We start from the raw sequence: 71774 nt of genomic DNA, 5'->3' as shown, positions 1-71774 counted from the left end.
GAGCGAGGCTTGCTTTCAACACTATTACCACTCATACGCTGTGTTCCATAGTTACTGCCTCGGTCAAACTGCTTCCAGGATTCAGCACTCCCAAAGCTTGAGAAACTCAGCCCGCGGGTGCCTAGCTGGAGGAATAGAGTGACTCCGATGTTCGATTTTTTTTATATGGGCTGCGTCTCAACTTAATTTATGGCATCATACTCCAAAGATGGTATCCCCAGACGCTTCTTCTCACAATCATCCTCTTTATGCCCCATGAATCCTCAATGTGAGCAATAATAGGGCACACGTTCCTACATGAGCTTGAACACCTTAGTTTCTTCTGGTTTCCCTTCGACCCCGGTTGTTAACTGTGTCTGCAGCTTCCTATCGTAAGGAAGATTTACCCTCACCCGGAGGAACTCCTGCTTTTTAATTTCAAATTCTAGCACATCCACCTATAAGGCCTCACCCAGACCATTGCCATATCGCATACCCCATGTCTTATCCTGCTTCTGAATGGCACATCATATATTTTCATCCAAACAGGAACAACATCTAGCTTGATCTCAGAGGGCTGGGCACTGCTGTCAAAATCCTTCACGATCAGAGCGTTTTGCTTATATATCCACGGTCCTCCTATTTTAACAAAGTCATAATCACCTTTAGAATATAAGGTGATCATATAGTAGTTTTACCTTTCTCAGCATAAACAATCCCAGTACGCAAGAACCATACTTCCTCGACAAATCGAGTGAACATTGCTTTAGTATTGGGTTTGAAATTGGCCATGTACCTCACCATGAGTTGCTAGGTTGGTGCTTCATCGGGGTCCTTCTTCACTTCCTCCTCTTCCTCGAACTCCAGATAGACATCATCTTCCATGTCCACATACCCTCCAAATTTTGTCTCCTGACCTTGCTTGAATCCTGCCTTCTTCTCCGATTCACTATCATCCCAATTTCCATTGACTGCAACCTCTCTGTCTGCCGTAAGGAGAGCTCGCTGGCGAAGCAGTCTGGCTACCTTCGGGTCGCCGACAAGCTTTGGGCGGGAAGGTCTCTCAGCGAGTCCCCCTTGATTGCCCCAACCTGCCGGCGGCGCCATCAGTAGCCCTACTGGATTTGTCACCGCATTTCCCCCCTCAGCAGGCGGCCCACCTCCACGGCGACGCGTCCGCGGCGCCGCCCCATTGCCGTCCTTCCCTGCAGATTGATCTACCACCTCCTTCCTACCTCACTGTGATGCCATCGCCACCGAACCCACACGCACAAATTCGATTTCCTGACTCGTGGCTACAGGTGGAACCGTAAGAATTGGGGGATTGCAATCTGGGGTTACCTGCGTTTGAGGCTTAATAGGCCTCGATGGCGGCAGGATTGCGACGTACTCGGGTCGAACTCCTGGTACTCCTTCCTTTCCTCCACGGCGTGTGACACGCGCAGATTCTGTCAGCGCCCTCCGGCGATCCGATGGACTCTCGTAGACTGGTGGCGGCGGGGCAAAGTCGCCCATAGCGTCGCGGGAGCCAGGACTCGCGAAACGTTTTTTCTAACTCACGCAATACTCCTAAAAGTTTTCAATATTATGTTCGTTTTGATGACAAATTTTACACCGGTTCCTGATTAATACTAGGTTTATCGTATGAATGTCCTCCTTATGCTGGTTGTTAATGGATCATGATTCTGTTCGTTACTATGGATTACAAAGGATATTGACACGAGGTCGAACGGCTGCGTGATTAACCACTAGGAGCTGGCAGGCGAATAAACTCAGCTAGGACGACGTGATATTCCTGGTCGGTACATGATACATCATACTATACAGTCGTAACTCAATAGTAAATGCGAATTGAATATGAAACGGGAAATTCTTCCCATCACGGACATGGATGGATACCATGAGCAATTTAATTAGGGTGTGACTAGTCCCAGTAGTGAGAACTAACTTGGTTCTCGCTAGAATAGCATCATCAAATCTTAGTTTTAACCATGTTGTAACTCACTATTAGCACGTATCACGAATCAAATCTAACTGTTTGGAGGTACTTTTCGTAGTTGCAACCTCACTTATAACTAAAAAATCTCAGCTACAACTCAACTTGCAACTCAAGTGCATAAATCACGATGGAAATTCAACGTTGCAGGAGTCTATTGAGCATGCAACTAAAAAAATTCAGTAGCAACCTCACTTACAACTGAAAAAAAATCTCAGTTGCAATCCAACTTACAACTCAAGTGTGCGAATCACTATGCAAATCTGACATTGCAGCAGTCTACTAAGCACTAGCTTAGTTCTCGGTCTACCGAGAACTAGCAATTTCCTAAAATTTGCATGTATGTTGTAGTATATATTTTCTGTTCATATGTAGACATATGTGCTTTTTCTATGGGCTATTTCTGTGATTAAGTTGAAACTGCTTTTTCTATGCGCTAGCCACTTCTTCTTGGGCTAAAGTTTTTTTGGGAGTACATTGGGTTCTGTTTTGTGGAACTTCTTGTTCTTATCGTTGTGGCATTATTTCTCATGGTTTGGCTGGTAATGTGTCTAGCCTAGTACAGTACGTGATTCTTCCGTGCACGGGGAGCATGTTGAAATTCAACGAAACTTGACAATACAGTGTGCACGAATTTAAGAGCACGAAATCAACAACACATACGTGCACGGGACCTCATGTCCACGTAAGAAAATCATTTCTCTCGTTTATTCATTGCATGCATGTCTAGCAAGACATGCAATTTTCCCCTAAAAAGCAAGCATATACAACACATACTCTGACTTTTGCTGGCGTAGTGAGGTACATATGACCTACGATGTCACAGTCTTAGTACTGGTCCTGAAAATCTTTGAACCATTAGGCTAGTCACAGTGCGTCGTAGTATTATATAGAAGTATCATATGCACGGTACGACTATAAAACATTACCTATATAATGCAGTGTATCATATACTGGTATCACAATCTTCTTATATTTATTGATTTGTATCATGTATCAGACTAGCATGATATTACCTATGTAGTGCAGAGTATTACAGTCTCCTTATATTTACTGATATTACAGTCTCCTTATATTTATTAATTTTTCAAATCTTAATATAAAATTAGGAGTAAAATCTAATTAACATTAATTTTTATAGTTACAAGTGTTTTCTTGCGGGTAAAACCAAACCTTTATTAGTTAGAGAGGATTACAAGGGACTCATCATCAAGTGCCTGTACAACACACTTAGAACTTGATACGAGTCAAAACTGTGTGATGTTCTCTGCCCTTGACAAGTTAGCAAGGCAGTGACTAATCCTCACCTAACTACGATCTACTTTTACAAATTTGCACACTCTGCTACGACTAGCTAACACTTGAATCTCAGAAATACTATGAAGAAAGGCTGAACGATCTTGGTCCTTGGCTAAAATCGCTGAGATCAACTAGGAACAATCCGATTCAGCCATGGTCGGCAACTGACTATGAAGCAGCCCAAACTCCAAGCCTGCTAAGCAAGCCAAGATTTCTGCCTCAAGAGGCTGCTCGCATGACAGAAGGGATCGGCAAGCCGACAAAATTACTGTACCGGTGAAGTCGCGTAACACCATTCCAGTACGTGCAAAACCATTATCACTTTTAAAAGATCCATCTACCGACAACTTCACCCAACCTGGAGGGGGCTTAAGCCAAGGTATATCCGGTGGTTTCTTAACTGAACACGACGCTCTTGGCCCAGCGCCTGCTAACAGCATCGGCCCCTTTCCTTTTAACACTTGGTCAGTTGGAGTATCTTTGATTGAACCCAAAATCTTCATATAGTTACGTGATGTCTACTTCCCCCTCCTTTTCCTGTAGACAGTGTTGGGCCTCCAAGAGCAGAGGTTTGTAGAACAGCAGCAAGTTTTCCCTTAAGTGGATCACCCAAGGTTTATCGAACTCAGGGAGGAAGAGGTCAAAGATATCCCTCTCATGCAACCCTGCAACCACAAAGCAAGAAGTCTCTTGTGTCCCCAACACACCTAATAGGTGCACTAGTTCGGCGAAGAGATAGTGAAATACAGGTGGTATGAATATATAGGAGCAGTAGCAACGATGCCAGAAAATAGCTTGCTGGCGTGTAGTTGATGGTGGTAGTATTGCAGCAGTAGTAACGCAGTAAAACAGTAAACAAGCAGCGATAGCAGTATTTAGGAACAAGGCCTAGGGATTACACTTTCACTAGTGGACACTCTCAACATTGATCACATAACAGAATAGATAAATGCATACTCTACACTCTTGTTGGATGATGAACACATTGCGTAGGATTACACGAACCCTCAATGCCGGAGTTAACAAGCTCCACAATTAATGTTCATATTTTAGTAACCTTATAGTGTAAGATAGATCAAAAGACTAAACCAAGTACTAACATAGCATGCACACTGTCACCTTCATGCATATGTAGGAGGAATAGATCACATCAATACTATCATAGCAATAGTTAACTTCATAATCTACAAGAGATCATGATCATAGCATAAACCAAGTACTAACACGGATGCACACACTGTCACCATTACATCGTGCAGGAGGAATAGAACTACTTTAATAACATTGCTAGAGTAGCACATAGATAAATTGTGATACAAACACATTGCAATCATAAAGAGATATAAATAAGCACCTCACTATGCCATTCAACAGTGAATAAGTATTCTGTGAAATATAGCCTAAGAGACCCACACGGTGCACACACTGTCACCTTTACACACGTGGGACAAGGAGTCTCCGGAGATCACATAAGTAAAACTCACTTGACTAGCATAACGACATCTAGATTACAAGCATCATCATATGAATCTCAATCATGTAAAGCAGCTCATGAGATTATTGTATTGAAGCACATAGGAGAGAGATGAACCACATAGCTACCGGTACAGCCCCGAACCTCAGGGATGGATTACTCCCTCCTCATCATGGAGGCAGCGATGGCGGTGAAGATGGCGGTGAAGACGGTGGCGGTGTCGATGGAGAAGCCTTCCGGGGGCACTTCCCCGTTCCGGCGGCGTGCCGGAACAGAGACTCCTGTCCCCCAGATCTTGGCGTCGCGATGGCGGCGGCTCTGGAAGGTTTCTGTGGTTTTCGTCGAACGTATCAGGGTTTTCGATCCAGGGGCTTTATATAGGCGAAGAGGCGGCGCAGGAGGGTCGAAGGGGCGAGGGCCGCGCCGGCCTATGGTCTGGGGGCCCAGTGCCCCCCCTCTGGTCCTTCCCGGGTGTTCTGGATGCTTCCGGTGAAAATAGGAACTTGGGCGTTGATTTCGTCCGATTCCGAGAATATTTCGTTACTAGGATTTCTGAAACCAAAAACAGCAGAAAACAGGAACTGGCACTTCGGCATCTTGTTAATAGGTTAGTTCCAGAAAATGCACGAATATGACATAAAGTGTGCATAAAACATGTAGATAACATCAATAATGTGGCATGGAACACAAGAAATTATCGATACGTCGGAGACGTATCAGCATCCCCAAGCTTAGTTCTGCTCGTCCCGAGCAGGTAAAACGATAACACAGATAATTTCTGGAGTGACATGCCATCATAACCTTGATCATACTATTTGTAAAGCATATGTAGTGAATGCAGCGATCAAAACAATGTATATGACATGAGTAAACAAGTGAATCATACAGCAAAGACTTTTCATGAATAGCACTTCAAGACAAGCATCAATAAGTCTTGCATAAGAGTTAACTCATAAAGCAATAATTCAAAGTAAAGGTATTGAAGCAACACAAAGGAAGATTAAGTTTCAGCGGTTGCTTTCAACTTATAACAAGTATATCTCATGGATATTGTCAACATAGAGTAATATAATAAATGCAATATGCAAGTATGTAGGAATCAATGCACAGTTCACACAAGTGTTTGCTTCTTGAGGTGGAGAGAAATAGGTGAACTGACTCAACAATGAAAGTAAAAGAATGGTCCTCCATAGAGGAAAAACATCGATTGCTATATTTGTGCTAGAGCTTTGATTTTGAAAACATGAAGAGAGCATAAAAATAAAGTTTTGAGAGGTGTATGTTGTTGTCAACGAATGGTAGCGGGTTCTCTAACCCCCTTGCCAGACAAACCTTCAAAGAGCGGCTCCCATTTTATTTTATTTTGGGTGGCACTCCTTCCAACCTTTCTTTCACAAACCATGGCTAACCGAATCCTCGGGTGCCTGCCAACAATCTCATACCATGAAGGAGTGCCTTTTTATTTTAGTTTTATTATGATGACACTCCTCCCAACCTTTGCTTACACAAGCCATGGCTAACCGAATCCTTCGGGTGCCGTCCAACAATCACATACCATGGAGGAGTGTCTATTTTTGTTAATTAATTTGGGACTGGGAATCCCATTGCCAGCTCTTTTTGCAAAATTATTGGATAAGCGGATGAAGCCACTAGTCCATTGGTGAAAGTTGCCCAACAAGATTGAAAGATAAACACCACATACTTCCTCATGAGCTATAAAACATTGACACAAATCAGAGGTGATAAATTTTGAATTGTTTAAAGGTAGCACTCAAGCAATTTACTTTGGAATGGCGGAAACATACCATGTAGTAGGTAGGTATGGTGGACACAAATGGCATAGTGGTTGGCTCAAGTATTTTGGATGCATGAGAAGTATTCCCTCTCGATACAAGGTTTAGGCTAGCAAGGTTATTTGAAACAAACACAAGGATGAACCGGTGCAGCAAAACTCACATAAAAGACATATTGTAAACATTATAAGACTCTACACCGTCTTCCTTGTTGTTCAAACTCAATACTAGAAATTATCTAGACCTTAGAGAGACCAATTATGCAAACCAAATTTTAGCATGCTCTATGTATTTCTTCATTAATGGGTGCAAAGTATATGATGCAAGAGCTTAAACATGAGCACAACAATTGCCAAGTATCACATTACCCAAGACATTAATAGCAATTACTACATGTATCATTTTCCAATTCCAACCATATAACAATTAACGAAGCAGTTTCAACCTTCGCCATGAAAATTAAAAGCTAAGAACACATGTGTTCATACGAACCAGCGGAGCGTGTCTCTCTCCCAAACAAGCATTTATTCAACAAAAACAAAAACAAGAAACATACTGACGCTCCAAGAAAAGCACATAAGATGTGACTGTCGTTGCCTGATCGACGGTACCTCGGAGGAGGGATCCTCACGAGGGGGAGAAGAAGTAGGGGCCATAGGGCGGAGTGCACACGGGACGGTGGTACGCGATTTACCCAGCTTCGGAACACCTGCACGATGACAGGGCCTACTGCTGCTTGTCTGGAATTATCTGGGCGCTTTCGCGTTGTTACAATGAGTTGTGGTTGTGTATCTAGGGCTCCCGGGATCCGGCTTATAAAGGCGCACGGATCTAGGGTTTACATGGAGAGTCCTAGCCGGATTACAGATAGCCTAGCTACGGTACAATATCTTGCCGTGCACGTTACGGATCCGCCTTCCATACACGTCGTACTGGATCCGGGTTCCTCATGGGCCTCCCTGGATCCGGGTCACTCCTAGGTCGGTACGGATCCGGCCTGCTGATCCTGGGCTGGACTTCTTCCTTCATGATCAACAGCAACTGGGCCGCCCGATGGGCCACATGCCTCATCACCGTCTGTGGGCCACCCGGGCTTGCCGGATCTAGCCACTGTCGATGGTACACCCATGAAGTATACCCACAACAGTAGCCCCCAGAGTTCTCCGAGTTTCACCTGCAGTTTCCGCCTTGCTTGTTCCTTAGGTTTCCGGCATCGTCGGCAACGCGGAGAAACTCGAAGAACTCAAACTTTGCATTTTCTTCTTTTTCCAACTTATAGCCGGAAAATGCTCTCATCCTGCGGGACTTCATCCATCGACGTTCCAGAGAACATTTCCGGGTTACTCCCTGCTCGCGAACAAGAGCCAACTTATCTTCACGCATTTACCCGGAATCTTAAAAGACTCAAACGGTTCCGCCAATTCTGGCGCCATTTTCGCGCGATCCGCGCGGTAACTTATCTCTAGCCATTTTTACCGCTAGGGTTTGGGACACGTGTCACGCATCCAACGGCGCGACGCTTGCGTTCCGACCACAGGATGCGGAACACGAATCTCATCCCCTCTGCCTATAAATATCAGCCGTCGACCCCTTTACCCCTCATTCACCCCCTTCTCACCTCTCTTCCGAGCGCCGCCCGTGAGCCTCTTCTCCGCCGCGCCGGAACCTGCCGGAAAGCCACCGGAGCATCGCCGGAGCGAGCCCTCCGCCGCAGTGTTCTTCGTGTTCTTAACTCCGGCGAACCACCGCGCGGAAAACCCGCCGCCAGCAACTCCGACCACCGCACGCGCCATTACGGTAATCCTCGAGCTCAAACTTCGCGCCGTAGTTGGTAGGGATGAACTTTGGGGAAGACGAAGTGAGATCCGACTAAGGAAAGTTTCCGCCAACCTTTTTCTTCAGATGTCTTCAACGACTCCACCTCCGAGCTCGGATCCGATCATGGCGACGCCAATCTCCTCCGCCCCTCCTCCCTTTGTTCCCATCAGGCTGGATCCTTCAAAGGATTCCGGCAAGGAGACCGAGGGGACCTCCGCTCACCCGGAGAAAACCTCCGGGGCGGGCCAGTCGGAGCAGCAAACAGAAGAGGCTGCCAAGAAATCAAAAGCCCGGAAGCGCGACTCCGAAGCTAAAGGAAAGTGGTGGCCCTGCACCACCACCGAGATGGAATTGAAGAATCTCGAGTCGGAGGGCTTCCTGCAACCCGGAAGCTGGAGGACAGTTCCAGATGAACCAGCTCCGGCTCCAAGGGACGACGAGATGGTGCTGACGAAGGCACTGGTGGAGCGCGGATTTTCATTTCCGCCTTCGGATTTCTTCCGGGAGATCCTGAAGACGTATGGACTCCAACCCCACAATATATCTCCGAACAGCGTGCTCGCCATCAGCAACCACGTCGCTCTCTGCGAAGGTCACCTCCGGGTAACTCCAGAGCTTCCCCTCTTCCAATATTATTTCTCTGTTAAGAAGGAGAAGATCCGCCAAACTTCCGAGCTGGCGACTTGCGGATCTGTCACCTTCATCATCCGCCCGGGCCGCGTCTACCCCCCCACCGACCGCCACGAATCCGCGAGATACTGGTCTGGGGGTTTCTTCTATCTGAAGGACGTCTCCGACCCCGCGAGCGACAAGAAGCTACCACCTTTCAAGAACTGCCCCGCCACCGAGCTTCCGTCTTGGACGCACTGCCCCCACTTCTCCGACTCGCCACAGCTGACCCGCGCTGTCAGGCGGATCTGCAAGCTCACGGAGGAGGGGCTTACAGGGAAGGATTTAACCCTTTCCTGGTTCACGAAGCGGATCCAGCCGCTGCAGCACAGGGACCGCCTAATGTTTGAATACACAGGGCGCGACGATCCGATGCGCGCCACCAAGGATAATCTCTCCGCCGACGCCATCGACAAGAGGATCCGGGTCCTCATCAAAATCCCACGTGAACTCCACGTTCACGTATGCAACAAAGACATCCACACGGAGGGAACCGGAACTGCGGTACGTCGTCTTGACTTTGGTTTATCATTTTTCTTCAAACTTTTGCTAAGTGTAACTTTGAACTAGCTCGAGGCGCTTGAGGAAAATGAGCTCGGAACTCTCCTCCGAGTCCCATCCACCGGCCACGCGGATCCGGAGGCCACGTCAGAGGCGGAAGCTCCTGAAGCTCCACGTCCCGCGAAGAGGAAGAAACCAGCCCCTTCCAGCCCTTACGCGAAACGCCCCCGCGAAACGCTCAGCATCGCGGCTACCCAGAAAGCTGAGGCGGAAAAGAAGCGCCTCGCGCTGATTAATACCAGCAACAAAGGGCAGCCTGCCATCCAGCACTTTTTCAAGCCTTCCGGGTAAGCGTCTTCTTCCGAGACCCAAGTTCTGGTTTAACACTTGCTCTTATATTTGTATGCTTTTTCTGAAGTTCCGGAAGCCAACCTCCCAAGGCCCCAAGGGTCATCAAGAAGAAAGTCAAACCATCTCCGGCTTCCTTCCCTATCACTCCTGAGGTGGAAGTTCCGCCTAAGGCTTCATCTGCCAGCAAGCCAAATCCGAAGGACATCATTGACCTTGATGACCTTCCGGAAGACCCTGCCCACCATGGCGACTCCGCCCAGAGGACCTCCTCACCCATGCCTCCACCAGATCAACTGGAGCCCGCTTTCGCGGGACCTACTGATGAGGAGCAAGAGCAAAAGGCCAAACTCCTCCAAGTTACCAATGCGACCCGCGTCAACCTCGAGCCAACTCCATCCCTCCAAAAACTTACCCTCGCAGAGCGTCACGCGGAAGTTTCCGCCATGATGAACAAGGTATGGGGGAAGCCGGAGGAAGAGGTGGGTTATCTCGCGGAACTTGAGGACAGCCTGAAGGAATTTTTCGTCAAGCACAAGGAAGTGCGGCAGGTAATACTAGCCCCCAAGCATTGGGTGATATAGTTCCGTGTAACATGTATTAGCCGATGCTTTCTCAAAATGTACTGTTAGGCGGAAATTTGAAATCTTCGCCAAGTCTTCGAAATCTTTGCCAGCCCCCGTATTTTAATATCCGACTCTCTCGCTGCTTCTCACCCACGCGGAAACTGCACGAAGATTTGCGCATTCACGTGCTGGAGCAAATCAAGGAGATCGAGGGACTGCGCGAACACGCGGAAAATAGCCGAAAGGCTATCCAGCTGCTTCAGACCCGACTTCAAGGTACGAGATCCGGATCTTCGCTTTTGTTTTGCGCCGACGCTTGTTCGTGGTGCATAACATGTTCAATTCTGCTTTCAGAAGAAACTGCCAAGCATTCCTCGCTTGATGAACTATCCGCCAAGGTCAAGGTGCTTGAGGCGGAGAACGAGTCCCTCCAAAACTTCATGAAAGAATCTTCAAGCAAAGAGACTGAGGCGAGGAAGGAGCTCTCCGAGAAGCACGCCCGTGAGAAGGCGGAACTGATCGACAAGCTGGAGAAAAGCCAAGGCCGCGCGCTCTCCCTGATTGCCAAGAACAAAGCCCTGGAAGCGGAGGCGGAAGCCATTGACAAGCTTATCTTCCGTAAGCATTTTTCCGCGTCGTTGCTCCGACCACCTTGCATGTTTTCTCTGACGGAACTGAACCTCTTTCTTTCACAGCAAGCCTTGGCTTTGAGTGGACAAAGGACTCAAACCTGACGAGGACGGAGGCGTACGATGAAGCGCGGATCTCAATTGATGCGCTGTTTGGAGCTTGTCGCGGGATTGCCACGGCTCTGCGGCTAAAGAAAGCCAAAACCACAGTCGTCGACACGATGACCAAACTTATGCGACAGGTGCCGGAGTTCATGAAGGATTGGCAGAAGTCTTCAGCGCGCGGAGCCGCCTCCTTAGTCCTGGCCACCTGCAAGGCTTTCTTCCCCTCACTCAACCTGGCGCAAGTTGCACGCGGAGCCCCCGAGAGTTCCGACATGAGCGCCCTCCTCGCGGAAACTGAAGGCTATGAAGAGCTGTTTGTCAGGCGAGTGGATCACTCGTTCTGGTACAACAAGCACAATCTGCCCGAAGGTTTTTCCGATACAGAGGAAACAAAGTAGCCGTAGTTTTATGGGGAAGGATCCGGATCCAAAGCAGCGAGCACTCCGGAGAAAACTCGGAGAAGACTCGAAGCCGGATCCGGTGGCAGCGACGACGGCTCCAGCTACCAAAGCAATCTGAAGAGGAGGACTCCGAGTAGAGTTCCTGTTTGAAACATTGAAACAAGTTGCATCATTTTGGCCCCGGAGTGGGTTTGTAATAAGACTAAATTCTTAAGTAGCTAGGAACGAAACGATAATGCATGGGGCGGAAACACTTATCCTGCTATCCGTTAAATATTATGTGCATGTTTCGTTTTATGTCGGAAAGCAAGTGCTGACTTCGTTATTTTCCGGCTTGCTCGCTTGACCTTCCACGAGCCGGAAAACCTTAGCCGGAAACGCTCGCCAGCGGCGACGAAGCCCAATGGCAGTCCGTCCATAACCGCGGAAACAAGCCCCCAGGCATAGGTGCCGGAAATCGCTACTAGGAATCCACGAGTTTGCAACAGATAACGACTTAATCAGAAAACTTAAGCTTACGTCCTAAAGGACGATTTTGAAAATCACAACTTTCATACACGCCTAGGCGGAAATATCCAGCTCTGCGGTTTTAGTCGGAAAAAACATACACGATCTAAAATGAACAAGTAAAGGAGGTAAAAGACTCAAAGAGTGAACCAGAAGCTTTATTTCATTGATCATGTATAACTATTACAGAGTTTATAACTCGGAAAATATATGCTAAGTGTAGAAAGGACGTAGCTGTGCGATATTCCAGGGGCGATCTGTTTCATCGTAGATGTCATCCGGATCCTCACGCTATGCTTCCGGTGCCGCTAGCAGGTCTATCCCTTAGCTCGCGGAAATCAACAAGGTAGTACGACCCGTTATGAAGCACTTTGCTAACGACGAAGGGTCCTTCCCATGGAGATTGCAGCTTATGGTCTTTCACCTGTCGAAGGCGGAGGACCAGGTCTCCTGCCATGAAGGAGCGTTTCCGAACTCGACGACTGTGATAACGTCGGAGCTTTTGCTGGTAGATGGCGGATCTCTGGTCTGCTAAGTTCCGAGCTTCCTCGATCAGGTCCACAGATAGCTGTCTGGCCTCGTCAGCTGTTTCTTCATTGTAGGCGGAAACTCGCGGTGAATCGTGGATGATGTCGGAGGGAAGCACGGCTTCGGATCCGTATACCAGGAAAAAAGGAGTAAACCCTGTTGATCTGTTAGGGGTAGTTCGTAAACTCCACAGAACAGCTTCCAACTCGTCAGCCCAAGCTCCGGCTGCTCGTCGCAGCGGTTCTTCGAGGCGCGGCTTAATTCCTGATAATATTAGACCGTTAGCCTGTTCAACTTGACCGTTGGATTGTGGATGAGCCACAGATGCAAGGTCCAGTCGGATCCCCATTGTGTCACAATAATCCCTTAACTCTCCTTGAGCGAAGTTCGTGCCATTATCTGTGATTATGCTGTGTGGGATGCCGAATCTCATCACGAGGCTGCAGACAAATTTTAGTGCCGTAGCACCGTCGGCTTTTCTCACTGGCTTAGCCTCGATCCATTTGCTGAACTTGTCAACAGCGACCAGGAGGTACTCAAAACCGCCAGGAGATGATCTTTTTAACTTACCAACCATATCAAGCCCCCAGACCGCAAATGGCCAGGTGATAGGTATGGTCTTCAGCTCTTGGGCTGGAGCGTTTGGTTGAGTAGCGTAGTACTGACAACCTCGGCAGGTCTTGACTATTTTATCAGCGTCTTCTTTAGCTGTAAGCCAATAGAAACCTAACCGAAAAGCTTTTGCAACGAGTGATCTGGGAGCGGCGTGATGCCCGCAGTCCCCTGTGTGGATCTCTCTGAGGATTTCAATGCCATCTTGATTGGAGACGCATTTAAGAAATACCCCTGCTGCACTTCGTTTGTAGAGCTGTCCATCAACTATTGTGTAGGTTCTTGCTCGTCTGACGATCTGTCGTGCGAGGACCTCGTCCTCTGGCAACTTCTGATCGATGAGGTAGTCCAGGAAAGGCTGGGTCCAAGCCGGAATGATAGCCATCACTTCCCTAGCCGGAGACACTGCCACCTCTCGGGGTTTTCCGGTTAGCGCCCGAATCGAGGGTATCCGGAGATGCTCCAGGAAAATGCCAGCGGAATTGGTTTCCTGCCGGATCCGAGCTTGGATAGCATGTCCGCCGCTGTGTTATCGTCTCTCCCGACGTACTTGACTTCGTATCCGAGGAAGCTCTTGGCAATCTCGTCAACTTCGTCTCAGAGGCCGCCATGACGGAATTTCTGGCGTTCCAGGTTCCGGCTACTTGTTGTGCCACCAGGTCGGAATCTCCACAGCATATGATGTGCTTGATCCCAATTTCCTTAGCGATGCGCAGACCGTGTAGTAGAGCCTCATATTCCGCCATGTTGTTGGTAGCTTCAAGTGGATCTGCAACATACCGCAGCTTCTTCTCCGGTAGGGGATTTCAGGGTGACTCCGGCTCCGAGCCTTGTTGCGGCTTAGATCCGTCGTAGTGCATGACCCATGTTTCTTGTTACCGCTCCCGTCTTGCATACGGAGCTTCTGTGCCAACTGCAACGAAATCGCCGTAACACGAGATTTTACCGCAGTCCTTGGCTTGTAAGCGATGTCGAAGGCGGATAATTCGATGCCCCATTTAGCCGTACGTCCTGTTGCGTCAGCGTTGTTGAGAATTGTTGACAGCGGAGCCTTGCTCACGATCACATGGATGCTCTTGGAAATAATGCCTCAGCCTTCCGGCTGCCTAGGAACACGCCATAAGCTAGCTTCGAAAGTGAGGATATCTCTGTTTTGATTCCGTCAAGACCTCGCTAATGTAGTAGACAGGTCTCTGGACGTCATATTCATGACCTTCTTCCTTTCGCTCCACCACGATGACGAGGTCGACGACTTTGTTGGTAGCTGCCAGATAAAGGAGCATTGGCTCGACTCTACCGGAGCTGCCAAGATAGGTGGGGAGGTGAGTATTTCCTTCAACCCTCGAAGAGCTGCATCACCGCGTCGTCCTGCATAAATTTGTCTGCTTTCTTCAGCAGCTTGTACAGAGGTAGTGCCTTCTCGCCAAGACGGCTAACAAACCTACTGATTGCCGCAACACAACCAGTTAGTCGTTGCACATCTTTGAGACAAGTTGGCCTTTTGATGCACAGGATTGCCTTGATCTTTTCCGGTTAACCTCAATGCCTCCGTGAGAGACTATGAAGCCAAGGAGTTTTCCGCTGGCACGCCAAAGACGCACTTCAGCGGATTCAACATCATCTTGTACCTGCGGAGGTTGTCGAAGGTTTCGTGAGATCGCTGATCAAGTCGGATCCTTTCCGGTCATGACCGCGATGTCGTCGACGTAAGCATGCACGTTCCGCCAATTTGGTCCTTCAGCACCGCCGCATCGTACGCTGGTAAGTAGCACCTGCATTTTTCAAACCAAAAGGCATAGTAACATAGCAGTAAGTACCAAATGGGGTAATGAATGAAGTCGCCTTTTGGTCGGATTCCTTCATCCGGATCTGATGATACCCGGAATACGCATCAAGAAAACACAGAGTTCCGCCCCGCCGTCGAATCAATGACTTGGTCAATGCGCGGCAAGGGGAACGGATCCTTCGGGCAATGTTTGTTCAAGCCAGAGTAATCGATGCACATTCTTAGTATTTCAAAGTTGTTCTTTTTGGGTACAAGGACGGGATTCACGACCCAATCGGTGTGGATAACTTCTATTACAAAACCTGCTTCTAGTAACTTTGCTAGTTCCATTCCTATGGCGCGGCGCTTCTTATCTCCAAAGCGTCGCATAGCTTGCTTCACCGGTTTGGCCCCGGATTTATGTTGAGGTAGTGCTCGGCGAGTTCCCTAGGTACTCCGGACATGTCGAAGGTTGCCATGCGAAGATATCCATGTTAGCGCGGAGGAACTCGACGAGCGCGCTTTTCCTATTTGGGGTCCATGTTAGCTCCGATCGAAACCTGCTTGGAAGAGTCACCTGGGATGAGGTCATGCTTCTTGGTTTCTATCGCGGGCTTGAAGGAGGTTTTCTGCTCGGAGATTTGCTTCTTGGTGGTCTCGCATTTCGCCGGATCCACCGCGGCTCGTAGCCTTTCAGCCTCTTCTCCGGATATCACGTACTCTGCGAAGGCGGCTTCGCCTAACTCGCACTCATGAGCTTTTTTTGTAGTCTCCGGACACGGTAATCATGCCTTTAGGACCCGGAATCTTGAGCTTGTTGTAGATGTAGCACGCTCTTGCGTGGAACTTGTGGTAGGTGGGCCTGCCGAAGATGACGTGGTAGGAGCTCTTGAAGGGCACAACTTCAAACGTGATCTTTTCTTCGCGGAAATTATGAACATCGCCAAAAGCCACGGGAAGTGTGATGATCCCGAGGGATTTCGCGTTCTAACCCGGAACCACGCCATGAAACTCAGGTGCCGTGTTTGAGCTGTTCCTTGGTGAGGTTCATCCGCTCTAGAGTCTCCAGGTACATGATGTTCAGGCTAGCTCCACCATCCATGAGGCACTTGGAGAAGTCATACCCATCGATGCGGGGACTTACAACCAAGGCGTAGCATTCCTTCGGCACAATTGCGGGATGATCCTTCCGATCAAATGTGCACGGGATTTCCGACCACCTGACGTACTGCGGCACAGCCGGAACTATGGCGTTCAGGATCCGGGTAGCTGACTTGGAGGCGCGTACTGTTGGGGTTCCGAGGAAAGTGTGGTAAGCCCCCACGCTCTTTTTGTCGAATGGGTTGGATTTTCCTGCGGATCCTGCCTTGGGATCCGGCGAGTTATCATCCTCATCCATCGCCTCGGAACTATCGTCCTCCTTGTCCTTGTTCTTGCCCTTGCCACCTTTTCTGCGAGGGCGGTGCTTCCGGGCGCGCTTGTATCCGGCCTCCGGGTCGTTCTTTAGATCATTGACCCACTTGCAGCCATGTTGGTATGAGTGGACTTCCCCGTAACCGGATCCAGATGGGCCGTGCAGGCATGTCTCTCAGACTCCTCATAGGTTTGCGGTGCGCGGATCCGGCAGCAGTGACCTCGGAGGTATGCTGCCGACTCCCCGCCGGCTCCGCCTCCGCGTCCGCGTCCTCTTCCGCCTCCCGGACCTCCGCGTTGAAACGCCATGGCGACCATTTCGGATCCGCCACTCTTCTGGTCATCGTGGTTCTTGCGCTTATGGCTGCTGCTGCCGCCGTTGTCACGGTTCTTCTTTTGTTTGTGCAGTGGGGATTGTCAGAGCTGCGAGATCACCGCCGCGCCGTCATCGGCGGCGGTGTGATCGCTAGCGATGGTGATCATGTCATCCAACGTCGCTGATTTGCATTGACCATGCAGGTTAGCTTGTGACGCAGCAATCCTCCTCGCTGCAAGCCCCCAATAAAGGCGTGCATTGCTGTGCGGTTGTCAACGTTCTCGCACTCGTTTCTGCATGCCAACCATCGGGTGAGGAAATTCCTCGATGTTTCGCCCTTCTTCTGGATGCAGGCCTGCAGGTCGCTTGTTGTGGCAGGTCTCTTGTAGGTGCCCCTGAAGTGTTTCTCAAAAGCGTTCTTCAGGTCGAACCAGCAAAAGATGGAGTTCTTCTCGAGGTCGCTGAGCCAGATCCGGGCTGGACCTACAAGGTACAACTGGAGCATGCGGCAGGCGATGTTAGGGGTTCCTCCGGCGAAGGTTACAAAGATTGTAGTAATCCTCAATCCAGGTATCCGGCCTTTCGGTGCCATCATAATGCTTCAGATTTCCGGGTAGCTTGAGGTTCATCCTTGGCTTTGGTTCCTCTCGAATCATCCCGCCAAAGCACTTCGGACCAATGTAGTCGGTTCAGACTCGTTAAGGCGGTCCCGCGCGTCGCGCGAGCCGTGGCGAGGAGACTTGGAGCGAGAGCGAGATCTCCGGCCATTGCCTCCGCCTCCACCTCCGCCGCCACCGCTAGGTGGTGGTGAGGGAGACCTGCGAGGTGGGCGGTCTGACTTCTTGCTTCCGCCATCTGAATCTCCTCTGCCTTCCTGGTGCTGACTCCGGCTCCTGTGGCTGCCTTCGCCTTGGCGCTGGCTGCCCTGGTCGTTCCGGCGAGGCTCCGGGTCACGGCTCCGACGAGGCTCTGGGTCCCGGCTCCTGCGAGGTTCTGGATCGCGGTTCCGGCGAGGCTCTGGACCGCGATCTTCATTCCGACTCCTCCTGGGCTCGGGCTCATGAACATTGTTCTGATTCCGGCGAGGTTCCGGCGAGCGCTCCCTGTTTCTGTTTCTTGGCAGCACGTTGTCGCGGATAACAAGCGCACCATGCCCTACGGGCCAGGTGTTTCCGGCTGGACTACGGCGGCGAGGGGGTCGCGGGTAACCGTTGGGTGGAGGTGAGGGGTTGCGGTATTTGTCTCTTCCGGAGTACATCGCGTCCTTTCCCTTCCTTGGATCCGACGGAGGCATCTGTGACGGAACGGGGATCGGATTTGGGTGCTCCCTGGCCCTTCTTCTGCGCTCCGAGGATCCGGTGTGCGATTCATCGTCCTTCTGCGCGGTAGATACACAGTTATCCGGATTGGATTCCAACCTGCGCGGCGTATCTCGCTTCTTGCTCGTTTTGCATTGCTTTGAAGCGACAAGTGTGCGGAGATAGTTGATGTCAACTTCTTCGTCCTTCTTCTTCAGCAATTCCGCTGCTTTCAGTATGTTGTCCTTGGGAGTTTCCAGTGCTGGTGATCTGCGGGCGTGTTGAAGGGTATTCTGCGAGGCGGAATTGCTTCTCTAACAATTCGATCGGCCTCCGCTCGCGCATAGGTCATCTTTACCTCCCACTCAGCCCTCATGCTCTTGACCTGCTCGAGTGTGGCAGCAATCTCGCGGTCCTGTCTCTCGAAGTTTTCCGTCCAGGCTGCGTGATCTGCCCTTCCTATCCTTAACGCAGCTTCGGTATCGGCGAGCCTCTTGGCTGTGGCCAGCATTTCCTTTCTGGCGGTCTCTAGGGCCTCCGTGATCCGCGGCGTCGCCCGGGGTTATAGGTGTGTTAAGAACTGCTCGCGCGGCCACCTCCTCTCGCCGACAAGATTTCCTCCGAGGGAGAATCCCTTTGGGGTCGCACCCGAGACATTGGAGATCCTTGATGGGATGGTTGGGGGTCGATTGGCTGACTTGGTCTCCGGATCCGCTTTGTCCCAGCGCTGCTACCGTTGCGAGAACCTCGCTTGGGCTGGGCGGAGTCGACTTCAGGCTGATCGCCGTATCCATACTCCCTTATCTTGCGGACGGTCATCAGATTCCATGGACGGGTGGTCGCCGGAAATTGGGCTAACTTGGCCCAAACTCGGCTCTACAACCGGAGCTTCGCTTTCTCCGACAAGCTGAGCCTGATCCGGATCTGCGCCGTTTTCCGGTGCCTCTACCGCTCAGACCAGCTCCGTCTTCTTGAGGGGCGGTTCCGGCGGTATGGGCCAAGAAGTGTACGAAGTGGCACCTCTGCTTTTCTAACACCCGGGAGACCTGTGCGGATCTGCATTGGTCTTCCACCTTTGTTTCGCTCAGGCGGATTGGGTGGGCTTTGAAATTTCCGGATCCGAGGCGGAATCTTCCTTGGGAAGCTCCTGCATCTCGTATCGGATCTTCGCGACAGCGTCCAGCTCTGCGGCGGTCGCGTCTGCGCATTTACCGCTGGGTTTCCGTCGGAATCGACGGTTTCCCGATGAAGATGTGAATGCCGCCAATTGGGACGATGGAGAGCTTGACGGGGTTTGTCCTAGCCGGAATCCAGCACTCATCCGGAGGGACGATCGGCAGATTTCCGGCGTAAAGGACGCGCCCCACAGCGATGGTGTCGTCGTAGCTTCCCATGGCGGAACCCTCCCGGTTCCGGCCTCCAGACGCCACAGGCCCCACGGTGGGCGCCAACTGTCGTTGCCTGATCGACGGTACCCCGGAGGAGGGATCCTCACGAGGGGGAGAAGAAGTAGGGGCCATAGGGCGGAGTGCACACGGGACGGTGGTACGCGATTTACCCAGCTTCGGAACACCTGCACGATGACAGGGCCTACTGCTGCTTGTCTGGAATTATCTGGGCGCTTTCGCGTTGTTACAATGAGTTGTGGTTGTGTATCTAGGGCTCCCGGGATCCGGCTTATAAAGGCGCACGGATCTAGGGTTTACATGGAGAGTCCTAGCCGGATTACAGATAGCCTAGCTACGGTACAATATCTTGCCGTGCACGTTACGGATCCGCCTTCCATACACGTCGCATCGATCCGGTTCCTCATGGGCCTCCCTGGATCCGGGTCACTCCTAGGTCGGTACGGATCCGGCCTGCTGATCCTGGGCTGGACTTCTTCCTTCATGATCAACAGCAACTGGGCCGCCCGATGGGCCACATGCCTCATCACCGTCTGTGGGCCACCCGGGCTTGCCGGATCTAGCCACTGTCGATGGTACACCCATGAAGTATACCCACAACAGTGACCGAATAAAAATATAGTTTCAAGAGAAGGAACCTGATAATTTGTTGATGAAGAAGGGGATGCCTTGGGCATCCCCAAGCTTAGACGCTTGAGTCTTCTTGAAATATGCAGGGGTGAACCACCGGGGCATCCCCAAGCTTAGAGCTTTCACTCTTCTTGATCATAGTATATCATCCTCCTCTCTTGACCCTTGAAAACTTCCTTCACACCAAACTTCTCATAAACTTCATTAGAGGGGTTAGTACATAATCAAAAACTCACATGTTCAGAGGTGACACAATCATTCTTAACACTTCTGGACATTGCTCAAAGCTACTGGAAGGTAATGGAACAAAGAAATCCACCCAACACAGCGAAAGAAGCAATGCGAAATAAAAGGCAGAATCTGTCAAAACAGAACAGTCCGTAAAGACGAATTTCTAATAAATACTTTCATTGCTCAGATCAGAAAACTCAAAACTAATGAAAGTTGCGTACATATCTGAGGAACACGCACGTAAATTGGCATATTTTTCTGATTTTTCTACAGAGAAAACAGCCCAGATTCGTGACAGATAGAAATCTGTTTCTGCGCAGAAATCCAAATCTAGTATCAACCTTCGATTAGAGGCTTCACTTGGCACAATAAAACACAAAACTAAGATAAGGAGAGGTTGCTACAGTAGTAAACAACTTCCAAGACACAAAATAAAAACAAAGTACTGTAGCAAAATAACACATGGGTTATCTCCCAAGAAGTTCTTTCTTTATAGCCATTAAGATGGGCTCAGCAGTTTTAATGATGCACTCATAAGAAATAGTATTTGGAGCAAAAGAGAGCATCAAGAGGCAAATTCAAAACACATTTAAGTCTAACATGCTTCCTATGCATAGGAATCTTGTAAATAAACAAGTTCAAGAAGAGCAAAGTAACAAGCATAGGAAGATAAAACAAGTGTAGCTTCAAAAATTTCAGCACATAGAGAGGTGTTTTAGTAACATGAAAATTTCTACAACCATATTTTCCTCTCTCATAATAACTTTCAGTAGCAACATGAGCAAACTCAACAATATAACTATCACATAAAGCATTCTTATCATGAGTCTCATGCATAAAATTATTGCTACTCCCAACATAAGCATAGTCAATTTTATTAGTTGTAGTGGGAGCAAACTCAACAAAGTAGCTATCATTATTATTCTCATCAAGTGTAGGAGGCATAGTATTATCATCATAAAATGTACTCTCCATAGTAGGTGGCACTAAAAGACCAATATCATTATAATCATCATAAATAGGAGGCAAAGTATCATCAAAGAAAATTTTCTCCTCAATGCTTGGGGGACTAAAAAGATCGTGAAAACCAGCTTCCCCAAGCTTAGAACTTTCTATATTATTATCAACAATGGTGTTCAAAGCGTTCATACTAATATTACTACCAGCATGCAAATAAGATTCCATAGGTTTTTTAATTTTCGCATCAAACAATCCATGTTTTAAATCAGGAAATAAATATAGAAGCTCATTCTTGTCCATTATGCCAAACTAGTGTAAACAAGAAACAAAAAGATGCAATTGCAGGATTTAAAGGAAATAGCTTCGAGTACTTACGGCGCCGGGAAATAGCTTAGTAGCCGAGATCCGGAGTGTGAGTACCTTTTACCTTTCCTCCCCGGCAACGGCGCCAGAAATTAGCTTGATGTCTACTTCCCCCTCCTTTTCCTGTAGACAGTGTTGGGCCTCCAAGAGTAGAGGTTTGTAGAACAGCAGCAAGTTTTCCCTTAAGTGGATCACCCAAGGTTTATCGAACTCAGGGAGGAAGAGATCAAATATATCCCTCTCATGCAACCCTGCAACCACAAAGCAAGAAGTCTCTTGTGTCCCCAACACACCTAATAGGTGCACTAGTTCGGCGAAGAGATAGTGAAATACAGGTGGTATGAATATATAGGAGCAGTAGCAACGATGCCAGAAAATAGCTTGCTGGCGTGTAGTTGATGGTGGTAGTATTGCAGCAGTAGTAACGCAGTAAAACAGTAAACAAGCAGCGATAGCAGTATTTAGGAACAAGGCCTAGGGATTACACTTTCACTAGTGGACACTCTCAACATTGATCACATAACAGAATAGATAAATGCATACTCTACACTCTTGTTGGATGATGAACACATTGCGTAGGATTACACGAACCCTCAATGCCGGAGTTAACAAGCTCCACAATTAATGTTCATATTTTAGTAACCTTATAGTGTAAGATAGATCAAAAGACTAAACCAAGTACTAACATAGCATGCACACTGTCACCTTCATGCATATGTAGGAGGAATAGATCACATCAATACTATCATAGCAATAGTTAACTTCATAATCTACAAGAGATCATGATCATAGCATAAACCAAGTACTAACACGGATGCACACACTGTCACCATTACATCGTGCAGGAGGGATAGAACTACTTTAATAACATTGCTAGAGTAGCACATAGATAAATTGTGATACAAACACATTGCAATCATAAAGAGATATAAATAAGCACCTCACTATGCCATTCAACAGTGAATAAGTATTCTGTGAAATATAGCCTAAGAGACCCACACGGTGCACACACTGTCACCTTTACACACGTGGGACAAGGAGTCTCCGGAGATCACATAAGTAAAACTCACTTGACTAGCATAACGACATCTAGATTACAAGCATCATCATATGAATCTCAATCATGTAAAGCAGCTCATGAGATTATTGTATTGAAGCACATAGGAGAGAGATGAACCACATAGCTACCGGTACAGCCCCGAGCCTCGGGGATGGATTACTCCCTCCTCATCATGGAGGCAGCGATGGCGGTGAAGATGGCGGTGAAGACGGCGGCGGTGTCGATGGAGAAGCCTTCCGGGGGCACTTCCCCGTTCCGGCGGCGTGCCGGCACAGAGACTCCTGTCCCCCAGATCTTGGCGTCGCGATGGCGGCGGCTCTGGAAGGTTTCTGTGGTTTTCGTCGAACGTATCAGGGTTTTCGATCCAGGGGCTTTATATAGGCGAAGAGGCGGCGCAGGAGGGTCGAAGGGGCGACGACACCATAGGGCGGTGCGGCCAGGGCATGGGCCGCGCCGGCCTATGGTCTGGGGGCCCAGTGCCCCCCTCTGGTCCTTCCCGGGTGTTCTGGATGCTTCCGGTGAAAATAGGAACTTGGGCGTTGATTTCGTCCGATTCCGAGAATATTTCGTTACTAGGATTTCTGAAACCAAAAACAGCAGAAAACAGGAACTGGCACTTCGGCATCTTGTTAATAGGTTAGTTCCAGAAAATGCACGAATATGACATAAAGTGTGCATAAAACATGTAGATAACATAAATAATGTGGCATGGAACACAAGAAATTATCGATACGTCGGAGACGTATCATTACGCAGGAACTTCTTCGAACTCTCCGTAGAAGGAATCGGTTTGTCATGGGTTATCTCATTCCGTTCATGGCAGGCCCTCCATGCCACTAACATAGTATGATCAATCATTTGATGAAGAGATAGTGAAATACAAGTAATATGGATGATTATGAGTGATAATTGTAATCTGAACTAAAAATGACAGCAAGCAAACATGTAGCAGAATTGGTTGTAAACGGTGTTTCAATGCTTGGAAACAAGGCCTAGGGATTATACTTTCACTAGTGGACACTCTCAACAATGATATCAATTGAATACATAAATATTATATCTTCACACATGCTACTCTGAACCACTCTCCGGTTGGATAACAAACACAAATTCACTGTGTAGGGCTGCATAAGCACTCCTTAAAGTTCGCATTTCCAATCTATGGACGCCCCATGCTATCACTTTGAGTATACAAAGATGGTACTAACAAGACAACACAATTCATAAGTATTGAGACACACACGGTATGCACACTGCCACCTTCACACCGTGAGACAAGGTGTCCCCGGAGATCACATAATAAAACCACTTGAGTAGCATAATAGTTGAAGAATAACATCTACTTATTCAACTAGATTACAAAGCTCACGATCACATAAAGAATACACCATGGGAGAGAGAGATAGATCACATAGCTACCGGTAAAGCCCTCAGCCTCGGGGGAGAACTACTCCCTCCTCATCATGGGAGTCAGCAACGGCGATGAAGATGGCGGTGGAGTCGATTGAGATGGCTCCGGGGGCAATTCCCCATCCCGGCAGGTTTCCGGAACAGAGGTGTCCCCCGAAACTTGTCTGCGATGGCGGCGGAGCTACGGAACTTTTCGTGGACGGAGGCAGTTCTAGGGAGACATCTTATAGGCGGAAGGGCGAGGTCGGTGGGTGCCAGGGGCCCCACACCACACCTAGGTGCAGCCAGGGAGTGGCCGCGCCAAGGCATGGTGTGCCTCCCCTGGTGCCCTCCTCCGTCCCTGCTTTGGACTCCGTCGTCGTGTCGGAAAAAATAGGAGGTTTGGCTTATGTTTTGTCCAATTTCGAGAATATTTTCCTGTACAACTTTTCTGAAATAGAAAACAACAGAAAATAAGAACTGACACTGTGGCATCTTGTCAATAGGTTAGTTCCGGAAAATGCATAATAATGCCACAAAGTGTAAATAAAACTTATAGAAATTGGTGTCAAACAAGCATGGAACATCAAAATTTATAGATATGTTTGCAACGTATCACCAGGCACAACCAGTTAAGGCCAGACCTTGGGTTTTCACCCTGAAAGGTAGGACTTTGAACTTCACCTGTGCTGCCGCCCCCACTATCATACCACTGCTGCAAGTCCGGACACCAAGCAAGCCCCTCAACATCGCGAAGACTTGAACCTCCCTTAGCTAGTCCTCCAATCCGGCCTTCAAGATATTCTCTGCTTCTGACTTCATCATAGACCAAGTCACTTGATGTCAACACAGAACAAAGCACCGGTTCCTCCAGAACCAAACGGTCGAAATAATAGCATGGGCGCGCGCGATCGAATACCACCCGATCCAGCGAACTCCAGATAAAAGATGCACTGTTACATTCGCCGGTGAAGCCTTCCGGGAACTCATCACTCCGGCTAGATGAAAAATGATCAACATCCAGAAGATCTTCGTATGCATCTATTTGATTAAGTTATGTTTATTGTTAGACCTATTAAATACATTAATAATAAATGTCCTATGCACCTATTCGATGTAGAGCAAAGCCCTTGGTTCTCAGCCTCTTTTTTTCGAAAATATTACCAAATATGTTAGATATTATAAGATGTTTTAGATAGGCTTATTAGTTATTAATATACAGTATCCAAACACTTGCATTAGCCTTGTGTTGACTGCTGAGAGAAGGGAACCAACAAGACCGTTGCTCTTCGGATAACATTGGCCTCACGGGGTACAATCTTAGGACATCTCCAGCGGCGCGACGCATTTCAGATGTTCAAACGGACGCGTCGGGCCAAATGGTCGAAATCGTTCGGGCGTCCGTTTGCGTCAGGGTGGCTCCAGCGGCACGACGCAATTTTTTTTTTTCATTCATGAAGCCATAATTTGCATTAATAAAAAAAACATAAAAAAACCAGAAAGGCGTGGTAAACGTAGGTGCTGCCTACTGGTCGTCGTCGCTGACGAGGTCAATCAACTCCGGCGTCGACCATGGAAGCTCGTACGCCGGCGGCGGAGGAGGTACCGCCGCATGGGCAGGAGGCTGTGGCCAGGGATCCCACGCCGGAGCAGCAGGCGGAGCGCGGTCGTTGGAACGCATCGGCGTGGCCGGAGGAGTCGCCGGTCTCCCATGCGCGAGCGCTGACTCGCGGGGCTAGATTGCGAGCCCATCCAACAAAGCGAGCTCGTTGAGCTCGTTCTGCTCGCTGTTGGCCAGTGCCATGGCAATGGCCTCCTCCTCGGAAATGTCCGGTGGCTGGGTCTCCGGATCCCACGCCGGCCCGCCATCGTCGTGGTCGTACTGTGCCATGGTCACATCCTCGTCCTCGTCCTCGTCGGCGTCCTCTTCTTCTTCTGCAGCGATCTCGCGCTTGAAGTAGTCTACGTCGGCGAGGTAGCCAGCGCGGCGGCGCGCGTCGAACTCCGACGACCCGAATGAAATCCAGTTGTAGGAGTTCAGCGCGTACGCCGGATCCTCCCGCAGATTCGGCGGCAAGATCGATCGGCGGCGGCGCACCTCGTCCCGCCGCTCTCGCCCCTCGCGCGGCATGGGGGGAACCGGCACACGCCTCGAGTTGAGGTACCAGCCCCCTCCCAGCAAGTTCGCGTCCGGGCATGGTACCGGCCGGTTTTCCTCCCATAGCTGCCGCGCGAAGTCAACGCGGACGTACCGGCCGACCCGTGCCTTCTTGCCGGACCTCGAGCCGCTAGACTCGTGGTCATTCTTGGTCTTGCGGAACGGCCAGCATTTCTTCCCCATGGCGTTGGTGGGTGGATACCGTGGGATGTGGCAATGGTTTGGTCGGGGAAATGGCCGCCGGCAGCGTCCCTTTAAGAGGCTCGAACGCCATCTCGCCTTCAATGACCTGCCACTTCAACGCCGCCTCGCTGCGCATGCTCGCGAAAGCCGAGGCGCGCCATTAACGCGGCCCTGCAAAGGCTGCGGCGCGCCGCTTGCAAGTAATACTGCGGAAGACGATGCAGTTGTGTCCCTGCCAGGCGGGCCCGTGCGACGACCGAGCGAACACTTTGCGCGTCCGCCGAGCGTCCGCAGAGATGCAAACCTGGCGCATATTTGGGCCAGGTTTGCGTCTCCGCGGACGGCACGGTCACTATGCGTCGCCCCGCTGGAGGTAGTCCAGACGCATTTCCGGTCACGCCGGACACAAACGGTCGCTCAGCGTCCGTTTCCGTCGCGCCGCTGGAGATGCCCTTACCAGATGAAGCAACCTTATCGAGTGCATGCATGCGTTGCCTGTTAGCGAGCCCAGAGTGGAGCAATAAGGTTAACAAAACTTGTAAAGTTCTTGCTGACCTTTCTTCGCAGATCTGCCTGCCGAGCAGTGGCGGAACCGAGAAAATGAACACCGCCTAATCAGCCACACCAAATAGGGTCATGGCACCCTGACAAACGACCTTGAATCCGGGAGAGATCGGAGAACCCTAGCCATGCATGGATAGCCACCATAGATCATGCATGCATTGCACCACTCACGCTATACCCAACACGCAGACACAGGCCGGTCCCGGCCGCCGGCCGGTCCTCCGATCAAATCAAAAGGAAGCTAGGCCTCGCCTTTTCCCTCTCTCGCAGCATGCATGCCTGCTGCTAAAGATCAACCTATTTTCATCTCGAAAAGAGATCGACCTATCTTGCGTACACATGCATGGGCTGAAGGTCCTGTTACAGATTTGGGTGAAAACTGGCTCGACTGACAGATACTAGCTACTACTACATTCTAGTCACCTAAAAAAGGCTAGATTCTAGTAGTACAGCATCTACAGTAGCATTTTGACTTACAGAAGATTGCACTAATTATACCTAGGTACACATATTCATCCGATGATCGATCTGACAGTGCTTTATATGTAGGAATGTAGGATCAGGTAGAAACTAGAAAGGTTGCAGTGTCCAGCCTGCTCTTAGAGCAATCCCTATTTATGCTCCTTTTCGTCTGCAAATGTCACTATTTTTAAAGTTTTAAAGGCATCAAGACCGTCCAAAATACCCCCACTACCGGAAAAACAAGCGTTGCCGTGCAGACAATCATTGCCGTGCCCCCATAGGCGAGCCGCACGGCAAAGGTCCCGTTGCCGTCGAGATCTTTGCCGTCGAGATCTTTGCTGTGCAACTGCTCGCACGGCAATGCATTGTTTTCCCGTAGTGCCCGCTCTCTGGAACAATGCAGCGTCAAGAGTCTACTGAGATCCCATGCATGACTGCACATAACCAATCTATTACACAAGGAAAATAATCAAATTATTACAAAAGCAGAAAATAATCATGAGTGGTGAGTATCAGCAAGCAATAACGATGAGGGGCGGAAAATAACCGTGGATAGCACCCGGACTGTGATGAGTATTAACGTCATGAAACCGAGGGGTCAATGAGGCTTTTATTATGGAGGATGGACTTGGGAGTTTGTTTTCCTATATTTTCTGAATATAAACAAATAAAATTTGAACCGAGTGTCTAAATGGTAAATAATTTTTACCATTATATCTTTTTGGCGAGATTTTTAAGCTAGATCAAGCATCTATGTATTCACTTACTTTGTTGGATGTACTTTTTGCAACATAGGAACAATTACCCAACACATGGGATAGCTGGGTGCTACACCCAATGTTGATTTTGAGGAATGCAATCATTGATGTTTGTCCTCCTTTGATTGTCAAACTGAAATTGAAGCAACAAAGAGGCCTTGAAACGGCGCAACTAGCCTGCACTATGTTTGAACAAATTGGAAAAAGAAAATGCAATCCACAAGGAAGTTGGAAAATCTCTCCTCAGTATATGAGGAGAAAATGGGCTTAAAACTAATTTAAAGCACAAAAGGAAATAGAACTGGGGTAGTGTTTTGGTCCCTAGGAGCATATGATACAAGCTGAGTGATACCACTTTTTTTTCGTTGCGGAAGCCGAAACAAATACATAAGACATGAAAATGTATATAGAAACAAAAACCTAAAAATAGATACATACTGTACACAATACGGATACGGATATGAAAGCGAATAATGGTTGACCATCATGGTGGCACGGGCAGCTTTGGTGTCCCTAACCCAAGGTTGTGTGTGTATGCATGCTCAACTTGGGAGAGGGCCGAAGTGAATAGATGATTAGGTAGTAGAATAAATTGTTTTGGCTAGGGGCCTGCTGGACTGAGCCAAAACAGTCATGGCAAATACACTATATCAGATAGTTCCGTTTGTTCCACCGTAATTAAAATTATGTTTCCAATTCCATTTTTTCATAGAAAATTCAGAAACTTTATGCTCCATTTCAATCACCCCTACTACCAAGAAAAACAATACAAATCATAAGAATATTAATTTTCGAAAGAGTATGGCTGTTTTTTTTGAAACGGAGGCAAAAGTTTTGCCTCATTCTATTAATTAAGGAGAATAATTAAAGAAGTTTTACAAGGTAACCCAACGAGACTTCTTTACAACCCGCCTACTCTCGCGGCATCAAAATACGCACATGCTTTGCCCCCGCGGCGACCCAAAGTTTTAGCTCTTTTTTTTTATGTTCCCGAAGACCACCGTTGGCGGAGCATGTTTGTGCCTAAAAATTCTAGCATTTCGCTCATTCTAAATCTTCCAAGAGGTGAGGAGAACAACGGACCCAAGAGCTTTCCGGTTTGGCGTAGAGGCACCGGTCATGGGGTTCCACCACTCATGAAGAGACATAGCAAGCCACGTGTGGATTTCAATAGAATATAAACCGAGCCACTCTTTGGTTCAACCTCTTTTTTGCAAACGATCCGCCGTCCAAAGCCTATTTTGAAGAGCAAACCAAGCAAAGAACTTAACTTTGAGGTGCCCAAATCTTCCAAACGGTCCTCTTAAAATCGGAGGCAATGGTGCTAAAAATTGTGCTTTGTAAGCCGATGCCGCCGTGTAGTGGCCATCTTCCGTGAGCGTCCAAGAGATGGAATCCTCCACATCCTCGTCAAAATTGTAGCCATTACGCTTAGTCCAAAGATCAATAAATTGCTCCAAGTGAGCAAAGGTGACATCTCCTTCCGATATGGACCATGCCAATCCAAGCATCATTTTTTGTAGCCTTGTTGATCATCCAATTCTTTCTCTTAGATTCCGCATAGATGAGAGGGGCGAGGTCTTTAGGCTTCAAGCCATTAAGTCAAGGGGCGTCCCAAAACTTCATCTTCTTCCCATTTCCCACAACGATATTTGTGGAAGCATAAAAAAGGTCCATGTCCACCTCCGTGCAAGGATTTTCCAAGCCAACCCAAATCTTGGCCGGGTCCGTCCATTCTAACCAAGGCCACCGCAATCTAAGAGCTCTTGCGAATTTCTCAACGTTGAGCACTCCAAGCCCCCCAAGATCTTTGGGGCGGCAAACCGTCTCCCAATTGACTTTGCATTGCCCTCCCGTGACTTTGTTGGTAGCCGTCCAAAGAAAGGCTCTCTCAATTTGTTAATATGCATGTCCGCGTCTCGCATCTGCCTGCCAAGTGTCATGAATAAAAATGCCAAATTTGTTAATTTTTCTGCAGATGCCACATAACTTACCCTTTTGTCCATGAAATTTTACGTATACCCACGGAACACGAACATTGCTATGTCTAATTTGTTTTAGACATCTCTTTTTAAATTTGGGAACATCATGTTTCATCGTATCCTATTGGGAGTCGATTTGAACATCCCACATCCCAAACATAACCAAGCCCGCGAAACAAGCCGTTGGGAGCTCGATGGAGGAAACCCTCGTAGTCTCGTATTACTAGTCCGTTATTTTACCTATTAGAAAATTAATCTACCAACATTTCTCTCATAAATCATATCATCATACACGTCTCTCCCTCCTTTTCTTATATTGAACAAAATTAAATCCTATATATGGTTTGACCCTATCTAGCTAGCTAGCTCCAGCCTCCATGGTTGGTTGGTGGCTTGGTGGTGAGGAAGTTATTGATTAGGTGAGCACACATTGTCTACCATCCTACCACATCTCTAGTACATGTACAGTTGCTCTTGTCTCAAAGTATTGGTGCATGTAGTGTGCTACCACCAGCCGTTTTAGTTAAAAAAAAACATAAACTGAATACATGTACTTTATTCTAGAAATCAATTCATAAACCATGCATCCTTAATTTCCTGTGTGCACTGCTGTAAGTTCACTAGAGATGTGGTTTGACCGGTTTCAGAGCCTTGCTAACTTCCAGCACCAATTCTGCAAAAGAGTTGCATAATTAAGTGCATATACACACACTATATGGTGATGCATGGTTCAGAAAGGTTCAGACTTCAGAGGCCTAGCTAGGGAGCTAGCTCTTGGATCCTTCCATCTGTGTGGTTCTCTCAGTCTACTAACTAATCACCTGTGGTTGCAATTACTTCCAGGATCTACACTCACTTGTCCTTCAGAAGAAGCATGCAGTTAATGCTATATATAGGATGATTCTAGTTACCAAACCATGCTTTTTTTTTCTGAAATGGCGAAACCAAACCATGCATATCCTGTCAATTTCTTGCTCTACCCTGGGGCACAAGGCTGACATGCCTGGCCCCCTTTTTCCTGCTAAGCTAGCTGCTGGCATGGTAGGGCCTGACCAGACTAGTGACCACTGACATAAAATTTGTGAGCATTTGGATACTTGTGACTTAATCTCTGTAGTGATTATCCACTCTCAGAAAAAAAGGCCTTTAATTAATTTGCAGTTAATGCGTCGGAGCCCTCTTAAATTAATTCTCATTTAACCTCTCTTCACTGGGAGGTACTAGTACTCTACCTTGTGTTGGACATGGAACGTTTTTTGCATCATTGCATTGAGGAAATTATTCCATATTACACCGTGCAGTGATTCAGTGGCCGAAGAGCGTGGTAAGTGCTCCACATGGTATACTTGCTTGCGAAATAAAATGAGGCTAGCCAGAGAGGGATTGTACTGTAGCAGAGACATTTTTCCGGTGGTACCACGAAGAAATTTGGTTCCTGGTCTTGAAGGTTCAGTTAATGCATGCCACATGTAGAGATTTTCTACTGTTACATTGCAGTGTTTGTAAGGGTGAATATTTACTTCTGAATGAAGTTGTGTGCATAAAAAGATAGAGAAAAATCCCAATTTGATCTATAAAGTTGTCCCGGACGTGCGTTTTGGTCGCGAACTTGCAAATCGTGAATTCTGGCCCACGAAGTTGCCCCGCATGAGTGTTTTGGTCGTTCCGTCACGGCGACCGTTAGTTTGCTAATGTGGCCAATTGATTTTTTTTTCATATTTCCCTCTAAAATTTTGTTTTTCCTAATTTTCTAGTCCCCAGTTTAAATTTTTAGGGGACAATTTGCAAAAAATAAATTGGCCAAGTCAGCAAAGTAACAGTCGCCGTGACGGAATGATCGAAACGCTCACATGGGGCAACTTCTCGACCCACAATTCAAGATTTGTAAGTTCGTGACCAAAGCGCACATCCAGGACAACTTCATACACTAAATTGGAGATTTTCTCAAAAAGATATTTAGAAGTTGGTATATTTCCAGCACTGAGTTGGCAAAGACTTCAGAAATAAACTAAACTTGTTTAAAAAAAGTTGGCAAAGACTTGGTTCATTTTTGCATTCAGGATCAGCTAGTTTTCTAAGGAGTGTCCGACATACTGTTAACCATGCAAAACGGTTACTAACCATTAGATAAGTGTAGTTTTTTGATAAAAAATATTAATATCGCGAAGACACCAATTACATCTAGCCCGTGCAACAACATCATACCTTAATGACTGTTGGACAAGACAACGCCTAGGCAACGCTTAATCACGCGTAGGCACTAGGCGATGGATAAACGCCTCGTTTAGAGCATAAGCAGAAGTCTAGGCAGTGCAACCAAGAAATTTTTTTCGTCCACGGTACCATAATTCACTAACAAGCTAGATGGGCATTATTTTAATGATAGTTATTAGAAAATTACGCATTTACATACTCTAGATTAATCTGTATTCACATATAATAATCCATATACACAGTTGATGGTATAAATTATTCCCGCCTCGCTTAAGCATCGCCTAGGCACTAGGCAAATGACAACCGCCTCGCTTACGCCTAGCGCTTTTTCCAACCTAATGGAAATACAGATGCATACAACAACAAAGAAACTAAGAAAGTTAAAATTCCGCTATAGTGTTCTAGTTCTTACAGCAGTAGAAACACCACCATGACAACATCTGAAGTCTAAGTTCTCCAAAAAACGACGCCCCAAAAATAAAAACGGTGCACAGCCACTATAGTAGCCTGCAGATCATAGACTTAGATCATAGATAACTAGTTGAATTCTGCATATATTGAAAAATTGTTACCACGAGTCCACAAACTGTCCCAAGACACAGGGCCCCTCTCTTAACACTGCCCACTGCAAACATATCCATGAATAGAGATTAAATGATTTGGTCTTATCACCTCTCTTTTCTCTCAACCTCCTTTCTCTCTCCCTTTTCTTCTAGCCTCCTGAGTTTTTATATAAGACGGCATGAGCATCCACAGGGAGCAAGCCAAATTCGTTTCTCCGCTCTACTCTCGGCCAACAAGTGGTAGTCCTCCTCTGCCCTGAACAAACCACCACTCGAACATCACAAAGATTCAGGCACAGAGCCCAATCCAACAATGGCAGACTTCTCCTCATCCCACCACCACTCTCTCCTCAAGATCCCTGCGGCCTTCACCACCGTTGATACCTCCACCCCTAACCTCTCAAGCTTCTTGCTTTACAACCAGACCAGCCATGGCCAATCTCCATCAACTCCAAATACAAGTGCAGCCATGCAGGATGATGCCTCACTGGAGAGCTCCTCTGCTGTTCTTGACTCTCAGCAGGGCAGCGCATCTGTGGAGAGGAAGAGGAAGGCCACAGATGAAAGTGCCACACTTAGCTCTGCTCACTCCAAGGTATAGCCTAATTAAGTGACAACCAGTTGCGACGCATTCTGTTTTTTTTTTCGAAATGGGGAGCCTAGCCCTTTGCATTCTGTTTGTAATAAACATTGCAATTAAGAACTTTGTTGCCTTAATTTGCCAATTTCTAGGACTGCAAGGATGGCAAGAGTAGGAGAGGGAAGAGGGAGAAAAGCAGCAGTGACCAGGACCAGGAGGAGGCACCCAAGGGGTACATCCATGTGAGGGCAAGGAGAGGGCAGGCAACAGATAGCCACAGCCTTGCAGAGCGGGTACGCACAGCGAACGCCACACACACACATACGCACACATTTTCTCCTGGCATCTTATTGATCTTGGTGGCATTTCTCTTTCTCTAGGTGAGGAGGGAGAGGATCAGTGAGAGGATGAGGTTGCTTCAAACACTGGTCCCTGGCTGTGACAAGGTCAAAATTAGTCTGTTTCTAGTTCAGTTGCTTGTCATCTACATGTCTTTGCTTCATGCATGCATGCAGGGCTCTAACTTTGAGAGGAAACACATGCTGCTTTTGTGCAGGTCACTGGAAAGGCACTCGTTTTGGATGAGATCATCAATTATGTGCAGTCCCTACAAAACCAAGTTGAGGTAAATAGACCATATGTGAAAAAAGAAGAAGAAAAGAAGACCAAATGAACATTGATGCTTAATTGTGACATTTTCTTTTGTGGGTAGTTGACTTCTTTACTTGTAATGCAGTTCCTTTCTATGAGGATTGCTTCCATGAGCCCAGTGCTGTATGGCTTTGGACTGGACGGTGATGGCCTCCATGACCAGACACAAGTATGTGGCAGTATATAAAACCATTACTTGCAAAACAATGAATACATTAATTGGTCTACATTGATCTCAAGGTGTTCAAAAATGTATTTTGAATTCTTTTACTTATGCAGAAGATTGGAGGCATGTTCCAGGAAGCCCTCGCGGTGCCTGCTCCAGTGATGAACCAAGCTAGCCCTGCTGCATCTCAAGCAGTCATTGACACCACGTCCTACCCACTGCAAAGCCATGGGGGCATCTCTTTCTCCCAGTCTCAGGTCGGCATGCATGCCCATCAATGCCTCTCTTTAGCTAAACAATATATGCATGCAAAGCCCCAAATTGGTATCCATGGCCTAACCATTTTACCCCAACTGTGTGCATACAATTTTTTCAGGACAATGGAAGTTACCTGATGCAATCAGTGGGGGAGCAAAGACAGGAGCTGCTCAATCAATTGGTGTTCAGCAACATGTGCTCTTTCCAGTAGAGGAAGAGAGAAAGAGAGAGAGAAAGCAAGAGAAGGAACCCACATTGACAATAGGTACAACATATATGCATGCAAAATCCATTAAATTTTATGTCTGTTAGGCCGAGTTACCACTAGCTTATGTAATCGTGGAGTATCTAGAAAATAATATTATTTACTTATCCTAACAAACCATTTTTTTTTATATTTCTTACCTGAACAGGCGGAAATAATGCTGCAAGATTGGTAGGAGCAGCAGATGAGTTTGTGATGTTGGATCTAGTGATCCATCCCCTTGTCTGGATGCAGCAGTCTACAGCAAGTAGAGTTTGCTTGCTATGCTACACATTTTCGGAGACCAGTAATATTTGTAGCAAGCAGCATCTTAATTGATTAGACATTGTCTCTGAGTATTTAATTATTTCATCAATGGATTCACTGTCACCACCATATAAATATGTTGTGAACTTTGAGCAATCAGTGTTGTTAATATAAAAGAGGAGCTCTTTGCACTGTTCAAACACAGTGGATGTTTCATTCAGACTATGAATCTCAAGATCTGCTTATATTTCTGTTTTCACGATGAGATCTGCTTATCTTTACAGTGTGAGGATAAAGATTCTTCAACTGTTCCAGTTTAATAATTTAATTTCAAGGGCAAAGTGAAATGGCAGTTTCAGTGGATGCTTAGTTCATCTGTTCCCTGGTTCTCCTGCATCGGTTATGGGCAGAGCAAGCCATGAACAACCTGTGAATTGACTTCATGTCAGTGAGTCAGTCAGCCCTCTTTGACCAATTGGATATAGCCTCTAAACCCTTTCCACCTAGAAATCAACCTAACATATATGAACATTGTATTATTATCAATACAACATGCATGTTCAATTTTTTCCTAAGTTATGTTGCATAAAATAAATAAACTAAAACAAGATTGGAACAAACTATCATATATTCAGAACGGGGGCAGATCTAGAGCATAATAATAGGACCAAGCGACTCCGACATCTTGGCATCCAGTGTAAGTATGGCTCCGTGAATGTAGTTGTTTGCACTTAGGTAAGGTGTATTGCCGTCCAATGAATACGATATAATCGGGATAGTTTTTAATAATATTTGAAGATTATTTTCACTTTTCTAATAATTTTGCAGAATTATAATAACTCAATTACATAGATACTACATTAATTTAATAATCAAAAGAAAATCATAATGAAAGTTTTAGCCATCCAATATTCTTGACATTTTGTATGATATGCCAAGGTATTTTGTAAGGTTTTTTAAGAATATTTATTTGCGCATTTATTTTTATATATGTATTTTACATTGCATTTATTTTCTAGACACATAAAATAGAACGGAGGAGGCACCTGCATATATCATCGCAACTCTCTTTAGTTCTCATGCTATGTGCCTCATCTTGAACTCGGCGCTTGTCCACCAATGGACCATAGCCCGGTAGACTCCCGGTCTGGCATGACCTACGAACGGAGGAGGCACCTGTATATACAAAATACACATATTAGTGAAAGGCGCACGGAGTTGGGCATTGCATACAAAAAAATACACATATTACCTGCAAGTACTGCCATGGCTCCATAAGGATATCTCGGGCTTGAGACCTATTCTATATCGGCATCTTGCGCTTCTCGGCGTACCATCTTCGGACGCAGCCCACACGCGCCTCATGCATAGTGTCAATGACTTGCTTTGTAGCCGCCCTGCAAGACTGGGCAATGCACACCGCGGGGGATAATCCGGGTCCATCTGAAAGTAAGACTACAAGCAAGATGGACATGGGTTAAAAGTGGCAGAAATGCATTAGTTCAACTATTTTTAACCTCAAGGTTACCAAATGGTTAGTACTCGAAGAAATTTACCCAGAACTTCTTGATGACCCTCGCCTGGCAGTGCATGAGGTACTCCTGCTTCGTGCCCAAGGGATCTCTTGCTAGCTTGTAGTGCCTCCAACTCCAAGCTATCTCCCAATAATAATTGGGCATTTTTACAGCTCCAGGGAAGTATTTTCTGATGATGCATCCAAGGATGCTCGAGTAGGTGCGCGTATGCTTCCCATGCTCATACTCGAACGAACTACACATAGAGAAGCCAAAAAGGGTATTAGCAAAAGATGATGAATTAATTACTATAATATCAAAATCAAAAGCTGAAAGGTTGTGAAAAATAGTTAAGTGCTCACTTTTTTCCGCTCGGTGTGAGCACCACACTCCTATCCTTTTTCTCCCACCAGTCCATACTAGGTAGTAACGCCCCCCTCCCCCCTCGCATGTACGGAGTCGTCGTCCCAGGCTACTGAGGCATCCCCGTGTACGCGGGCTCAACGTACTCGTTCGGTTCCTTCCATACCCTCGCCTCACCCTCCTCGCCCTCGAAGTCAAAAACAGGCAGCTCCTCCTCCTCCTCCTCCTCACTCTCCGAGTCCTCACCCTCCTCGTACTCCCCCTCCTTGTGCTCCCCCCAGTCCTCCTCCTCGTCAACGGGTGGGGGAGAAGGAGTACGTGGTCGTCTACCCTTCCTCCTCGTAGTGTGAGCAGGACTAGGTGGTCGTCTATCCACCCTTCTCGAAGTGGATCTTGAAGCTCTTTGGTCTGGCTTCGAGAGAAGGCTCGACATGGCCCTAACTTTCTTCGCGGCCTTCTTCACTAGTCCTCCTCCTAGCATGTTTGAATCACCTGCATTCACAAAAAAAGTACCGATTAGATAGAGTTCTTAGAATACAAAGTGATGTAGATGAAGGAAGAACGCAATATTTAGAATACAACCTCGCATGATACAAAATGATGTAGATGAAAGAAGAAATTAGCAAAACAAATAAAGTAAAATACATAGAGTTCGTACAAGACCATACCATAGAGTTCTTACAATGGCAATAATTAAAATACATAGAGTTCTTAGAATAGACTACTTTTACAATCACTATTACATAGAGGAAGACTAAGAATTTCATAAGCCCGTTTCTTGATCATCGCGAACAACCAACGGGCCACAAGTTTCGTCATCTCTATCACACTGCCCTCAATAATCAGGGATATAACCTAGAGGCGGTTCCGTTGACTCAACGGTGTCTAGGCCTTCTTGGAACCTGGCAAGCAAATTCAAGTCTTGTGCGCTCTAAACCTCCTCGACCACATCGTCTTCCTCCTCAACATCCTCGACTACATTGTCTTCCTCCGCTACGACCATGTCATCATCAGTCGACAAGTTGATAGTGAAATTCCCTGGGAGCCCTTCTTACTGGAAAAACTCGCCGTCATATGTCGAGGGGTCAAGGCGACAGTAATCTTCATTGTCTGGCTTAGGCGGCCTATTGTGTGTCGGCACCGTGATCACGACATCCCAGCCATGTAGACGTTTCTTCGGGTTCTTGCACGGGTACAAGAGGTAGAATACTTGAAAGGCATGGGAAGCCAAAATATATACATCATCTCCTGTGTAAACATAGCTTCGCTCAATTCAACCAAGACAATTCCAGGTTTCCGTCTTACCCAATGCGGTTCGAACCAGTGACACTTGAATACAACGGGATCTAGGCCTTTGCCGAAACCATTAGACAGCTCATATATCCCCTCGACTCTACCATATTACTGGAGCTTATCTGATCTTTGCCGTGTGTTGTTTCTGGTCTTTGCCGTGCCATTTTTTTTGCCGTGCGTTGTTTCTGGGCTTTTGACGTGTGGTGTTTCTTTGTCGTGTGGCTTTTTTTTTGTTTTGTCGTGGTTTTCTTCTTCGCCGTTTACTCGTCTCCCTTTTTTTTCATGGCAAAGGGCTCTTTGCCGTGCAACAGCGCACGACAAAGGTGCAACACACGACAACGATGATTTTTCCGGTAGTGGTTGTAGATTGGCTTCTGATGCCTCGAGACACCCAAGCTAGCGCTAGATGCGCAATGAGCGGTGGTCTAATCGATAAGCAAGGAGGACCCTGTTATATTGTGATCCAAATTCCAAGAAGAGGCTAACTTCTGACGAGCGAAGAGAGGCCCGTCGCTACCGTCTATATATATTCCCTGTAAGCTGCCGCTAGGGTTTTGTCGCATCATTGTACACCCACGGCGTTTGTAAACACCACCGAAATAGTGAAGTTTTGCTGGTTGACGCCCGTGGTTTTTTCCTTGTGTGTTGCAAGGGTTTTCCACGTTAAAATCTCGTGTCCCCTGCAGTGTTTTACTTTTCGTTCTTCGTTTATTATGCATCTCGATTATAACAAGTGGTATCAGAGCCCGTGTTCTTTGGATCTAGGGTTTACGAGATGTCGTCACTAAAGTTTGATCTACCACAGCTGGACTACACCACGAGATTTGCTTTGTGGCAAGTGAAGATGAGGGCGATTCTCGCCCAATCTTCAGATCTGGATGAAGCGATCGATGCTTTCGGCGAGAAAGCGAAGGATACCTGGACCGATGCAGAGAAGCGGAAAGACCGTAAGGCTTTATCGTTGATTCAACTCCATCTATCCAATAATATTCTACAGGAAGTGCTGCAGGAGAAAACCACCGCCGAGTTATGAGTTAAACTAGAGGAGATCTGTTTGTCCAAGGATCTCACGGGCAGATTGCTCGTGAAGATGAAGCTGTTCTCGCATAAGTTGCAAGAGGGAGGTTCGGTAATGAATCACCTATCTTCCTGGAAAGAGATTGTTTCTGATTTGCAGTCTATAGAAGTTAAGTATGAGGATGAGGATTTAGGTCTTCTTCTTTTATGCTCGCTGCCTAATTCTTTCAGTAATTTTCGTGACACCATATTATTGAGCCGCGACAAACTAACTCTCGCGGAAGTTTATGATGCTCTCCAACAAAAGGAGAAAATAAAATCTATGGTGCAGGCTGAAAGTTCGTCCTCCAAGGCGGAGGCATTAGAGGTCCGTGGCAGGCCTGAGCAGCGAGATAACTACTACCACAACAACAGAGATAAGAGCAAGGGCGACAGAGGTCGCTCAAAGTCCAAAGGACGTGACAAGTTCTGCAGGTATTGTAAGAAATCTAACCACAATATTGATGATTGTTGGAAGCTGCAGAACAAGGAGAAAAGGAACGAAACTTACCAACCGAAAAATAATGATGGTAATGGTAAGGCTGCCGTTGTCACCGGTAAGGGTGAGGCTGCTGTTGTTGCTGCTAATGATGGTAGTGAAAGTTCTGATGGAGATTGCTTAGCTGTCTTGGCTGCATGTGTTTCACGTGATGATGAATGGATTCTTGATACTGCATGTTTGTTTCATATTTGCTGTAACAAAGATTGGTTCAGTTCTTATGAGTCTGTGCAGAGTGGAGATTTTGTGCGTGTGGGGAATGACAACCAGTGCAGCATTGTTGACATTGGTTCTGTTCAGATCAAGACCCATGATGGGATGACACACACGTTGACAGGAGTGAAACACATACCCTCCATGGCGAGGAATTTGATCTCTTTGAGTACCCTTGATTGTGACGGGTACAAGTACAAAGGTGGGAACAAACTTTTGAAGGTATCATCAGGTTCTCTCATTATTATGATTGGTGATATGAATTCTGCGAAATTATATGTCCTTAGAGGTAGCACTTTGCCTGGTATTGCTGCTGCTGTTAGTTCTGATGAATCTAGTAAGACTAAACTTTGGCATAAGCGTCTTGGACATATGAGTGAGCTTGGCATGGCAGAATTGGCAAAGAGAGAGCTAATTGATGGCTGCGATTTAGGTAAGTTTGAGTTCTGTGAGCACTGCATCTTTGGTAAGCATAAAAGAGTAAAATTTAATGCTTCTGTTCATACCACCAAAGGCAGTTTAGATTATGTACACGCTGATGTTTGGGGTCCGTCCGTAGAACTTCTAATGGTGGTGCTAATTGCATGCTTACTATTATTGATGATTACTCAAGGAAAGTGTGGCCATATTTCCTGAAACATAAATCTGATGTTTTTAATGCTTTTAAGAAGTGGAAAGTTATGGTAGAAACCCAAACTAAAAAGAAGGTTAAGATACTCCGTACTGATAATGGTATGAAATTTTGTTCAAATGAATTTGATGAGTTTTGCAGCAATGATGGGATGGTAAGACATCATACCATTCCGTACACCCCTCAACAGAATGGCGTGGCTGAACGCATGAACATGACCATTATTTCGAGGGCTCGCTGCATGTTGTCTAATGCAAAGATGCATAGAAGTTTTTGGGCTGAAGCAGCCTCCACCGCATGTTATCTCATCAACAGGTCACCTTCTGTTCCACTTGATAAGAAAACTCCAATTGAGGTATGGTCTGGTTCGCCTGCTGATTATTCAGATTTGAGAGTTTTTGGTTGCACTGCTTACGCTCATGTTGATAATGGAATGTTGGAGCCAAGGGTTGTTAAGTGCATCTTCCTTGGTTATGGTTCAGGAGTTAAGGCATATAGATTATGGAATCCTGAAACTAAGAAAATTGTGTTGAGCAGGAATGTCGTTTTTAATGAGGCGGTTATGTTTAATGATAGTCCGTCTACTGATATTTCTGATGCTATTGATTCTCCTGATGTTTCTGATGATGAGCAGCACCGAATTGGCGTGCAGGTGGAGCACGCAAATGAGAATGAAAATGTGGTTCCTGAAACCAACAATGATGATAATGATGTTCCACCTTCACCACCTATTGTTCACGACAAGGACAGTCTATTGCTGCTGACCGCCCTAAGAGAAATATTGCACCTCCTACCCGATTAATTCAAGAATGTGATATTGTTGATTATGCTTTGAGTTGTGCTGAACAGGTGGAGCATGATATTGAACCAGCTACATATACTGAAGCCATTGCTTCGGTTGATAAAGAGAAGTGGGTAGGTGCGATGCAAGAAGAGATGCAATCGCTTGAGAAAAATGTCACATGGGATGTTGTGCACTTGCCTAAACAAAAGAAGGTTGTCCGCTGCAAGTGGATATTTAAAAGAAAGGAAGGTTTGTCTCCTAATGAGCCTCCACGGTTTAAGGCAAGGTTAGTAGCAAAAGGTTTCAGTCAAATTCCAGGTGTTGATTATAATGATGTATTCTCCCCGGTTGTGAAGCATAGTTCTATTCGTGCTTTCTTTGGTATTGTTGCTATGCATGATCTTGAGCTTGAGCAGCTAGATGTAAAGACTGCTTTTCTGCATGGTGAGTTGGAGGAGGAGATATATATGGACCAATCTGAAGGTTATGTTGTGCCTGGTAAGGAGGATCTTGTTTGCAAATTAAAGAGGTCCCTTTATGGTCTGAAACAGTCGCCACGACAGTGGTATAAAAGGTTTGATTCATTTATGCTTACACATGGTTTTGAGAGATCTCAGTATGATAGTTGTGTGTATATCAAGTTTGTTAATGGATCACCTATTTATTTGCTGCTATATGTTGATGATATATTGATTGCTGCCAAGAGCATGAAAGAGATCACTATTTTAAAGAATCAATTAAGTAGTGAGTTTGAGATGAAGGATCTTGGTCCTGCTAAGAAAATACTAGGCATGGAAATTAAAAGGGACAGAAAGTCTAGTTTGTTGTTTCTTAGTCAGGAAAAGTACATTGAGAAAGTTCTTCATCGTTTTAATATGCATGATGCAAAGTCGCATTACTCCTATTGCTTCTCATTTCAAGTTGTCAGCTTTGCAATGTCCTAGCTCTGAAGATGATATTGAGTACATGTCTCGAGTTCCCTATTCTAGTGTTGTTGGTTCCTTGATGTATGCCATGGTTTGTTCACGTCCTGATGTGTCATATGCTATGAGTTTGGTCAGTCGATACATGGCTAATCCTGGTAAAGAACATTGGAAAGCTGTTCAGTGGATTTTCAGGTACCTTCGCGGCACATCAAAAGCTTGCTTGAGGTTTGGCAGGATTGGTGAGGGGCTCGCCGGATATGTGGATTCAGATTATGCTGGCGATTTGGATAAGAGAAGGTCCCTCACAGGTTATGTGTTTACTGTTGGTGGATGTGCTGTTAGCTGGAAGGCTACTTTGCAGGATGTTGTTGCACAATCTACTACTGAGGCTGAGTACATGGCTATTGCCGAGGCAGGTAAAGAGGCTATTTGGCTGAAAGGTTTATATGCTGAGCTTTGTGGAGATAATTCTTGCATTAAGTTGTTCAGTGATAGTCAAAGTACTATTTATCTTACTAAAGATCAGATGTTCCATGAGAGGACAAATCACATTGATATTAAGTACCACGCAATCAGAGATGTGGTTGCAAAAGGTAAAGTGAAGGTATGCAAGATTAGTACTCATGATAATCCTGCTGATATGATGACTAAGCCTGTCCCTGTGTCCAAGTTTGAGCTTTTCTCAAGCTTGGTTGGTATAACTGTTTAGCCCAAGTGACTCTTGGCGCCAGCAAGTATTTTCTTTGTTGATTCAGGTGATTGTTGAAGTTCATGCTACAAGGAATTTGTCTCAAGGTGGAGTTTGTTATATTGTGATCCAAATTCCAAGAAGAGGCTAACTTCTGACGAGCGGAGCGAGGCCCGTCGCCACTGTCTATATATATTCCCTGTAAGGTGCCGCTAGGGTTTTGTCGCATCATTGTACACCCACGGCGTTTGTAAACACCACCGAAATAGTGAAGTTTTGCTGGTTGGCGCATGTGGTTTTTCCCTTGTGTGTTGCAAGGGTTTCCACGTTAAAATCTCGTGTCCCCTGCAGTGTTTTACTTTTCGTTCTTCGTTTATTGTGCATCTCGATTATAACAGACCCGATAAGTACCTCAACGTACATGTGATCTACGAGAGGAGGTGCAATAGCCGTAGTTCTATATTTCCTAGCCGTGCAACTAATAGCGTGTGAAGTATATGTTTTCACCAACAATTTATCATAAGTTTCTATTATATACTATACTACGGAGTATGTGATTTTATTATGTCATGTATGATACAAAATGAAGTATCTTATTTTGTTTCCAAATGTATATATGACCGAGATACTATAGACAAAATAGCATAGCAAACATATTACAGCCGAAGTCTGTAGAAACAATCAAAATGGTCTACCCCCTTTAACAAATGACGCGAGACCAGCAGGAACCGCAGCTTGCTAGCTCCTAGCTTCCTAGCTAGACGCCTAGACACGGACGAACACAGAGACATGCATACACCTCCCAACCCATTCTGATCCAACAATCGATTTGGTTCTTGCTTGGTGGCATTAATTGAATGGGCTGCTTGTGCGGCAAAAGCGAGCGCACCAGCCATCACAATTGGTAGCACATGCCAATCGGCGAACTACAGTACTTTTGATCAAGAACATCCATGATCCATCCATAGTTCCATACACATGCAAAAAACATGTCTACTGCCCAACGTCTGAATCTCAAAGGTTATAACGGGATTCAGATACAAATACTAGTAACATATACATTGCATCTTGCAATATGTTTTGCTCGTTTCTTCAATCCTATGTACTATTGGTATGTGTGGTCCTTGGTGATGATACGGTTGTTAGGGTTGCTGCTGTAGATCCAACTTACCTGTAACCACCATTGTCATGTGCCTTGTTGAGCATCCATGTTGCTGTGCCTGCCATGGGAGACATTGTTGCTTCTGGAGCCTGATAATTCATGTACCTGGGGCAGTAGATGATCGACCACAGGTAGGACTCATCTATTTTCAATGCCCACACCTTTATCCTACGCGCCTTTTCCACCTACAGTATGAACAAAGAGCGCGTCGCCATTAGTAACTAGTTACAGCTCATCGATCAAAGGAGAAAAGGGCCATGAATCGTTCAACGCGTCCAATCATCGAACGAATCGTGCAGCTAAGCCTCTGTCGAGGAGAGATGCGAAGACGGCTGGGCCCGCACGTCGGTGACGTGACCACGATCGATCGGGCACTGTTGGATAAGGAGGGGAGCTCTGCCCGTGATGTGACGCGACGCGACGTGCAAGGGATGGCATGGCGGCATCCGGGAGATCGACGGGCCTATGGATCGGGTGGGCGTAGGGCCGGCCGACAAGTCGCCGGAGACGGGAGCCGGGGGCCCGGAGGTGGCGGGCCGGCCGGCTAGCTGCGTGCATGGGGCATGGCGTGCCCATGTCTGGAAGGTGTGGGTTAGTGGGGGTTGCATATGCACCCTTCACAACAGTGGTGGGGGGCAACAATTATGCCCGTGTTTCTTTGCTGTCTAATCCCGCTCAATGTCTGATCCAACACATACGCGGTTACACACTGATAGCTCAATCTGAATCTGTGATTGATGTCGCTTTCTCTCCCTCCAACCGACCCTTGTGTTGTTCACATGTTGGTGGGCTAGCTTAGCTAGCTGCTGGTGCCTAATTACCTTCTTGCACCATGTCAACTTCCCTATTGATGGATGCTATGCATCTGTAGGAGTATGGATGAATGAGAATGACTCCTAGTCCTAAATTGCAATTCGCCGATCGTATCGGAGAATAAGATGGAAAATACCAGGATGAACATGGGTGCGCGTGCACCCGTATTCCCCAATATTGAAAAAAATGCTATTTGAAAATCCCCAAAAAGTTAAAATATTTTTTATGTACATATTATGTTGGTGCTTGTGTAAGTTTTCGCGGAAAAATACGATTGTATGTGGCCTACATGAAAATGATATTATAATGATTGGTTTTGTACTGTTCACGGAAATAGGAATTTCTATTTTCACATTTATGTGTAGGTCATACATGGTCAAAATCAGCACAAGTAAGTGTCAACATAATATAAACATGCGAGCATTTTTTCAAATTTTTCTGAAACTTTGAAATAGCTTTTTATTTTTGAAATTTTTCATAATGGGATGCACATGCACCTGCGTTCACATCGTCCACATTCCGAATAAGATGGAGTAGTAACGAGCGCATATACTACTAGTGGATGTTACTATCTCGGTAGTGAGAAGTATCATAGGTATGATCACATAGAAATTTATTACTCTTAGTTTTTTACATTTTACCTTGATAAGCGCTATGTGATGGTAACATCATAGCAAGAACAATAAGATGATGTCAGCTTCCTATAGAAGTTTAAACATAATACTTTTTGCTTAGCTGAAATAGAGAGAATATGGTAGAAGATAAGCGAGTTGTAAGTCAAGAGTCAGCTGCAGCATATGCTACTAGACAATTTGTGAGACTATACAATGGACATGTATTAATAAAGCAATATTTTTAGCTAACTATTGTATATTTTAGCTATAAAACTGACCATAGGTGATATGCCAATGTGATAATATGTTACTATCTCCATTGTAATGAATAAGACACACACTTGGTTTTCAATATTTTCCTTTGACCAAAAATTTGAGCAACTATTTTTTGATCATGTTCAACAAAATTTGTAAGTTAGATTCATACTAATAACACTTTCTAGTGATACCAATTTCTATCAAGCAATTATCATATACTTAGACTAATCGTTGGTCAAAGTTAAATCTTGGAAAACGTGTACGCCCTTATTCGTAGGAATGGAGGGAGTACCACAAGACTCTCTTTCATGCTAAAACACTATTTTGGCATCATATATGATTGCATGTTACTACCTATGTTACCCCATTATGAGTAGTATAACTGAAGAGATGGTTTGGAAGCATATTTATTTAATTCGTAATAAAGGGATAACAATTATGGTGATCAATATCCTTATTGATCTGGCGGCATTAAGAATGTTCATTATTTGTATTAAATTCACATTAAATATATTGAAATTATGCAGTTTAATCCCCTTAATTAACTGGAGGACCTGAAGCATGTTTGATTTATTTCACAGTAAAAGAGACTTGGACTGATCCCTAATCAAGCTCTCAAGGCCTCTTGATCAGGAATGAATTGTCTTGAATTCTACCTCAAGGATTCAAGACCGCAATGATGCTGGTCGATGATGAGTTAGTGCAATGGCAGAGCAGGTTCCAGACCATATATGGTCTGACGATCATATATATTCAGGTGCATGTGTGACCATGTCAGGTCTGGAAGTATGTATGAACATTTTGTAATCGTGCATATTTCTGCCTTTTCGTTTTCCTTCTTCTGCAATAGCTTTCCAACTAATCCTGCTGTCAAGTCTACTGTAGAAATGTGATCTGCGCCTAGCATGTCATGTCTGAAACTTCTCCCGTAATTGATGCACATGTCTTAAATAAGGCCAAGTTTCATCTTTCTGGCAAGTGCACGAGCACGACATATCCATCAATCTCATCTTTTTCTTGACGGGTCAGTCACATGATTAAGAGTTTAAGACATCCCAGGAAGAAATTCAGATGATTAAGGCCAGCCATTGCTTTCCTCAAAAGCTCAAGTTCAGCAATTAGTCGGCTAAATAAGGAACATTGAATCCAGCACTCACGGTGATGAATCGCCGATACAGTCTCACAGTGAGAGCTCCAAGAACCAAGGCTGAAGCTGCCTTTTGGGCACACTACTGAAAGCACGACTGTTACTAGCACAGTGACCTGAATGGGCGCAGACGATGCATTTACTGTGTGAAGCACTCATCAGGTATCAGCCTCTTTGATCAGCTTGAGACTAGAGACTACTGAGAGTGAGGCTGGGTCAGATTCAGAAATTTAATGTGAGGAAGAGATGCTACACCAGCTAGTACTATAGCTAGTATCACCGTTATAGCTAGCTATAGCTGGATAGGCGTGTCTCTATGCCTGCGCCTCAAGCTACAGCTGACAAGCAGTGTTGCAATTGGCAAATCATTTGGACCGTGACCTAGCCGATGTGACCATCCCCCCATGATAGAATGATACAACTCCTGGATCGCAGATACAATGCATCAAACCTATTGATACCACTAGCTCTTTTCTGAATTTATATGATAGGAGTAATATATTCGATACATGTATCCTTAACCTTTTGTTGTTGATTGATTGATCACATCGTCATTCCCATGATCTCGTCGTGCTTGTTGCCATGTGTCGCCGTTGGGTCCAGTGTACAGGGATCAAGAAACATGCATGCGAAGAAAATCTCATTTTTTTTTCTACAGATCTAACCCTTTGACGAAACTAATTCCTAATCAGCGAAACAATTTCGGAATAAGACCCCTAGATTCGGCGCGAACTATCTACGATAGAGCCGAAGTAGTGCACATTGTCGCTAAAGCATCTTCAGCGCCAAGCAAGGTTAGGGCGAGACCATTTGGCGCGGAATTGAGGTCGGGGACAAACCACCCGGTGTCGAACCACTGTAACAATCACGCACAACTTTTCCTTGGTGGCAACATATGCGCAAATTCGGCTCCATCCTTTTTTTTGAGAAACACAGTACAAACGCAGACGCTCACATACACGCGCATACACTCACCCCTATGAACGCACACACGCACACCCCTACCCCTATGAGCACCTCCGGAAGACTGAGCCGGCGGATTGGATCTTGAAATTGACGAAGTCACCACAGCGCCATGCCGACGGGAACGTCGCCTCCCACTGAATGAATATTCCGCCTTTATGAGACACACAGATGTCAAACCTGGGGTTTGAACTCTGGTGGGCTGGGGGTACAACCACCCTCCTAACCACACAACCTCATCCTGAATGATGCCGAAAGCCGAATCCTGAAGATATTTTTAAAATAGTTTTGCCAGGGTTATTGAGGCATTAGTTTCGCAAAGGGGGTTAGATTTCTCAAAAAAATACGACTTTACGTGCAGCCGTATGTTACTAGCTAGATGGCTTTGAATCGAGAAACAGCTCCTGCACTGCAAGTTTTCAACTGATCGAAGCATGGCTTCTTCACACACATCATCTCCGGTCTCTCTCTCTAGATCTCTCGATTTCTCTGTAGAAGACATGCACGTACGTACTCTGGCCCCAGGCTAGAGTACCGAATAGTTTGAGCGTTGGGGCTGTCGTCCCTCCCAGGTACGTACACTGCATTTGGCGCTAAGGGGATGGTCTCGCCTGCAAGTTGCCCCAAAAGAGCAAGGGACCGGTCAATTAATTGAGGGAGATCTCGACGTGGAGGCGGCCATGCATATACGTACCCATGCAGGCATTATCGCCTTATCGGGCGAGAGAAGATGCCATCTCCGGTGGGGCACGCCGCTCGTGCCCGGCGGCGAGTTGCCGGCCGGGCTCATCCGCAGCGCCGCCGGCCGGCCGATTGTTGCCTGGCCGGGCCAGGCCCAATCCACACCGCCGCGCACGTGTTCACCGGAGGGAGGCACGCACGGAGCGACTCGGGACATCGGTGACGCGCCGGCGAGCCGGACACGACAGGCTAGCTCACGCTAGCGCGTGCGTTGGCCGAGAGTGGCGCGGCAACGGTAACCGATGGAGCAGCTGGTCGGGCCAGCGCGGCAGCGTCAGCGTCAGCGTCATTGACCGGAGGCGAGGAAGAGACGAACAGGTTACATACAGATGGCTAGCTAGACATCGACGGAGGGGCCAGTGCAATCATGCCGCAGCTCTGTCGCAGCGTCTGCTCTGCTATGCTCTGCGCGCACCCGGCCATGAGTACGTACGTCCATGAGGGCAGGGCGTAGGCCCTGGCCGGCCCATCTGGCATCACATAACGCACACGCACAATCACGGTGGCACAGGCGTACGGGCGAGCGGCGCGTGGTCCTGCCGGCCGCGCTCTGCCTGGCCAGGGGGCATGCAGCCTCGCGGCCGCCGGTGGAACCGCATGCAAACCGTGGACCGCGCGCGAGGCCACCGTGCCGCCAGGCGGCGGTCTTACTGGTACTCGAGCACATTCAGCGGCGAACACGGAACGAACTAAATCCATCGATACGTACTCCTTTTCTTCTGAGAGTGATCGACATGCAGTCTTTTTGACCTTTTGTGACTAGTTCTTAGAACTAATTTATTTTTGTTAAAATGACGTCATCGAATCTTGGTGCAACCCAGTGTGCAATTTGCCATTAGCACGGATCACTGAATTAAATTTAACGGTTTGGAGGTATTTTTCGTAGTTGCCGTCTCACTTGCACCTGAAAAATCTCAGTTGCAACCTATATTTAAGTGCACGAATCACGATGCAAAATCAACATTGCAGGAGGAGCCTGCTGAACACTAGTGTACTGAGAACTAGCGATTCCCTTCTGAAAAATAAGGCCTCCTATTCAATCAGGCTATATTGGCGAAGCAGTGTTGGCAGTTGATGACAAAACCAGATTCGCTTTGCACAAATTTCCTAAGAGGAAAATACTAGTATCATGGTTCAGACTTCCTCTCGACGAGACAGAAGAGGAATTCATTTCATACTTGGAAAGCAATACTTCATGGATATGGAGCTGTACGCAAAGGACCTGATTGACATTGAACAAATGTGTTGGGATGAGGACAAACTGGAAACAAATTTTATCGATACAGATAGAGGCAGATTCTGTTAGGCAGATGATTGAGCCTGGACACGAGAGAAGAGTGGCATGTTCTATGTCCGCTCTGCTTACTGCATAATGGCATCACTACAAATGGGGAACTAAGCTTCAGGTTCGAAAGATGTTAACCTGATGGGGAACTAAGCTTCAGGTTCGAAAGATGTTAACCTGATTTGGAAGAAACTCTGGAGGACATCAGCTCCACCGAAGTTAAGAGCCTTTGAAACCGTGTCTAGGAGGAACTAGACACTTTTTGATATAGTAGAAGCGGGACTTGGCGTGACAATTCCGAAATTCGTCCCTGACAGGAATCGAACTCCGGTCGTTAGGGTGCGCCACTGCGACCCCAACCACTGGGCTAAGCCCACGTCGTCAAGTTAAGAGCCTTTGGGTGGTGTAGTAAAAGGATTTGTCCCGGCTAGGCAAGTTCTTAAAAATAGGCATATGAATAAAATTGCCTTTTGTGAAGCCTGTGGGAAAGAGGAGGAATCGATCTTCCATGCTCTATCTGATTGCACATGGGCGCCTCATATTGGAATGAAATGAAAACTGCAATTAATATTAAGATAATTACTTTGCATCTGGAGTCTTGGGCAGTGGACCTGATAAAAAAGCTCAACTTGAAGTAGGGAGAAATGAGTATGATCTCATGTGGTGGCTGGTCTATTTGGAACGAGAGAAATTCTCGCAAACCTAGTGAAGGGGGTCGGTCGGTGATGGACTTCATTGGATTTGTCCCAATGAGGAAGAGAAAAGGCGAAGAAGCTTCCTAGAAGAAAAAGATAGATGGAAGCCACCCGATCAGGGAACCATCAAAATAAATATTGATGCTAGTTTCATCAAAGAATATGGCAGGAGGTACCGGTCTGGTAGTGAGAGATAGCCAAGGTAATCTTCTAAGATCCTAAACAATTTGGTATGAGCATGCTGCTAATGCTTGTATAATGGATGCACTAGTGATTAGAGATGGAACAATCCTTGCCGGGGATATAGGGTACACTCATATTATCATTGGGAGTGACTCCAAAATAGGTAGTTAATCTATGCAATGCTGAAAGTGAAACTCGATCAGAACTGGCGCCAATGTGCCAAGAGTTTAGGGCTATTAGGAGAATTTCTTCTAACTTTTGCATTTCGTTTATTGGGCGCAATGCTAAAAATGATGCCCACTTGTGTGCAAAACAAGCTAGTGGTGATTGGAGGAGATGCACATATATGAATTATAACTCAGGTTTTCTTGTTGGTACTCTTCGGAGTGATTGTTGTGTCGATTAATCTATAAAGCTCTCTGAATCTTAAAAACGGGCCTGCTAGATAAGTTTTTTTTTCTTCAAAAGTCAAGCAATTTAAACTGTGGTCACGTTTTTATAGAAAATATCAAACAACTGAAATACAATATTGAAATCACTTGAAAAAACATTTCATGATGTATCAAACATTATTGATTTGATACTGCATATTTTAACATTGTTTCTAATGAAACTTGGTCAAATTGCACTGTTTGGCTTTTGGAAAAACTTTTGAACTTCATTTGAGGAACGTGGTGCAGTATAAAAGGTTCTTTTAAGACGAAAAATCCGGGTAAGACATGGTCAACCCAATTGTACAAAAAAAGCAAAGTTGAGACAACTTTTTTCCTCCATCACTAATTGATCTCGTTACCGAAAATAGCAGAAATTTCAGTATATGACCTTCCTAGTTAATGGAAACAAAATTTTAACAAAACAAATACAATTTATGCATACCGTAACATCACCCACAAAGCGAAAAGGATGCAATGACACGAGCGACGATCCCTGACAACCAAAATAGCTTGGTTATAGACTCAATTCCTCTCGATCTAGCTATTTTAGTTTGTTTTATCCCGTCAAGGACCCACAGAGTATAGCAGTGGCGGTGTGGAACGGGTTATTCCCTAGGGATACATAGGCCAAGACGGCAAGACCTCTTAGCCTCGTGACATACACGAAGCTCTGCTGGTGCAACAGAGAGTGAACAACAAAATAATTGTAATGAAACAAATTTGACCGCACGACCTCACGCTAGCATAGGGGAGCCTTTCCACCACGACAAAAGCTTGAGTTGTTTTAGAGGTCCATCTATTTGATTCAGTTTTGAAAGTTTATATTCATAGTAATCTTTTATTCGACCGGCTAAGGGAAATCTTTGGCTGAGACGCGCGCGATTCCACGAGTACACAATCGGATCTTAACTCTAGAAAAGCACTTGGATAGATCTTAAGTGCACAAGGACTTTGGACCTCTCCTTCCCCGTCCACAGTAAGTGGAAGGCGATTTGTAGAACCTCTGAGCGCTCCACCTCGCCGTCGCCGAATTAGCCGTTCCCTCGGCCTCCACCTGTCACCCTGACAGCGGGAGGTCGGGGGAACGCCGATTAACGACGTGTAAATAGTGTAGGAGGGTTAGGTTTCCCTGCTGGCGGCGTCGGGGCGGAGATGCAGCCGGTTAGGTGTTTGCAGGTGGTGGCTTTCCCCTCCGATGGCGTCGTTCTCTGGAGCTTCGCCGTCGAGTTGCTGCCTTTGTCGTGCTCGCATCTTTGCGGAGGTGCTGTGGGCGGCTTCCCCGTGCTGGTGTCTGTGCGACGGTGGAGCCGGCAGATCGAGATCTGGTGGAAGAGGATGCGGCGATTCGGATCGACGACGACGGCAATCTCCGGTGTAGGTCCTCCGGGACTGGCGCTCGGCGACTTCCCGGTCGCGTGGGGTCTGCCTCCGAACCAAGGCATCAAGGGAGGCAGCTGGGACGGCGCGCCACCGACGGCTCCGGCGTGTCGCTGCCGTGGTCAACTTGCAGAGGGCTTGTGTTGTATTTTTGTTTTTGTTAAGGGCCTTTCTGTAATGTTTCCGTATTAATGACATCTTCTTTTACTCGCAAAAAAACATCTTAAGTGCACAAATCTGAATGGCATGAGAAAATGCCAAATCGTTTGCTAGGTTTTTATCTAGTGAACATGCACCGGTTAGCATTCTGCTTGTTCAGTTTCCCCTTTTGATTTTTTTATTTGCTCATCAAACATGCCCCTCGCATTCGATGTTTACTAATTTCTCCCTTAATGATAATGGTGCAGTGGAATTAAAGCAGCATGAAGTCCGTCTATCTGTGTAGTTTTCCTACGAGAAAAGATGCCTAGGTGTGTTTGTGACGCGGTAAAGAAACGTCGGTATATCATCGATCGTCATCTTTTTCTTTCTCGAACATATGCCAATGCATGCGTCATTATATATTAGAAGAAGCTGTCAAGAAGACGGGAGCAAACCAGATGTACAAGAGGCAAGAGCAAAAAGACAAGAAGAAGGAAAAAAGAACTATGCAGGCTAACTTTGTTAACCTAAACATGTAGCGCATCTAGGAAGTGATCAGGAGGTCTAGCATGTAACGGCAAGCGGCGTAGCGCTGATGCACCAGCTAACGACCAGGATTTTAGCCTCCTCAAGGATGGATTGAACGATGTATCTTACCATGATATTCTTTCGCGAGCTAATTGCATGGGACATACACAAACTTGTCCTGGACGTGCAAACACACCCAAGAACTTGCAAAATGGGGTCAGGCGGTACAGAAAGTTGTTAGTCGGGTGCAAACAGCCCCAAACAATCCGAATTGCACTGTTTGGAGGGACACACTGGCAGTTGGTTTATTTGCAAAAAACTCCCTGGATTCATCAGGATTCACAGAAGCATGGCTGGCAGTTGATTTAGTCGCACGACGTCGCCGCTGCGTCTTTCTCGGCACGAACAGGGGTTCTTTCTGGGCACGATCACGGAGTGACGGCGGCGCCGCCACCGATCCATTAGCGCCGTCATGCCGCCGCACATACGACCGCTCTTCCTGGAAGAAGGTCCGGACTACGGTACGGCTTGTTCCTCCCCCTTCTTCCTCCTCTGCTGTTGGTCGTTTCTTCGTTTTCCGCCATGGCCGTGCGAGCTCGTTTCGTCGGATCGAAGTAGGGTTTCATTGAGATGGTTAAGGTGATGAATTAGACAAGGTTTTTCCCGTAGTTGATGGAAGGAATTACTCATCTGTCGCGCAATCTCAGTTCATCTCGGCAGGCCGTTTCTGTTTTTCTGGCCATTTATTCGATTTGTGACACATGATGATTAAGAGTGTAATAACTGATTATAGTTGGTTAGTGACGTTTGTGGGTATGTAATCTCTGATAAAGTCGCAAAATTGCGGTAGTAGAACGTGTAGGTTGATTGGACGAAGCTGCACAAATTTGCTCTGTTTTTGCGAAATTCAGTTAACTGTTAACTGAATTTTTTCTCACACTTCAGACTGAATTTAGTGAGAGACTACAGATGAGAGGTAACACATAGATCAAGGATTACAACACCACCTATTACACACTAACACATAGATCAAGGATTGCAACACCACCTATTACACATAGATCATAGGGTCACACATTCACACATCTAGTTCTTGCTCGACTTACCATGGATGCTCTTCTTTAGTTTCTTTGCAAAGCTCTGCAACTTCTTCTTGATGCGGCACAATATGAGTCCAGCAGTAACCTCTTGCTCTAGGTCTTCCAATGCAGCTACAGCTTCTTGCTCCATCATGGCTATCCTATTCCTCTCTTTGGCTGCTTCCCTCTCCTCAACACTCCTTCTATGATACACTATCACTTCTTTGTCTCTGGTAGGCAACTCTCTAGCACTACTGCTCCTAGTGAACTGAGATCTCTTTCTTGTACTACTGCTCCTCTTGCCCTTCTCACTCCAGGAAAATTCCATGACTGAAGTAGAAAATGTGTTGTGTACGGGCATATGCATTCACCATATTTATAGTGGAAGAGGCAGGATGTAGACAATGTTACACAAGCCAAACAGTATTTCATGCAGTGGGAATATTCACCATAATTGCATAGGACAAAGGCAGTGATAGTTCAAATCAGTGTCACTTTTTAGATGCCTTGCAGTGAGAATATTCTGGATTATTACATTTTGTTTTCTATGTGCAGGTAACAATGAGACTTTGTTTACTGTCGAAGTTGAGCACAATGGATTCTTCTGTGGCTTGGGAATGGATAATTTCTGTTACATGCAGCCAACAGTGGAGTATTGGGATGATTGCAGCACAGAAACTTGGTCAATTGAGTGGATTGATCAGTTGCTTGGACAGATGGGGTATGAGAGGAATGAAAGCATGACACTATACTGGTGCATGCCTGATAAATCACTCACTGATGGTCTTGTGTCCATACAGACAAATGCAGATGCAATGCAGATGAGTAATGCAGTAGGTCCTACTTGTCATACATTGTATGTGTATCTTGATCACACCAACTTTCTCAAGCACATCAGGCCAGGTTTAATTGTGAGACTAGATGATGGAAATGCAGAGGAGGGAAATGCAGAGGAGGGAAATGCAGCAAATGTCAATGCACCAAATGGAAATGCAGAGGAAGGAAATGCAGCAAATGTCAATGCACCAAATGGAAATTCAGATGAAGGAAATTCTGACATTGTAGATGATTCAGATGGCAGTGCTGATCCAGATTTCATGGACAGTGACTATGATGCAGCAGATGGTGATGATGATCTGTTCATCGACAATGTGGACCTTGAAGTACAGGACAACAATGAGCACCAAGATGTTGATGAAATAGAAAATGATGCAGCTCTAATTGAGGATGATGATTTGCAGCTAACAACTGAAGTGGAGGGACATTTGCATAACAAGTTCAAGGTTTTCATGCAGCTGTTGACATGACCAATCCAGAGTTCAAGATGGGAATGACATTCAGTGATGTGAGGGAACTCAGAAATGCATTGCAAGCATACAACATAAGAAACAGAGTCCATGTTCATAAGATAAGAAATGAGCCAAAAAGAATTGAGGCAGTGCGCACAGAAGGTTGCACTTGGCATATAAAAGCTACTTGACATATAAAAGCTTCTGCTGACAGTAGATATGGTGCATTCACAGTCAAGTAATATACACATCATCACACTTGTGAAAGGGGGTTTGAGGTGAGGGCATTGACAGCACAATTTTTGTGTGACACATTTATCACTGAATTTGTTGACAACAGGAAGATGGATCTGCAGAGCTTTGCTAATAAGGTGCAAAGGGAATTTAATCTGTGCCCCAACAGATGGAAATTAGGTAGGGCAAGGAAAGAAGCATTGCTGCAAATACATGGTGCTGAATCTGCTCAATTTGGACTGCTATGGGACTATGGCCAAGAGCTGAGAAGATCCAACCCTGGAAGCAAATTCTTCTTATCAACCAACAAAGCAAAAGATAGTGCTGATGCAGTTGCTAAGGAGCACTTGGCTACTCTCTATTGGTCATATGATGCTTGCAAAAGGGGCTTCTTGGAAGGATGTAGGCCACTAATTTGCATTGATGGATGTCATGTGAAAACAAAATTCAAAGGGCAACTCCTAACTGCTGTGGGAATTGACCCAAATGACTGTATTTATCCAGTAGCTATGGGGTTGGTTGAAGTGGAGTGCACTAGTTCTTGGGAGTGGTTTCTCACAACTCTTAAGGAGGATCTGAACATTATCAATACATCTCCATGGACAATTATGAGTGACAAGCAAAAGGGACTAATCAATGCAGTGAAAAAAGTTTTCCCAGATGCAGAACATAGGTTTTGTGTCAGGCACTTGCATCAAAATTACCAGAAGGCTGGCCACAAGGGAGAAGTGTTGAAGAATGACTTATGGGCAATTGCAAGGTCAACAACAATTGTGAAGTGGCAGAAGAATATGGACAAGCTCCTAGCAGACAGTCCTGCAGCTTATGCTTGGGTAGAAGAGCTTGTACCCAACACTTGGTGCAAGGCATTTTTCAGTGAATTTTCCAAGTGTGACATGCTACTGAACAACCACTGTGAAGTGTTCAACAGCTACATACTAGAAGCAAGAGAAATGCCCATGCTATCAATGCTAGAGAATGTGTTCTACAAGATTATGCACAGGAATATGAGCAAGCAGAAAGATGTTGAGAAATGGTGTGGGACAATTTGTCCAAAAATAAAGAAAAAACTAGACAAACTCATTGAGTTTAGCAAGAACTGCATTGTCCTACCAGCTGGTGGAGGGGAATACAGAGTTTCATCACTAGAGCTGGAAAAAGATTATGCAGTTGATTTGAAAGCAAGAACTTGTGACTGCAAAAGATGGCAACTATCTGGTATTCCATGCCACCATGTCCTTGCTTGTTGTAGAGCTGATAGAATTAATCCAGATTCACTTGTGCATAGTTGCTACAGCATAGAGACATACAAGAAGGCATATGCACACAATTTGCATCCATTGAGAGGAAGAGCATTTTGGGAAAAAGTGGATGGAGTGTTAGTGCATCCTCCTTTGTATACAAAAGTCATGGGAAGGCCAAAGAAAAATAGGAAGAAAGCTCCAGAGGAGAAAATTAAGCAAGGTGTACCAACACTTAGCAGACATGGCCTCACTATGCATTGCTCTATATGTGGAAAACCAAATCACAACAAAAAGGGACATGATAATTGGATTCTAAGCCAGATGGCAGAGCAAGAGGAAAGAAGAGTTGAAGCAGAGGATGCAGAGGGTGCATGCCAAGAAGAGGAACATGTAGATGACCCAAGTATTCTTGAACACATAATTCCTCAACACCTAGTGCCACAATTGGATCCAGTACACTGCCCTTCTAGCATGATTTTCAGGCTTGGCCAAGAGGTACTGAAATTATAGGGTTTTTTTACTTACTGCACTAAATTTGTTACAATTTTATACTTATTGCACTGAATGTGTTTATCTTGCAGCAAAGAATGCATGACCTGCCACCAAGAACAGTTCAGTCTTTACCTGAAAGTGCATTTGTTGCTGGTGCAAGAGAAGAAATCCCACAACCAGGAGCAAGACTGACAACTGCCAGCCTGAGAGGAAGAGCAAGTGTTGCAGCAACCAGAAGAGGGGCCAGAGGAAGGAGCACATCTAGAAGCACTGGAACAAAAAAAGCAGCTGCCAATTCTTCATCAAGGAAAAGAGTGGCAACAGATGTTGCTACAACATCTGCTACAGCAGCTGCACCACCTAGAGGATCATCAAGAAGAAGGAACTATAGAATAGGGCCAGGAAGTGCTTACTGGTTGCTGGTTGGTGATTTACAACAAGGAAGAAATGTTGTGCCGGATTTGAATGAAGTGTTGCTAGAGGAGGAAGAAATACCCATTTCACAAAATGCACCTACCCATGGGAATGTCTAGAGGAGCTCCAACATATTTTCCTTGTCAAAATGCATGTAATCCTAACAATTCTTGTGTGACAATGTTGCCAGGAATTCTGCCATTTTTTGTCCTATTGTTGTGAACACAATTCAGTATTGTGCTGCTCATTTATCCAAATTCCAAGTACTCTTGCTCATATTTATTCAAATTCCAAGTACTCTATCTGAACAATATAGCATTGCAATACAATGATCAAAATGACAAGTACTCTTGCTCTTATTTATTCAAATTCCACATACACCAGCACACACACACAACATGGATTACATAGCTACATTGAGTATATCAATTGTCAAACAAATCCCCTTGTCAACAGGGCAACAACCACATACACCAGCACACACACAACACCTAAGACAACAATGCTAGCTTCCTTCTTCTCCCTCCACTTCATATCTGCTTTGTGATCCCTCAACAGCTTCTTCTTCTCCAACTTCATCCTCTGCATCTCACATTCCAGATCAGCAACAACATTCTGCAGCCTCACATTTTCTGCTGCTACTTTCCTCATCACAGAAGAAGAACTGCAATTGCAACAGCTCTGCTTCTCCCAATCAACATTGCCAGCATGCATCGATTTCTCCACAGGTATCTGAAATGCAATACAAACAGAGCACATTCAGTGTCCGTGTCCTGTAATTTGCAACAAATTCAGAGCAAATTCATTCAAAACGAAACATACCTTGCCATCCCAGATCACCTCTGCGGTTGCTCGCCACTCTTCGCCCGCGCCAGTGCTCGAGCTTGCTCCGCCGGGATGAACGGCACGCCTGTGGCCTGCTCCAACTTCTTGCTCCATCCCAACTACGCGCCGCTGCTGGAACTGCCTCGCCCGCCGTCGCCGTCCACCGCGCCGCCGTCGCCTCTGCTGCAGAAACCGATTTGGGAACTAGGTTAGGGGCGAATATTCGTTGGCATATTCCCTTCCCGCCCAGCGTCAAACTAAGGTCATTTTGAGGAACTCAACAAATTACAGGGGGGAATTCACAAAAATGCCTAACCCACGCCTCTCCAGCGTGGCAAGCCAAATGGCACCTTCTCATTGGGTGTGGATGTTTTTGAACCCGACTTACAACTTCGTGTACCACCTGCCCCCATTTTGCAAGTATTTGGGTGTGTTTGCACGTCGAGGACAACTTCGTGTATGTCCCATGCAATTAGCTCTTCTTTCGCACATGTATATAGGAGCACAAGACAGCACGACGCTGATCCGTCCATGGCACCAACTTAGCTAGGCGACGTTGAGCATGACAAGCGCTGGCTGACGTCATCACCGACGACGTCCTTGCACGCAGCATTACAGCCGAGGTACTGCGTCCATCTACCTCTCGAAATTTCTCTGCGTACGTCTGTACTCTAGAGTGCTAGCTAGCTAGACTGGTCCGTAGATCCACAGCTGTGTGAGCTCAGCTATTAACTAAACCAACACACATTGCACGCTGATGGTAGTTTCTTTCCACCTGATACTGCATTACTGCATCGATCGGCCTTGAAATTTCCCTGCGTCTGTGCTCTGCTACCTAGCTAGCTACTAGCTAGATTGGTCCATCGATCAGCAGCTGTGAGCCTGCGAGGGCTGCTAATAATAACTAAACTAACGCGTTGCACGCATAGTTTGTTTCACCTGGTAGCTAGCAGCATTCAATCTGATTAAAAAGATGAATGTGTTGCGCACCAAACCGAGGACCTGTAACTTCACCTTGGGAGTGCAAAAGACTGAAAGAGTTGGCCAAGCCATTGCACCTGTCGTCTAGCAGTAAAGAAGAAGAAGACTGAAGAAATTGTAGAACCCTAATTTCTGCTGTTGTATTGATTGAAGGAATCCTTAATTATAGAGTTACGAAAGTTGTGTGTCCATTGCCCTGGTACTGGTAATAACTTTGTTGTGCTAAGCCCATTATCCGAGGCTCCGAGCATATTCGGGGAAAGTAGCCCAAACTTTGCTCGGCCCAATAGACGAAGAAAGAAAGAAAGAAAAACAAGAACAACAAAAATACTGGCTTCGCCCGGGTTCGAACCGGAGACCTTCAGTGTGTTAGACTGACGTGATAACCAACTACACCACGAAACCATGCTGACACTATTTCAAATGGTATATAATAATACGGCAAGAGATACAAGTTCACGAACACACTTACACATAAGATGTTTTTTTCGATTTTCCGAACACTAAATAGCACCACTAAATCAAAGGTAGAGGATACTGGCTATATAAAGTGACAAGAATATTCAACTAAGTTAGAAGCAGAATTCCTCTAGCAGGCAGCAGCAACAGAATCCATCCAAATTGCAAATGGAACAAAGGAAAGATCGATCACCCGAAGGCTCACACACATAAGCTCATACATTAATTCAGTTCCGAAACAAAAAATATATATATGATAGAATTGAGACACACAATTAACGATTGTTCGCCTAGTACACAGGAAGAGAGAGAGGAGGCGCCACAAAAAAAAACCAATCTAGCATTTCGTCCCTCTCACCGGCAACACTATCGGTTCATCCCGCCTCCGGCAGTATGGTGGACCATGGCCTCACGCCGGCAAGAGGTTTCAGTTCCTTTTTAGGTATTTGTAGTGTTTTCCTTAAATTGGTGGGGCGGCGGCTACATCTCAAAGTCAGAATAAGATCCTCCTCGCTTTATCGTGTACCTAACGGAGGGCTTGTGGAGTTTTCTTCCCGATGGATCTTCTGGTATCCGGTCGTCTCAGTTTGTGAGGTTGCCAAGCTTGGTCATTCCGATCTATGGTTCTCATCTTTGTCGATAGTTGTTGCGCTTGTCTTTTAGAAGGAGCTCTACTTTGAGTCTACGACAAGCTTTGTTCGTCTCCGGTGAGGGAGGGGCAAGCACGGCGGCACGTCTTCGGTTCGCTCTAATGATTATAGTATTCGCTAGATGGTCCAAGAATCTATTTGGTATTTTTTTTAGAGCTCTTTGTAATACTGTTTATGTTTACTAATAGACGGTGAACTTTTGACAAACAAAAAATAGATATAGAGACACAATTACGTACTCGAGATGTTGAGCACTTAGTACACATACTGAAGGTTTAGATAGGCACATGAAGGTTCAGATGCTTAGGAGTAAGGACACAAAACATCACCAAACCTGCATGAACTGAATATCTTACCAGCCTTTCAGGAATCCAGAGTTGCACCATGGCGGCGGTGACGGCGATGGTCGTGGTGTGTACCATATCGCGGCAACGGTGGTGGCAGCTGTGGAGGTGGGTAGTAAGGGCGCTGCCTCTGGTTGAAGTAGCCCTGGTATCCTGACGGAGGTTGGTGATGAGGTCCCTGTGGCTGTGATGGAGGGTACACACTAGTACACCACAAACGTTGACCAACGGGGAAATGATCCCTCCCTTGACTATACGTTGTTAGGTAGAAGTGAGACTTCAAAAGCAAAAGAAAGATTGGAGTCATCGACGTAATTCAAGGCATGGAAGTGTGTCTCTTCGCCATAGGCTGGCTATCAAGTTTGATAAAATCGAGCTTTCCCGCGGATGGACGTTAGGATGATAACCCGATAAAAGTTCGCCCCTCCTCGCGAAATTACCGCATATGGGGAATCAAACCCGGGTGGACTGGCTGCGCACTCGTCTTGCCTTGCCACTGAGCTCAGTTCTCGTACACACACTAGTACCATGTGGTGGATGAAGAGGAGGGTAGACATCGGGAGGAGGTGGGTATGGCTGAGACCCAAAATGCCCTGCAGTTACACAAACAAGGCGAATCTTCAGCAATCTATGTGCTCGACACTTGAACATCGGGTATTCAGAGGAAATTATGTTTCTGTTTTCTTCTTATCGATAACTCAGTAGAAATTCTGTTCGTGGGAAAACAACTTTTGAATCATCAGCAGAGCTAAAAAAAAAACTTACAAGAACAGTCGACTATTTTGTGGTGCTAAAATTAGGAACAGCAGAGGTATGGTTGGAGAAACGCCATGATCCATGTTTAGAGACGAGATTTACCTGGTGGAGGGTAAGGTTGCTCGTGAGGAATTCTCTGGTAACTCATTTCCGTCGCACTTCTCTTCCTCTTTTGCTTGCTTTCATGTTTAACCTTCTCCTTCTTGAAGATATTTGTGTGCTATTTCTTGTGAGTTACATGTGTAACCGAGTAGCTGCTGAATATCTGCACAAGAATTCTTTTCTTTTATCAGATAAACAATCGAAGCAAAACTGAAACCTCTAACAGGCATGGTCATAAGAAAAAGTGTGAACGGCCTGAATGCCTCAGCCGGTTCGAGCTTGTATAGCTGTTAACCATACAAGGTCGAGGTGCCATTAGTCTAGCGGTTCTCTTAAAATCATTTTATCTTGTTTTATTTCATGACATGCAGAATTATATGGTACTAAATCCAACCTTTATGTACGAAAGCTTGCTAGGCCTGAAAACAAGAGCGAGTAATATTGTGTATACATGGATCTATTTGTTGTTTTTTCTGCCGAAAACCAAGAAAGAAATAGCCATTCCCATGCTTCAGAAAGGATCCTTCTTCGTCCCGGATTATTCATGTGTTATATGTGGAGATTCAGCATTGGAAACCAGGAATCACTCTTTCTTTGCAATTTTGGCAGTATAATTGTCCTGGAGATATTCATTGGCCCCATGATGACACTTTCAGTATAACAGCCAATCTTAAATATGCTATCCACAAGGATTTCTCATGAAGTTAATAATATTGGTGAGCTTGGAGTATTCGGACTTTAAGGACTGCATCTATTTTTCAAAGGAATCCGGCCAAATCTGTACAGGTGCAAAAATGATTTCAAGCTTTTTTTTAACAAATTTCAAGCTTGAATTAGCTTTGCTGGTTCATGGGGGAAACACGCCAGGACTATTCGCACTTATAACTGTATAGCTCTGTAAGCACAAAATCTAAATAGAGTAAGTGGAATATAATTTCTGCCTAGCATGGGCTGAAAAGGCCACTCAGGCTAGCCAAGGAGGTCATCCTATATTGTCAAGCCTTGAGGTAGCAAAGTCACAGGCAGGTCATCCTTGGCTATAGATAACGACCTTGTGGCCATGTAAGGCTTCTTCTCTGCTAACACATTACTACTGCTACTGAAGTTCTCCTCAGCTCTTGGCCTGCAGTACTTTCATGCCACATCTATTTATATGCACATCCAATAGCAGCACAAGATCTAAGGGCCGGTGTTTGTGCATGTATGCTCTACCAGGGCATCTTATCATTACAGCCTTTTGTGCTAGTAGAATATATTCCAGATTTGCCAACTTAATTAAATGGAATGTCAAACTAGATGATATACATATTTATGTAGAATATTTAGATATATATGATTTTTCCTTCTAATTTGCAAGATAGGACATTTTGACTCCTCCGAAAACGACTTCTGGTATCGTGCTAAAATCTGCTTAAAGTTAGCTAGCAGGATCGATCCCATATCTTCGTTAAAAGGGCACAAAAATTTGAATTGCACTTACTAGTTACTAGTTACAACTAGACCACCGGTAGTTTTGATGAAAAGTTGACAATTGAAAGTACATACCAATCATACTGAAAAATGTAGGAGGACATCTATTCTGAAAAATGTAATGGTTCTTAAAACTTTTCTACTGTTAATATTTGGTGAAAATGAATAAACATACATAAGAAGATGTAGCATACATATAGTATTAGCTTTCATGGGCCCAAGCCTATATAATTAGTTAATTCCTCAATATATAAAAATTCCCTTAGCTATAAGGATTGTGCACAATATTTATCCCCACAATGCTAGCGGAGGTAGAAAGACACAAAAATATAAGATGAAGTGTGTCACGACTCATCTCAAGAGAAATGTTGAGACCCCTCTAGTCATTAACACGTAACCTCGTGCGGAGACATGTAGTAGCTTTTACATTTATTGGTAGACCCTGATCATAGGCCCTTTGTCCCATGGTAGTGTAAATCTTGGCCTTTAGGCATTTGTATTCTTGTTTATCCACTTAATTAATAAAAAGACAAAACTTTTTCCCATTTCAAATTAGCAGACATGACTGAAAAATCTCTGTTCTCTTGCACAAGCCATGCAACATGGTTTACTGTGTGAGAAAAGTGGATATGTGTAATTTTGCATCTTATTTTTTATACTTGCTTCACAAGGTACATATTTTAGGCATTCATAAAATGGAAAATAATTAGTTTTCCATAAAGCTGAAATGCTCCTACGCATTGTTGATTACCATAGAAAACATGTTTGTGCCAAAGTTCAATTCATGATCACGAAAAATGATGTGCAACCTGTAAGAAAACTTGGTCATTTAATTTGGGTTGAAAATCATGAAAGAGTTTAAACTATGAAAATCATTTCGTGAAGCATTTTTTAAACTATGAAAATCAAGTGGTGTCTTTTTTGGTGGACAAAAGACATAAAATTATAGCTTAGTCCATATCTTGATTCATTTGATTGTTCACACATTTGAACATAACTTATATATTAAAAAATACTAAAAAACAAACCTGTATGTAATGGTCGTCCTCGTCGCCCGCCTTGCAGATTCCTAAACCCGAGGCCTCGACATCATTAACGGCTGCATTTCCCATCGCTAGGACAGCATAGTCGTCATAGGAGGCCAAGTCAATCATGCTGTCGAGCATGTTGTACACCTCCTTATCCTCCTCCTTCCTCACTACTTACTCGTACCGCGCCTTGTATTCCTCATGCTTCACCCTGAAGAACTGATCACCAAATGATGCTTCGTGAGCATCTCCTCCCGCTCCTCGATCTCGTGTTCAGCCTCCTCCCATGACTCGAGACACAGCTAGTAATCCTCCGACATTCTTGTTCGTCAATCCACAAATTACTTTTAGCCACCGGAGGATCAGATCGAGTACAAGGGGCAGGAGACGCGGGCGCCATGATCTGGCAGTGCGAGGGAGTGCTCCTCCTCCGGGAGATCAATGTCTTCGGAACGGGCCAAAATAGAAGAGTGCTCCACCTCCCCCTCTGGAGCATGTGTGATGCATGTATTCATCATCACACATGTTATGGTGTCGAACAAAAAACCTCAAGCACTTGAGGGTTCAATACTGTCGAAGAGAAGAGATCTCCCGCGGTCCCGCCAGCATTTGCTGCCAGGGACCAGTGTCCAGTAAAATAATATTTTCTTGAGAGTTGGCTATCAGGTTTTAATTAATCTTACAAGAATGAATGTCAATAAAATTAACTACGTGAGAGCCAGTATTCCTGTCAGATTCTATTTTTCTGACATGAATAAACCGTCAAAATAAACTAATATGTAACAGTTAAATACTGTCAACTAAAATGAATACTCTAACAGTTGAGCATGGTCCAGTTGAACAGTTAAGCTAACAGTTTAACACCATCAGTTTAAAGCATTACCCTGACTGTGTTCCACCGCCAGCTGGTAGCACGCCAGGAAAATTCATTCACCAAAAATAATTCTTTCATGATAATATTAGCAGAATTTTTTTTGGAGCAACCGGCAGGAGCACCGCCTATTCATTAAGAAGAGGGAAATTTGGTCAGTTTATAAGGGAAACTGACCGAAAACCGTACAACCCAAACTCCAAACGCCGGCCCCGAGGCCGCGCACCACATGAGCCGACGACACTCCCGCCCTAGCAAGAGGCATCACTCAAAACATAAAGCCCTCGGAGCCGCCGCTCCGACATCCACACCGGTCCCGAGACCGCGCACACTGGCGGAAAAACAACCCAAAACACAACACACCGGCCCCGAGGCCGCACACGCTATGAGCCGACGACACTTCAGCCCATGCAAGAAGGGACGACACTCAAAGACACAGAAGTTTCGAAGCCGCCGCTCCGACGTCCACACCGGTCCCGAGACCGCGCACCCGCCTGGCCGGCAAAGCAGCTGCCACGCAAAGCAAACCAAAACTTGCCTAGCGGAGTACCAGACCTCCAAGACATCGCACCCAAGGGGGAGACGACGATGACGCCGTCGATGCCCGCTCTAGCGGAAGCCAAAGCTCGGGTTTTCACCCGGAGAGTCTGAAACTTCACACGACGAGGGAGGTGAAGGAGCTCCTCGACAATGCCTCCAACGAGGGGAACGACGTCCGAGGACACCGACATCGCCGGCACCAACCGAAGTGGATGCAGTGCTTTCGCGCGGAGTTCACCAAAACCCAAGTCATAGAAGCCTATCCACGAAGACGAAGAAAAAGCGCCCGCGTCGCAGCTCGCCGCCGCCACACGAAACCAACCGTGCCACAAAGCCACGGTGCTCCAGGACGCGCCGCACGGCCGCCCACGCAGTCGTGCCCTGCCGCCCGCACGGCCAGGGCAGAACCTCCATGTCCCGGAGCCGCCGCTCCTGCCTTCACGCGCAGCAGCAGAGCAAACAACTCATGTCGACTCGTCACCCGCCGCGGGGCGCCGGACAGCACCCCGACCACCAGAAGAGCGGCGCTGCCGCGCCGCCGTCCAAACGCCATGGCACACCCCTGCCATGGCTGCAGGTGCCAGCGATGGCAACCTGCCACACACGGTGGCCCACAAAAGCCGCCAGGTCGCCGACAAGTCTGGGGGCAGCCACCACACGACCACCGCGCCGAGGCACCTCCAAGAACCATCGACCTCCACGCAACCTCTGCGTCGAGGCACCACCCGGCTGCCAACCATCCAAGCGCCACCGCGTTCCTGGGGCCGCTGCCCCGGCCTCCTCTCCCGGAGCCGCCGCTCCGGCATCCTCACTAGACGTGCACCACACTAACTGCGACACCTCCTTTCCCAGCGAATGTGGTGGCTGGGACCGCGCCCTCCATGCAGCAGCACGCGATCCCCAAGGCGGCAGCTGTCGCCAAGCAGTAGGAGAGGCGAGACGAAGCAGCGCACACCCGAGGCCGCCGCCCCGGCGTCCTCTTCTCCGGCAGCACGAGGACGCGCCGCCACCGGAGATGCATACCGGCCGCCACCAGCCGGCATCCCGCGGTCGAGGACACCGCCCCAACCTCACTCACGCCACCACGGCGTCCCAAGGCCGCTGCCCTGGCCACAATGAGCGTGGGCGACCCGCACGCCCCAGATCCGATCGGATCTTGGCCAGGCGGCGCCGCACCAGATCGCCCCGCACGCCCGCGCGCAGAGGACGACCACCTCCAGCACTGGCCGACCACCGCAGAGCCTGCGAGCAGCCGCCATCGAAGCCCCGACCCGAGCCCGCCGGCCCGGCCTCCTCTCACCCGACCGGCGTCGCCCCCACGAGCCGGCCCTCCACCGCGCGCACACGAACTCCCCGGCTACCTTTGGCAGCGGAGGTGCCGCCACCACCGCGGGGGAGGCCGCCGGCGGCAGCGGCAGGGAGGGGCCAGATGTGCCCCTGGCGTCGCTGAGAGGCTTCTGGTATATGAATCTTCCACATAACAAGATATTTAGTTCTCAAAAAAAAAAACAAGATATTAACCCATTCAATACCAGATATAAATGAAAACCATAATCATCAATTCAAACCAATCCAATAATTTGCCGCGACACAATTTCATAAGTAGACCACAACCTGCCAACACACTCAACTTGATATATAGTCGAGAGAAAATACACCAGGACCAAGTGCTTGCATGGATAGATTTGTAATGTAATCAACATCTTTTTGCATTGTGCTACTCCATAAAAAATACAATAAAACATGTCTGATGTCATATATCGTAATATGATGTATGGTAGCAATGAACTAAATGCATCTTCTTATCTTAAATGTACTGCATGTATGCAAAAATGATGCATGTTGCTGCTCTTGCATCAGTCAAACCTGCCACAAACTATGTCTGGGATGATTGCAGATGGTTTGCCATAGTGTTACTTTAGGTGCGTACGTGCTGCCTGAAATGGATCTTTTGTTGCAAGTTTTATACCCAAGCGAAATAAATATGATGACTTTCAGGGGGTAGGTCATTACCATGACATAATCAGGTTGCGTTTGAGGCGACAATTTTGCTATGGAGGCTATGTAGATTTGGTATTTGAATTGCAATTGGGAGGCCTTACTTTCATATAAATTGCATGCAATTGTTGATTCCATATAATGCACTGGGGGTACAAAAAATGGAGTAGTAGAAATAGATGAAGAATGTATCTTGCCCCAAGTTGGTTGCAGACATTTCTTGACACCGATACTGAAAGTCGGAACAGAAGCTAAGAAGGTGAAATACCAGTGTCTCTTTCCAATCCTCAGAAAGCCATGTAAGTTTGCAACTATCCAGTGAACCCCATTGCTCCATGTTCTGTGTCTGTCAGCAGTCTGCTTGGCCATTGTAACAGCCAGATCTTGCTTTCCAGACTCCATGGTCGCTTCAGCTCTCTTCATTTCCCCGGTCTGTCCCGGACGACCACCACCAGCAGGAGTCGCCTCCATCCCGCTACCACGGCCAAGCAGGGAACAACTAGCGCCGCCGTGCCATCCATCGAATCCGTCCATCACACACCGCCGTCCCCGAACTCAAGCTCCGAACCCCTCCCCGTGCAGGCCACCGTCGAACGCCTCCGCCGGTCCGCCCCTCATCGTCACAGCCAGCATCGGGCGCGCCGTCTCCTCACCGTCGCGGCCAGCGTCGGGCGCCACCGCCTCCACCTTTCCCGGCCAGTTTCGGGCGCCGCCGACTCCTCCCCGTCCCCGTCCCGGCCAGTTTAGGGCTCCCCCTCCCCCGTCCCGCTTTGTTTTGCCCGGCGTGCGGATCAGGTCGAGCTCCGCCGTCCATCCTCCCCCACGCGCTGCGCCGGCGATTGGAAATGGTATCGTGGTCGCCGCTGCCGCGCGAGATGACCGCACGCACTATCAACGGCCTCACGGGCCCTCACAACGTCGACAGTGAGAAGTTCCATTGTCGGCCTGTTGGGCCAGAACAAGGCCTCAAGTTTTATGGTGGACTCCGTACGCTTTTACCTCTTTCTTTTTTATTAGTACCACATCGCTTAAGGAAAAGAAAGCGCAGCAGCTTATATACGGGTTCACGAACGTTCGTGTCACCATGTGGCAGACGTGGTGAGCAACTAAAAACTGATATATAATCAAGCATTGATGATTCGCATGCATGTCACGTGGAGTTAACTTGATCTCCACGTAGAGTTAACCTGATCTCTAATTTGGCAGCGTGCATAAACACTCCGATATGGAGTGCTTGCTATTTTTGACTTTTGGGTTCTTTCCTTTCCTTGGTTAATTTTTTTGCAAATTTCAGGCAAGTGCTAACCATGTCCTATTTTTTCTGGTTCTTTCGTCGATTAAAGTTTTGCAAATTTTAGGCAAGTGCTAGCCACCTGTAGAAAAGTCGCCTCACAACGCGCTATTGGATTGAATCTCTCCTGGTCGTCACATATAATACACCCGACTCCCAACATGTAGCGAAGGGAAACTGACGTATGCAACCTTTCTCATCGCAGTCGTCGACAAGCAGCTACCAGAATCCTCACGTGGACTAGCCATGGGTTAAATGTTAATTGCAAGTTGCTCGTGATGAGGGCATCTCCAGCGGGGCGACCCATATTTATGTCCGTTTGCGTCGGGCACAGGCACAAAAAACGTCCGCATGTCCGCATGCGTCTGCCCTTCTCCGGCGGCAGAGACGTATTTATTTGACCGCATGCGTGATTACAGAGGAGAGAGAGGGAAAGATTCTGTTTGTGTGGCTAGGAATAAGCGCATGCGTGATTAAAGGAGGAGAGAGATGGCTGCATGCAGCCCAACCGAACACAAACGGACGCGCGGACGCGTCCGCAGAGACGCATTCCTGGTGCATATTTGGTCCACATTTGCGTCAGGACGGACACTGCGAATGTTTTGCGTCGCCCCGCTGGAGGGCGTGTTTTGTCCGCGTAGACGCAAACGGACGAAAAACGTCGCCCCGCTGGAGATGCACTGAGACAACACCATTGCGTCGGGTATGACTACTCCAATGATATTTTCTCCATTTGCCTTTTGACGAAAAATATAGAAGCAGGTTTCTATATTCTTTTTTTTGGCTTAACCACGGGAGAATATTAGCTCAATCACCGCTGACCTGCTGGGCTAGCGCTACCGGTGACATGATTTTAGATTAGGAAGTTTGTCTAAGAGCATGTGAAAGAGCAACTGTAAAAGCAACTCTAGCTGACCCCGTATCGTACAACCCTTATACTCTCAGGTAGATGTATGAGTATTTTACCTTTAACCGTTATTTTAGCTAACAATGATATTTGAGCTATTGTTTCGACTAATGATCTCTATGTACATACACAGGTTTTAGTCTGCAAGTGTGGTTGGAAGGTGGTGAGAGACCCCATTTGTCGCATAAGAGAAGAGACGGTGTTTTCGCCCTTTTCGCTATTGTTTTATCCTTCAGTTGATAGGAACACCCTACTATTAACAGGGGTGATCTCGCTGAGCTTAGTGTGGATGTTGTCTAAGCCATACATGAACATCCTACCACCCAACTGACCCATCACACTTTCCGGGTGAGTTTAGTTTATAGAGAAATCATCATTTCAGAAGTGTCTGGCGATGGAACCGGCCGGCGTCGCCAATTCCAATGCCGGAAAAATTCTTGGCTAGCCGAACAGGTTCCGGTTTGAGCCGAAAGGCTTTACTGTGAGAGGTTCCAGCAAAACCGGATTGATTCCGGCGGGCCGGTTTGAAACCGGCGTGGTCTAGTTTCGGCCGAGGCCGCCGAACCGGCAATAGTTCCAGCGCGTCGGTCTGTCCGTGGGACCAAACTGGCGACAGAACCGGCTCTGCTCTAGGTTGAAAATCTAAGGTATAGCTTTAATTCGTTGTGTCTTGCAACGATCTTGTTGAAGGCATCATTTTGAGAGCGCATACTTCGGGTACTGTCTTGGCAGTGCTTTGTGTTGCAGCTACAAGATTTTGACTGGGATCTTTTATTTGTATTCTTCTTCTTGTTGTTCTTTGTAGTAGGGTTGTATGCATCTGTAATATCTTTAGGACACCTCATTGTTCCAGATGTTGCATGTAATGGATATCTTCGCGATATTAATACATTCTTTTTGTCAAAAAGAATTACCTATGGGTGTTGTATACCCACCCGAGTACTGAGGTGAAAATGTGGTTTTAGAATCAAATGTGAATGCAGGAATTCAAAATTTTGAATTAAAAATAAAAAAATTCCACATAATGATATACATGATATAGGGTGATCTCGTAAGAGATCCTTGTTTGTAAACTTGTAGTAACTCCTTTCTATTTTATATAATAAACTTTTATTATCCAAAAAATTTGACCGATATGCCCGCACCCTACGGAAAAGCAGAAATTTCGCATATTAAATATGAAAAATTTCCACGTATTTACATGCTTAGATTTAAGTCAAGGCGCAGACCGAATAAAATTGAAGTGCCATCAGATTGTGTGGCATATATGGCCTGCTTCATTCTCCATCCGCGATCAAACCAAATTCTAATATCTCTACATGCAAGCATCGCAAAACTTAATATAATAGAAGAATTTCGTATGTCAATCACTCACATTAACTAATT

General features: G+C 46.4%; 3 protein-coding genes, 1 long non-coding RNA gene and 1 other non-coding gene across 5 annotated transcripts; 1 reads left to right on the top strand and 4 right to left on the bottom strand.

The window, feature by feature from the left end:
* The first annotated feature begins 33124 nt into the window (after nt 1–33124).
* Nucleotides 33125–35326, top strand: LOC127316566 (basic helix-loop-helix protein 80). Its single transcript, XM_051346998.2, has 8 exons — nt 33125–33535; nt 33673–33813; nt 33901–33966; nt 34077–34145; nt 34257–34340; nt 34451–34594; nt 34714–34860; nt 35009–35326. The coding sequence occupies exons 1-7, from the start codon at nt 33254–33256 to the stop codon at nt 34804–34806; spliced, it is 879 nt and encodes a 292-aa protein (XP_051202958.1). The 5' UTR covers nt 33125–33253; the 3' UTR covers nt 34807–34860; nt 35009–35326.
* A 915-nt stretch (nt 35327–36241) lies between these two features.
* LOC127312771 (uncharacterized) lies at nt 36242–37139 on the bottom strand. Its single transcript, XR_011749890.1, has 3 exons — nt 36983–37139; nt 36663–36876; nt 36242–36561 (listed from the first exon to the last, which is right to left on the bottom strand). It is a non-coding gene; the product is annotated as an uncharacterized lncRNA (long non-coding RNA).
* Nucleotides 37140–58504: 21365 nt separating this feature from the next.
* On the bottom strand, nt 58505–59920 carry LOC139833468 (uncharacterized). The gene is made up of 2 exons (XM_071823754.1): nt 58989–59920; nt 58505–58898 (listed from the first exon to the last, which is right to left on the bottom strand). Exons 1-2 carry the CDS (start codon nt 59103–59105, stop codon nt 58599–58601), a joined length of 417 nt encoding a protein of 138 aa, XP_071679855.1. The 5' UTR covers nt 59106–59920; the 3' UTR covers nt 58505–58598.
* A 383-nt stretch (nt 59921–60303) lies between these two features.
* On the bottom strand, nt 60304–60377 carry TRNAV-AAC (transfer RNA valine (anticodon AAC)). The gene has a single exon. It is a non-coding gene; the product is annotated as a tRNA-Val (tRNA).
* A 104-nt stretch (nt 60378–60481) lies between these two features.
* LOC127315817 (uncharacterized) lies at nt 60482–63371 on the bottom strand. The gene is made up of 3 exons (XM_051346266.2): nt 62284–63371; nt 61885–62018; nt 60482–61702 (listed from the first exon to the last, which is right to left on the bottom strand). The coding sequence occupies exons 1-3, from the start codon at nt 62327–62329 to the stop codon at nt 61445–61447; spliced, it is 438 nt and encodes a 145-aa protein (XP_051202226.1). The 5' UTR covers nt 62330–63371; the 3' UTR covers nt 60482–61444.
* Nucleotides 63372–71774: the final 8403 nt, after the last annotated feature.

This window comes from Lolium perenne, chromosome 7, assembly GCF_019359855.2.
Source record: "Lolium perenne isolate Kyuss_39 chromosome 7, Kyuss_2.0, whole genome shotgun sequence".
Classification (NCBI taxonomy): Eukaryota; Viridiplantae; Streptophyta; class Magnoliopsida; order Poales; family Poaceae; genus Lolium; species Lolium perenne.
The sequence above is the reverse complement of the archived record's forward strand: the minus strand, read 5'-3'. Positions and strand labels throughout refer to the sequence as shown.

Coding starts and splice junctions, on each gene's coding strand:
- LOC127316566 (XM_051346998.2), top strand. CDS start 33,254: ATGGCAGACTTCTCCTCATCCCACCACCACTCTCTCCTCAAGATCCCT. Junction 33,536..33,672: donor TTAGCTCTGCTCACTCCAAG/GTATAGCCTAAT, acceptor GCCAATTTCTAG/GACTGCAAGGATGGCAAGAG. Junction 34,146..34,256: donor CCCTACAAAACCAAGTTGAG/GTAAATAGACCA, acceptor CTTGTAATGCAG/TTCCTTTCTATGAGGATTGC.
- LOC139833468 (XM_071823754.1), bottom strand. CDS start 59,105: ATGGAGCAAGAAGTTGGAGCAGGCCACAGGCGTGCCGTTCATCCCGGC. Junction 58,899..58,988: donor AGGTGATCTGGGATGGCAAG/GTATGTTTCGTT, acceptor ATTGCATTTCAG/ATACCTGTGGAGAAATCGAT.
- LOC127315817 (XM_051346266.2), bottom strand. CDS start 62,329: ATGAGTTACCAGAGAATTCCTCACGAGCAACCTTACCCTCCACCAG. Junction 62,019..62,283: donor GCAACCTTACCCTCCACCAG/GTAAATCTCGTC, acceptor GTGTAACTGCAG/GGCATTTTGGGTCTCAGCCA. Junction 61,703..61,884: donor TGCGCAGCCAGTCCACCCGG/GTTTGATTCCCC, acceptor TTGCTTTTGAAG/TCTCACTTCTACCTAACAAC.